Raw genomic sequence first — 70799 nt, forward strand, 5'->3', positions numbered from 1 at the left:
TTTCCTCACTTTCTTCTCCTACTACTCTCCAATTTGCATTATTTGCTGCCACTTCAGCTGTTAACATTCTGTTTTTTCTCGGGTCTGCGGTTCTGATCGGCTGAGATAATTCTGTCTCACTCTCCTGCTTTACCACAGAAGGTTCTCCTGGTTCAGTTCTTCTGATTTTTCCTGCGTCTCTGCTCCGTCTCCCCTAACTGGTCGTGGCTCAGGGTGTTGGGGAATGAAAAGTTTTGAACTCATGGGATTAAAAATCATTTTACAGGACTCATATTTTTCTCTGCTCCCATCAGGCTAACCAGCAGGAAATTTATCTAACACACATTCAACAGTTACAACAGATTTGTCAAAACCTCAAAAACAACCAAAATCTCCCGACTTCCAATGGTCATGAGGCCTTTTGTAGGAATGTTTGGATGTGTCGACCAACAGCGTCGTTCCCTTCGGCTCGGAGTTGTTACTTCCTTATCCATCCAAACTTAAACTCCCGTCTGACATTTTGTATCCAATAAACTTTTGCTGAATCACACAAACATCTTTTTCAGGTCAAACTGAAGAATGACCCATTTCCTGACTAAAACTGCACAAACAACATAATTATTCTCCTACAATGGCTGCTGGTACTGATTTTGCTATAAAAATAAGCTTTTTAGGCTCAACTACATGTAAACCTAACCCACTGTATAACATTAGGAACAATAATCCAATATCGATCTGTTGCAGAACTACCAGTGCACATCAACCTTTTGTCACTGGGAGCAGAAAATCTAAGAACTGACATTATTTTCTGAAACCAGAAACGTACAAACACTGTAAAAACTCAGCTAGTTGTGCTGAACTCGCTCTGCTTTTTACCTTTTGGCATCTTCTGCAGCAGGCTGAAGAGGGGACTGGCCTGGATGAGGCGCCGGGCCTTGAAGAAGTGCATGGAGGGAGGGAAGTCTTTCCTGGACATCTCATCCTGCTTCAGTTTGGCCAGCAGAGCGTCCAGCCGCTGCTCAGCGTCCGTCAGCACCATCCCGCCGCCCATCTGCATGGACGCCTCCAGCTCCATGAGCTCCTTCCGCAGCCTGGGGTCCGGGCCGCACCGCACCCCGACCAGGCAGCACACAAACAGGCAGGCCGCCGCCACCAGGAGGCGCTGCAGCCGGACTGCCATCCTCTGACAAAAATTTCAAATAGAAATACAATAATTTCTGTATTTCTTGAAGCATTTCAGAGTCAAACACATATTTAGCTTTAACCCACCAGACTGAGCAGAGCTAACTTACAGGTCAGGTCTGCAGGTGAAGCTCCAAACATTTTTACCCATCAGCCCCCTTGTGGTAAATGTGTCTATTTAATGTCTATTTTAGTTTCAGTTAACTTTTTTAATCAGCGGATAAGAGCAAGATAAGTAATACGTTTTTCTAAGTGAGACATTGCTTTTATCTGGAGAAAACAAGACAAATGTTACACAAATGAAACATTTTGTTATCCAAATGTTTCACTGTTACAATGACAAAAACATTTCTGTTCCAAGATTTCATTAAAAACTTACATTTATCTCAGTAATCTGTTGTCTACCCACAGTACTTCACGACCTATTTTTAACCTTTTCCTTTCACTGAACTTTCCTTCCCTGTGCATGGATACAGCCCTCTGAACGCCATCTTCAGAGTGCTTCATTGGTTTTAGCTAATATTCGGATCATTTTGTTTTCATTCCCAGGGAGCTACAAAAGTAATCAGTAATTAAAATAAGTTGTTATTATCAAATTCACATCAATCAAACTTTATTTGTATCACACATTTCAGCAGGACGGCATTCCAAAGTGCTTTACATCATAAAAACATAAAAACATAAAGTCATGCAGCATAGAATCAACAATCTAAACATTAAGTCAAGTCCCATCATTACATTCATAACTGATTATGTTTCAAAAGCAACTCTAAACAGGAGATTTAAAGGAAGTCAGTGTTTCAGCTGTTTTACAGTTTTCTGGAAGTTTGTTCCAGATTTGTGGTGCATAGATGCTGAATGCTGCTGTTTGGTTCTGGTTCTGGGGATACAGGGCAGAACCAGAACCAGAACCTGAGAGGTCGGGAAGGTTGATACAACAGCAGCAGATCTTTAATGTATTGTGGTGCTGAGCCGTTTATTATTAATCTTATTATTATTACTGTTGATATTATTATTATTATTATTATTATTATTATTATTATTATTATTATTATTATTATTATTATTATTATTCATTCTTTTTTCAGAAGTTCGGGTCACATTAGTGGGTTTTATTTATCTGTCTGTATAACAGTAACGGCAGCAGAAACGAACAGAACCGCTGCTTGTATTTGCAGAACTGAAAATAGTCGCTTTGCATCACAGAGGAATGGTTAAATTCTCCTCACATGTAGCAAACAACCAGCTTAAAAGCAGAATCAACCGATAATTAACAAGTTCCGAAGCTGGAAAGCTGATTATAAAGGTGCAGGAAGACTTCGCTGTTCATAGAGACAAAGGGAATAAATGTGACATTACCTGGTTGAGTTAACAGTTTCTTGCGGGCAGCAGGTGGCGGAACAAAGATCCGCAGGAAGTTACTGTGGGTAACTTCGGCAGTAAAGAGGATTTAACCACGGCCACGGAGACGGACAAAGCTGTTTTCACCACTTTCTGACGAGCTGTCACAAATAAACACGCTGCTAAACCCATAGCGGGCAGAACCTTCGCCCTGAGCACTGACTTCCAGGCACAAAGCCCCGCCTCCTGTGTTGTGATTGGCTGAAAGAGGACGTTCCTCGCTATTTAATTGGATCATCTGATGTAAAAAGACAACGGCAAGAGGTGGAAAAGAAAATCCTTTTTGCAAATTATTTTTGTTTTGGTGGGTTTTATTGATCTTCTTAGGTTTTAAAATAAATAAAAGTGAAAAATGTTTTATAAAAACTTTTTTTAGCACCTGAATGTATCAATTGTGTTTTGTTCGTCCTTTTAAATTAACCTTAAACTGGTTAATTTCTACGTGGCTGAGGTTTTAACAGGGTGCTGTTGCCTTTTTGATTCAGACATTTTTACCCACTAAGAGCCGCAAATGTGACCCGATCTTCAGAAAAAAGAATGTTTATAATTATTAATAAAAATAAAATGTAATTTTTTTAAAGAACCAACAGTTTATTTCTGTCTTTAGGTTTTAGAATAAACACCAATATTTTGCAAAAAAAGGATGTACACATTTTCTTCTGTGACGTTACTGGAAAAAGAAAAATATCAGTTTCCAACTTTATTATTTTTTAGCAAATACAAAACCTGCATTTCTTATCAGGGCTGTGTTATAATTGGTTACATTTGCTGGAGTAACTTTAAGCTTAGGAATGTCTTAATCTTTTTACCTTTGAGTAATATTATTTTGAAGTATCACTGTACTAAAGTGTCACCTTAGTGTAAAAACAAAGTTAATATAGAAATATTTTAGAATTTTAATGAACAAAATGTGTTAAAGTTTTATATATTTTTAATTATGACACATATTTAGAATTTTGTTTTGTTTTACAAAAAGTTTTCCACAACTCTTCTCAGTTTTCTATTACAGTCTTGTGCAATATATTATTATTATTATTATTATTATTATTATTATTATTATTATTATTATTATTATTATTATTATTATTATTATTATCATTATTATTATTATAAATCTTTTGATGAAATAAAAAAACTTTCTTTTAACTTTTGGGTTTTTCTGTGAACCTTTTCATCCATTTCTGCTGACGCACCTTTTTCAGGACAATGAAGGCTGTTTATGTTTCTATTTCTCTTGATGTTTTTTGTTTTGCTGTGTAACAACTGAACATTTCAATGTGGGTCACCTGCAGATCTACCTGGACATGGACGGGACGACAAATCATGTAGAGCGGTCAGCTGGGAAAAGTTGCTAAGTTTGAAGATAAATAGAAAATATTTAGTTTTAAACAAAAATATTTACCCTGTTAACCAAATGTATGGCTTCCTAATTAAATATCTGGTTTCAAACCAGATATTTAATTAGGAAGCCAAATAGCAAATATTTAGCTCTGAACATACTGAGCTTGCTAACAAACTCTTCAGCTGCCTAATTAAACATTTGACTTCAAACTAAATATTTTGAAGCTTTAGCTTGCTAGCTAAATCTAGAGCTAAGTATTTAGTTAGCAAACTAAATCTTCGGCCTCAAACTAAATATTTAGCTTGTAAACCAAATACTTATCTTCAAACTATTTAGCAAATATTTTGTTTGTTTGTAGCTTTAGCTTTCTAATTACATATTTAGTTTGAAACTGACATAAATGAATGAATGAAATGCTGAAAAAATTACTCCAATTACTTATTCCAAAATTACTGGTGTTAATTTTTGACAGTCTTTACAAACCACATCCTCACGTTGAGAGGCTCCAAAGGAGAAAGTTTCAGTAAATTTGTGGTCAACACTACAGAAAGCTGCAAAAACAGATAAAACAAACTCTGAGTTGAGAAACGTTATTTATTTCTAAGACAGTATAGAAAATAATCCATTCCATTCCCAAAATAATCCGTCAGTCAGATAAGAACATGTAAACTCCACTTTAAAAACAAAAAGGTACAAGACTTTTTCCCCTCCTCCCAAAGCCGCCGAACTCCTGGGATAAATGACGACGGTTTAAAAACGTCACAGGAAAAAAGTTACATTAAAACAAGTCCAAAAATGTACAAAAATCTTAAAAGAGCAAATAAATATGATTCACATTTAATCACGGCTAAATGGGTTTGTCGCTAGTGCAGAGATGACAGAAGAGAGAGAATCGGTCCAGTCAACTGGTGGCCAGTACACACACACACACACACACACACACACACACCCTGTTTAAATGAGGTAGATTCAGATCATTACTAAACCGTACTAAAGACTAAACCGCCACAAGTTACAACGAAAAGCGAGAAAACTAGAATTATTATTTATTTTCATCCAAAATGACTTTAAATCAGATGAAGAGGAAATCAGAATAAGAATCAGAATAAACTAAAACACATTGATGAGAAAACAAGCAGAAAGTCGGCCGGTTGGGAATAGTAGAAGTTTCGTCGTGCTGCTCCTTCCTCGAATGATTCACAAAAATACCCGTAATCTGAATCTGTACACCCTGAGGAGAACCTGACCACTAACAGCAGGAGGAAGAGGAGGAGGAGGAAGACACCTGAAACTCTGAACACAAGAAGCTTCGTTTTGTGCTGCGTGTTTGATGGATGCGTGTTTGATGGGTGCGTGTTTGATGGGTGCGTGTTTGATGGATGCGTGTTTGATGGATGCGTGTTTGATGGGTGCGTGTTTGATGGGTGCGTGTTTGATGGGTGCGTGTTTGATGGGTGCGTGTTTGATGGATGCGTGTTTGATGGATGCGTGTTTGATGGATGCGTGTTTGATGGATGCGTGTTTGATGGATGCGTGTTTGATGGGTGCGTGTTTGATGGGTGCGTGTTTGATGGGTGCGTGTTTGATGGGTGCGTGTTTGATGGATGCGTGTGCAGCGTACCGGCGGGACCTCAGTAGTACAGGATGGATCTCTAATCATTCCAGCGGTTCTGAGGAAGGCCACTCTGTTCTGGGGAATCTGGACTGACTGAACTCATAGTGCATAACAGAGAATCACAGAAGCAACCGCTTCCTGTCAGGACATTCGTAAAATCAAGGCAGCGCTGAACAGGTGCATACTGAAGTTTAGAGACGCTTTTAGAGTTATGGGTAGAAACGGCAGGAATCAGAGTCCCTACATGTGCAACTGCAGAGCTGCGCTTGTCATCTAAAGCAGGGGTGTCAAAGTCAAATGGACGGAGGGCCAAATAAAAAATTTAGCTACAAGCCGAGGGCCGGACTGATCGAATGTTCATTGAGATTTTTTTAAATGACGCATTTGGTCTAGTGCAGCGGAAATTTCCTGCGGACGGTGCGCGTGTTGTGAGGATCGAACGGGGGGTGGGGGGGTGCGTTGTGATTGTCGATTATCGAACGGGGTGCATCTCGCATTTTTTCAGACGGGGTGCCGGCTTGCTGCGGGCCGGTTCTAATAATAAATCAAGATCATCCCAGGGGCCGTAGAAAATCTTCTCGCGGGCCGGATGTGGCCCGCGGGCCTTGACTCTGACATATGTGATCTAAAGGGTTAACCATACATTCACAGAGAGGAAGAAGGCATCAGCAGGCGGCCGCTCAGGACACGCCTCTCCTACACCTGAGATTAAGAGACGACCGGCGGCTGCCCGCCGTCCCTGAAGGCAGCGTCCCCGGCGCTGGTCAGGTTGACCTAGTGGTTAAAGGGGTTCCCTTCGTTCCAGGAGAAAAGCTTCAGTGTAGGAAGAAACAGTCAGGAGGAAAAGGTTTGATCTCTGTGGCTCAAAACTATTTCACATTTTATTCTGTGTGCTGTGGCAGCTGGTCGGTTGGAGCCTCCCAGCAGGAAACGGCCGCAGCCACTGGGACGGACTTCCTGTCTGTCTCAGCAGTTTGTTGAATCCGAACCTGAAAGGCGAGAATGAAGGTCAGTTAAAGGTCGACTTCAGCAGGTGTTTCTAAATTAAAACGAGTAATTTCCTCTTAAATCTCCAGATTGTCGTCAGGTTTTCTACTCACTTTGATCTTCAGATTTTTACAGTCCTTGTTTCGCTCCAGCACCTCCAGGAGTGGCCATCATCTGCTGCCTGGAACCAGGTGAACTTTGATTAGGACCTTTTGCTCCAGCAAACAAACTGCATGTTAAAAAATTAAAAGTCACTTTAATAAACTCAAGTAACACCTAGATTTGCTTCTGATTGGTTGATCAGTCCTTCATGTTGACTCCAGGAAGCTGGAGCTACCAAGAGGAGTTCTGTCTAGAATCCTGGGCCCGACCGAGTCAGAACCAGAACCAGTCACCCGGTTCGAACTTCTGCTTAAACCTTTTTGTTCAAAGCACTTCACCTGGTTTAAACCTAAACTGAGGACTGTGACTGGCAAACAACTTAATGGAACATTACTGCCACCTGCTGGTGAGGAGTGTGGACTGAACGTCATCAAACAGCAAAACTTCCATCATCTCAAAACTAGAAAGTATCTCTGTATTACAGTCTCATCTTGGCTCAACCAATCATTGAATCTACACAGATTTCAGAAAATGAATCATGATGATGAAACTAAAATTAAATTAACTGCGACTCAGAATCAACATGTTTGATTCAGCTTTATTTAAATCCCATCATTGTGATGCTCAACTATTTTATATTAATTATTATTAATGTGGTAATAAACTATGAGCTGTGATTGGCTCTTGTGTAAAGATGTTTTTATCTGACCTACTGGCCTTCGTGTGTACCCGACCCGGGCCTGACCCGACCCGGGCCTGACCCGACCCGGGCCTGACCCGACCCGGGCCTCTTGATTAACCATTTAAAGCTGTCAGATTTATTAATACTAATCCTGAACAAGTTGACAAAAGTAATGAAAGTTTCAGGAGGAATAAAATCCAATTTACTTTAAATCTCTGAAACTCTCAGAATGTAGCGGATTAGTTACCCCGGGTGCAGGAAGCGCTCCGGCCCCCTCTGCTGGACCATCATGCCCTGGAAGTGCCCTGCAGCTCTGGGGTGTCGGTACAAGGCCATGCGCATTTGCCCGGGGGGGTAGGGCAGCTGGGGCCGCTGCAGCGCCTCCATCAGGTGTGGGTGGGGCCTCTGGGCAGCGTATCGGGGGTCTGGGTAGGGCTGGCCGGGGTACGGCGTCCCACCGCCCGCTGCCTGGGGCATCATGTGAGGCGGTGGGGCGCCGCCCTGCTGCATGCCGGGGTGCAGCGCTCGGGGGTCATACATGAACCCTGCCGGATGGGCGTGCCGCAGCTGGAGAGGCGGCGCTGCCCGGTGGCGGGCGGCGGCATTGTGGCTGTCCAGGTCAAGGATTTCCTTCGGGCTTTCCGGCGGCTCTGAGGTCTCGGCCGTCTGGTCGCTGATTGGACCGGCCGGCGCCTCGGCACACCCCCCCTCCTCCGAGCCAGAGGGGGACAGCAAGGCGGCGCGGCTGGAGCCCGGCGGTGACGCAGCGCTGTCCTTGAAGTGACCGTTGGACCTGGCGGCGCCCACAGGGAGGTAGGCGCTGGGGGCGTCCGGCTGCTGCGGCCGGTAGGGGGGCTGGTACCCCTCCCTGCTGAGCGGGGGGGCGAAGTAGGCCGGCTGCTGGTACTGATGGGGAGAGAACATGTTCCTGAGCGGAGGAGGCGGCTGCTGGTAGGGGAAGGCGTTGCTGCCCCCCTGCTGGTAGGCAGGGTGGGGCGGGGCGTTTAAGGACTGGCTGGGAAACGGCGTCTTGTTGTAGTGTGGATGGAGGGCGCCGGCCAGGCTGTACTGGGAGGTGGGCGGAGCCGCGGGGCTGTAGCCACCTGGCCCCCGCTGGGCCGCGTTGTTCCCTGTGTTGTCTCCCATGGACCCCCCCATGGGCGGGGTCTGGCTGCTGAACTGCTTGTACATGCCAGGCGGGGCGGACATCAGGGCCTCCGGGTCGGGCCTGCCGACGGCCTCACAGGGTCGCTGATTGCCCGGCTCCGCCGCACTGGCCTGGGGGGGCAGCAGAGTGGAGGGGTGGCTGGGCGGCAGGGAGCCGAGTGGAGTGCGCTGTGGGGACGGCGGGGGGGAGGCGGCGTGAGGCCGGGCGGAGCCCTCTGGCAGCCCGTCTGCCCACTGATGGCAAATCTGGAAACTGGGCGTCCGCTCCGACCCGGTGGGGCGGCCCGATGGACTCAGAGCAGCGGCCAGTTCCAGCCTTATGGCAGGAACGCTTCTTTGTGGCGTTGCTTCATTACGGGTGTTTACATCGTTTTTGCTGTTGGACGTTGGACCTGATGGACAGAAAACAGACGAGTCAGCAGAACGTCGAGACAAACGCAGATCGACTTTAAGGCTGAAATTATTCCTCAAAGTCTCGTTAATCATCCTGATACCAAGTGTCAAATATTCGTTGACTTCTGTTACAAGACAACGCTCTCACTTCGCTAACGGTGTTGAAGAGTTTATGCTAAGCTAACGTTATTTTAGCTACGTAGCATGGCGCTAACCTCAAACCACGTCACTGTTGGAGTGGTGGACGATGGAATAATGCAAACACACGTTTTTAAAAGGAAATCAGTAAATCATACAATTGGAAATTATTGAATGCAATTTAATTCAATCAAATAAAATCCCAATAAAATAGATTAAAGTTGGTGATTTTAAAGCAAATACATTAATGGTCAGAAGCTGTGAAAGCGTACTGGTGAAAATAGGTAAATATTGATGACTATTGATTGAGCGACCTGCTGTGAGGGATAACTAATCAAAGAGGGAGTTCATTCTTCTTAATTGTAAGCTATTTTATAATGGTAACATCAACAATGTGTCTCCACTTGCGTTTGGTCTCACAGCACAGCGCCCAGATCTCCTCCTGAAGCTCCACAACTCAGATGGCTGCACAGATTTGTGACACTTATCGTAATATTAATAATTATAATGGCGTTAACTTGCCATTATAATTATTGGCAACTACGGACACGTTCATTCGGGCTGTTTTCACATTGCGCTGTTGCTGTTCAAATTGGTCTCGATGTTTGTAGTTTTCTGAGCGCAGCACGAAGCTTCGGCGTCATTCAGAAGTAATACATTAACTTGACATTAACAAAGACACAGCGGGACGGATCATCGGGGAAATGATGGACAGGGAGAGACTGAGTAAAACTACCTTAATGACGGACAAATTCTGGGATTTATTATGAGTCTCTGCTTATTTCCAAGCCCAAATGAGCAACTTCACGTTCAAAAACGAGGAGCCCAAATGAGCAACTTCACGTTCAAAAACGAGCCCAAAAACCCGCCGCTCATTAAATTTGCAAGCGACTTAAAAAAAATGAAGCCCAAAGCCGCTTGTAATAATCGGACTTGGCGACAGAACCTGAAAATAGTTCCAGTTTTTCCACCAACAAAATCTTCCTCCATTGTTTACATTTCTGTCGCATAGAGACGTCGGTCACTCGACAAGACGAGTAGAGGAAATACGATTACGGTAAATAACAAAAGAAGATAGTAACGCACAGTGATTTTGATAAGTAACTGTAGTCTGACTACTCGATTTGAAATAGCAACGCGTTAGATTACTCGTTACTGAAAAAAGTGGTCCGATGTTAGTAACGCGTTACAAATTAACGCGTTACTGACATCACTGATGCTAACTAACCTAGCGTTCAAAACAGGATCTGCTGACAGGACAATCTGTAGCATAGCAGAGAGGAAGTTAGCGGCAGATAAACCCCGCCTCCTTCCTCTGATTGGTTGATTCTGGATAGCACTGGGAGAAGGCAGAAGAGCTTTATTTTTTTCTTAGTGACAGATTTATCAAATGTGTAATATATATATTTTTAGAAAAGTTACATACCGCAGCTTTAAATACGGATTACCATGAATCCAACATGTAACAAATTGATAATGAGGTGTGATCAAACTGTTTTACTTTATTGATATTTTAATAGGAGTAAAAAAGGGGTGAAAGCATGTTGAATTGACGTGTTGTACCGAGTTACACCACAGGGTGGCGGTGCTTCCTGTGAGACGTTTGGTGCATCCAGGGCCGGATTTACAAGGATGTGAGTCGCTGGGCTGGAAACCGTTTTGGTGCCCTATCCACTAAAGAAAAATTAATTTGCTAATGTAGATTTTATTACATTAATAGGTAAAGCCATACATAACTGATAACTGATGATACCAACTGATGATGGTAAGTTCAATCATCCTTTCACCACTAAAAAAATACTGTAACTTCAGTACTGTTTATTTTCATAAAAATCTCAAAATATTCTTACAACTCACCTGATGCGACTCTTCAATAAAGCACAATATCTCCAAAACATGCATTCGTCAATAAAATAAAATAAAATAAAACCTGCGGGGCCCTGGGCTACTGCCATTTGCCCTGATAATTTCTTACTCTCTGTCCTAATTATTGGACAACTGCACATACATTTATTGATTTTATTTGTTTATTTTATTTATTTTTTCAAAATATCTGTCAAAGCAGTTCAGCTATTAAACCATCTTTATCTTTATAGTTACACTACTTTTAATGGTTCCAATAAAACATTAAAAAAAGAGAAAAAGAAAAATACTCTTTAAATATTTTTCAACAGGTGTAAAGGATCTGATGGTACAGATGGCGTTTTGGAAGGGAGCAGGAATTAGAGTCTCTGTCTTACTTTTATTTAACTTTAGGATGGCAAAGTTCATATTTATGATTCCCATAAAGTTTTTTTTAATCATATTTGTTATTCTATCAACCACTCTTATATGGAGTGTTTTAAGAGTGTCTTAACTGTTCTACTTTACCAGCATTTTGGTTTTAGCATGCTAGCTGCCCTGTTAGCTTAATGGCTAACTGCTAACTAGTTAGTGGTGATTGTACGTGTCGGTATCTGCCACATTTATACTGCAGAAGCATTAACGATGTTTCTCAGTCAGAAAGTTTCACTTTCAGTGAGCAAAAGTCTTTACGTTAAAGGTTCTGCATTTTAAGTGGTCATGAAAACAAATTTTCCCAGAAGTCATTTGATAAACAATAATATTGTTTTGAAATGATTTTCAAGTAACAATGCAAGAGCACATCTCAGATAAATAAACTTTAAATTCTAATAAACATTTTACACTGCAACTAGAAGACATTTTAAATATCCAAAATAAATAAACAACACAACAGAAAGAACAAATAAAATTAATTATGGGTCTCTGTGAACAAAACTTCCAATCAAAAGAGGTTTGGTTGAAACCAAGGCACCAGACTGAAGACTTTTATCATCCAGATTTTGGTAGAAAAAGAGAAAAGAGTAAAATCAATAGATCATGCAAAGGGAAATTATTGAGTTTGTTTTAATTTATCAAGCGAATAACTCATCTACTGTTTATTGCAACAACTTAAATTTTAAGTAAAATAAAACAGTTTGTTTTAGGCTGTCACTTTTGTATTCAAGCTGATGTTTGAAATAAAAAATCTGAACAAACTGGTGTTGTTTGTATTGCGCACAGTAATAAAACATGCTTCATGCAGAACTGGGCCAAATTCATTGCATATCCAGCTCTCTGTCAGTTTGGGGATCCCAGGCTGAAAAAAGTCAAAGACTTCTGGACTCAAAGTTTAAGTGTAGTCTTTATTATTTTGTACCTGCATATTAAAACTGTGAGGGTAGCGGCTGAAGCTGGGATCTCCAGGCCTCGGGATGTGGACCGGGTAGCTGAAGCGAGGATCCATGGCCATCCTTTGAGCGAACATCTGCGGACCGGGAGGACCAGCTGGAGGACGGAGCTGACAATAAGACATGGAGACGTTAGTTTTGTTTAGTTTCAGGCTCAGGTGCGGGTTCAGGCAGGTGGGGACGGGTCCAGGATGTTTTCTGATCACCTGCTGTCCTGGATGGAATATGTGCTGCTGGTTTGGAGGCAGGCCGTGAGCCGGTCCCTGAGCCGGTCCCTGAGCCGGTCCCTGAGCCGGGCCGCTGGCCCAGTGGGGTGGGAGCTGCAGTCGGGGCATCCGGCCGTCCTCTGCCTCTGCAGGAGCGCTGCCTTTTCCCTGCAGATTCCTCTTACGCTGGACCTGCTCCGTCGCCCTGATCAAGCTCTCCGGTCCTAAATGTTTACTGGTCCGGTTTCGCTTCTTGTCCTTCCGTTCTCGGTCCTCCCGGCTGATGTGGAACTCCTCGTCCGTATCGCCGTCCTCCGATGGGAAGTGTTTCAGCAGCGCCCGGTTAAAGCAGCGCTCCAGAGATTCGGCCATGACGGTGTATTCTGCAGAGAGAAACCAACCGTCAGACAACAGTCCTAAAGAACACTGGACCTTCCGAACCGCTGAACCTACTAGAACCCGTCACGTTTCCTTTCATAGAAATATTCCAGAATAATTTCTAATATCTAGCAGCAATTGATTATTGAAGTAAACAACTGGAGAACGCAGAGTCAATAAAAGGCAGCTTGCTGAAAGAACAGCATTCTTACAGCAAATAAGCCAGTAACTAAACCAAAATTGTACAAAAAATCTAAACATTTTTGCATTTCAGATAAAAAACAAAAGTTTTTGTCTGTAAACTACCATTGGTCCATGTGTGTATCAGGGTTCTGCTGAGGTTCTGTGGAGAACCAGAACCTTGGATATGGATCTGTACCTCTCTCCAGACTGATAGATGTTTTCTTTAGAGCAGGACATGATGTGTTGCTGTTTGAGCTCTTCAGGCCTACTTCATGCTGTCAGACGGGTTCTGGTAGTGACCTCTGGCTGTCATCAGGTAAAACGTAACCATAAGCCTCTAGTTGATGAATTACTCTTTGATACGGGCTTGGATGTCTAAACTCATAATGTTTTTCCTCAGGTTCTCTTTGTCAGATATTTAAATTAGTAAAACGGGGGTCAATACTTTTATACCTTCGTCATCACAGAGCGTATCGTCACTGACCAGCCGGTCTGCTGCAGTCAGCTTCTATCTGTTCCAGCGACCAGGTCAGAGGGCGTGGGTTGGCCCCGTTGCCCCCCCCTGCCTCAGGCCCTGTAGCGTCTCTCCTCCCCCGCAGCCCCAGCTGGATGGACGGCTCCAGACAGAGCGCTTAGGGCCTGGAATGTTCCTGTGGCTCTGCGGAGCCCGGGTCCCCTTCAGCACAACTCAATCACTCCCCATTAATCACTGTCAAGGCTGCCCTGGACCCCCTCCAACACGGACCCCTCATCACCCCCCGGTCCTCCAACACTTCCCCCATTTTCTACAGCAGCTGCAACAGTTCTCCCCTGAGAAACACATCGACAAGTCCTTCTCGCAACATACATGAAGCCAAACATTTCTGGGGACGGGATTTACTTACTAATGCCTTAGTTTTGATTCATTAATTACAAAGAAGAATTTAAATGTTAATGCAACTAATCACCCTTTTTATATTTGGCATATAAAAGGAACCTTCGTATTGCATGTTTCTGATACGCCCATAAATCTGACGCACCGATGACAAAATTGCTTTTCTTTTCATACAGTAGTCCCTCATAGCAACCATGCATGTGGTGACAGTGGAGAGGACAAACTCACCTTTATCAGAATGAAACCTCCAGCAGAACCAGAACCAGAACCAGGTTCAGCACCAGGTTAAATCTGGTGCTAAACCGACTGAAGGTTTAAAATTAGTCATTTTCTCTCTACCAACACGTTGCCGTAGTTACACCTAAATCTGCTTCTGATTGGTTGATCAGTCCCTCGCGTTGACTCCTGGCTAAGAAGCTTTAGCTACCAAGAACAGGTCCGTCTAGATCAGGGGTGGGCACTCCTGGTCCTCGAGGGCCAGTGTCCTGCAACTCTTAGAGTCTCCCTGATCCAACACACCTGAATCCAAGAACTGAAGCACCTCCCAAGTGCAGTCAGGTTCTCCAGAGTCCTGCTAATGACCTCATTATTTGACTCAGGTGTGTTGAAGTAGAGACACATCTAAAAGTTGTAGGACACCGGCCCTCGAGGACCAGGATTGCCCACCCCTGGTCTAGATCCTGGGCCAGACCGAGTCAGAACCAGGACCAACTGCCAACGGATTTTTAAAGGGGCAGTATCGTGTTTTCCAGACACATCGTGGAATTTTAAAGAACAATCAAGTAACTATGTTAGCTTCAGTTGTTATAAAAATGCTACATGTCAAAGATGACTTAAAAGAAATTTGACTTGGTAATTTAACACCTTCAAATTGGAACTTTATCTCTTTCAAACTCTTGCTCTTTCTGAAACTCTGTCTCCAGGACGTCATCTCAGCATGGCTCCTATGTTCACCTTTTAATGTTTTAACCAGCGTTGGTCAGAGAAGTAGCTCCTATAATAGCTCAGCAATTCTCAGCTAATTACTGCTGGCTAGTCTGAAGGAGCTGAGTGGAGGAGGAGCTGCGTCTTGAAGGCAGAGTTAGGTCCAACCAGGCCATGGAGATAAAAGGATTTAAAGAATCAAGACAACACTCCAGGTCTGTTTATGATGAGATAATAACATTATAAGTTGATGTGATTTTACATAATAATGCCCCTCCGTAGGGCTCCATTTTTGTCTCTGAATTATGTTTAAACTACAGTCAGAACGATAACGTAGTTAATTGCACTTTATTTTATTTTATTTTTTTACATTCAAAAAGTCCCAAGCCAGAAGCTTTGTATTGTGTTTCTGGTAAGCCTGTATGTCTGTCCCACCAGCAACATCGCCAGTGTAATTACAGAAATCAACTTGATTAATAATTGTAATGGAGTCCCACCACTAATAACTAGTAACATGCATGTCTGTGAGGCTGATGGCTTACCGCTGTCTTCTCCATTGTATTCCACACAGTTTTCAAACATGAGCTTCACGTCTGCAATAAACTCCTCCTTGGCGACGTACTCCCCGTCGCCGAGCTTCTTTTCAATGGTGGACAGGTCCATGGGAGTCTGGCAGGATGAAAGGTCAAAGTATTCGACTAGCCTATAAAAAACATCATTAAAGATAAATAATTAACATGATATAAATGAATTTACCTGGATGATGTCATGGTAATTTGGGGCGTAGGAGTCGTCCACAGGCTCTAAGAAAGGCCAGGCGTCTTTGTGAGCTTTGAGGGCCTCCAGCACTGAACACAAGAGGGATCGGGTTAAACTCTTCAGCGCTGATGGGCAGCAGATGAGCTGCATTGTCATTTTATGGACGTACCTTTGTAAAGAGCGGTGCAGTCATCGTCAATGTCGTAGCTGTGGAGGCAAAGGTTGGACATGAGCAACACTGAGTCAGGTACATGAGCACGGCGCCTTGTTGAACGACGCAGAGAAGTGGAAGGAAAACTCAAAGAGTTCGACAAGCTGAAAAGTGCGGCATAATTCAGCCTCTCTGTGTGAATATGTTACAGAATCAGATTTAGCAGCGAGACGTTTACTTTTTAACCAGTCTTCTTTCAGTTTTGCTTCAAGCTGAGTCAGACTGGGAACACCAGCTCAGAGAACCATCAGTTTCCAGGTTGAGTTGGACTTTGACTAGGCCGTTCTAACACATGAAAATGGTTTGATCTGAACTATCTCTGCCTCACTCTGAGGTCTTAAATTTTTCTGAGTTATCCCTGTACTCATGCTGCAAACTGACCACCGTTACTCACGCTCTTCTCCTTCTGCATCATCTGCTGTCATTTCCACTGATAACTTTTTATTTTCTCAGTTTTTTCTCTCCATAGAAGCTGCCCCTGGTCTGGCTGTTGGCTATGATTCATGGAGGTTGACATAATGCTGCCATCAACTAAACGACTCCCTCTGCTGCTGTTAACTTTTTATTTTCAATTTCTCCTGGTTCAGTTAATCAGAAAAATTTTTATTTTGAAAACCTTTCATTTTTCTTCCACTATCCCATAATACTTCACCTTGTGATGTTTTTATCAGTCAAAATCTTGATTAAACACATTGAATTTTGCAGCAGCAACTTGAGGAAGAGTTCGATTTGCGTTCTCACAATTCTTTGCTCTTGCGTGTCCGTCTGACGGGGGAAGACGGCTCCAGGTTCAGGAGTTCGGGTGGAAGATCTTTTCCCTGGGAGAGCAGCCAGGCCTTCTCCTCACGCATCTTCCGCCTCTTCGCTCGCTCTGAGGGAAACCAACAAACACACAGTTAGATCCACAGAGGACTTTAAAAACCCGCCGCACAGCGGCTTCAGGAAAACGCAGTTTCCCCGGGCTTTGAAGTCGTAGTTTAAACCGTGTTTGAGGCCGTCAGCCCGGCCGATAAAAACCAGACCTCAGCTGCCAGAGAGGAGCAGAGCGAGGACGCATCAGCGCCTCCGCTTCAGCTTCCAACATGAAAGGCCGAGCGGCCCGCCAGACCCCCTGCTGGGTGGATTAAACATGTCTGACGGAGAATATCTACAGTACACAGATCCTGCTGCGCTGTGAAAACCGTTTTAACATAAAATCAGATTCACTTACATTCCACATTTCTGAAATTTGTTCATGACTAGACACATTAATTAATTAAGACATGTCTAATCACGAACGGATTAGTAGACTAGTCATAATTCTAATTAAAAATATTGTGCTCAATATTTCTTTCAAGATAAGGTCACCAAAATGACATATTTAGATATCTGAATTAAGAAACTGGGCTCTCTGGCGCGGTCACTGACCTGTCCAAACAGCTACCTGCAGTATTTTGGTTTCCTGAACTAGAAAAGAACAAATAAATCATGCAAACCGAAATTATTGAAATCCAATCCAAATTAATTGATTTATTGCTTATTGCGACAGGGCCAGTTGTATCTCTTTGAAACTCAACCTTAGATATCTGCATTGTAATTACAGATGGTCAGACACTATCAATCTTATGCTAAAACTGCCTGCCATAGATGCTCATCCAGAGAAACATCCCTGAAGCTCCTCTGCTGGAGAACAATCAGCAGTTGGTGAAGCCCTGATAGGAGCCATCAGAGGCAGGAGGGATCCTCTGATTAAAGGTTTTCCATCCTGTTTGTAACTCATAAAGCTTCTAGAGTCCCTTTGCCTCTCAGGGAACAAACCATAGAACAATAAGGCAACAGGATCACACCTGCTGCTGGCAGGTCGCTGATGAGACGACAAAACATTATCAACAGTCAACAATTACCACCAAACCCTGTTTATCCCAGAAACTGTGGAGTCCAGCTGTGAGAAACATCTGGAGCAGAGAGCAGCTCCGCCCGCCCAGCCTCACCCTCCACAGCTTTCATCTTCTCCAGCTTCTCCCTCTGCTGCTCCTCCTGCAGGAGGCGCTCCTCTTCCCGGCGCTGCTCAGCCAGCAGAACCTGCCGGTCCAGTTCTTCGTCTTTCCGCCTCTCCTCCTCTGATCTGGCCTTCAGATTGTCCTGCAGGCATAAACAGGAGAGTTTTACTCTGAGTCGTCAGGAAAACAGGCCATGCTCCATGTGTGGATGTCTCACCTCTTTCTCAGGTTTAATGTGGTTTTCAGAGAACCACTGTGAGGTCCGGACCGGCGCCGGGTCCAGTAACTTCTGCTTCTGCTCTCGCTCCTGAAGAAAAGAACAGCACAAATTTAGTTCTGTTTCTAAAACTCAGGCAGGGAAGATTCATTTTGCTCTGACTTTAACTGCTCAGTATCACAGCTCCTCCTCCTGTTTGCTGATTGGCCAGAATGATATTAAACCTGGAGAAATCGATCTCAATAGGAGAAATGCCAGACGGAGCACTAAAGGGAGATGAGAATCAAGTGGATTTGCGTAGGAAGACGCCAGAAAGACCAGCCAGTCAAACTAAAGTGAAAGTTGCCGGGGTTTTAATGTTAAAGGGGAGTTTTTCCTGCCCACTATCACCTCCGCTTGCTCAGGTTGTCAACTGAACCCAAGGGTGGATGTGTGTGTGTGTGTGTACTTGTTTAGCCAACTGACCAACTGAATTAGTAATTGATTAATTAACTGGAGTACAGACTCTAAAAACAAGTCAGAGCAGTAACTAAGTCAAAACTGTACAGATATAAATGTTTCTGTTCCACCCAGAAGCCTTCAGTGGAAGATTTAGCTTCACTTGGTTCAAATTCTGCAAAAATCTGGTAGTAGGCACATTTTGTTTTCCAATCATGGATTGAAAACATAATCCCAGATGAGTTGAGCAGAAAGGGTCGAGCTTTTCACCTGTTGATGTTAGAAGAATTGTTTTGGCTGCAGTCTACCAAGTGTACACCAATGGATTGATATTTTAGCATTTTAAGCAATAAATGTTTGTTTTCTTATATAAAAGTTACATCAAAAATACATTCTTGACATATTTCTAATATTGTATAGAAAGACTTACTTTGATTAATAAAAAAATCAAGAAGATCAGGCTTAGACTGTACAAGTTAATGGAAGTCAATGCAACTCCACACAAGTATGGTGTGGAGTTGCATTGAGTGTGTGTGTGTGTGTGTGTGTGTGTGTGTGTGTGTGTGTGCTTGTGTGTGTGTGTGTGTGTGTGTGCGTGTGTGTGTGTGTGTGCGTGCGTGTGTGTGTGTGTGCGTGTGTGTGTGTGTGCTTGTGTGTGTGTGTGCATTTATAGCTGGAAAGTAAAGAGAAGAAGAAAGAGGTGTGTGGAAAAGGAGATAAATGACAATGATGGAAAGAAGAAGAAAGGAAAGCCGTGTTCCCCATGTGCAGAGCAGCAGCTCTTTAATTCTGACTCATTTCAGTCAGAAACTGTGATGAAATCTCCAGGATCGTCAGCTCCACCCAGACTAGTTAAACGGCTGCTGACATGTGGAGGGAGAGGCTTCAGCAACTGTAAAGGGCCAGTATCATGCATTTACAGGCACGTAGTACCATTTCACAACACAATCAAGTAACAATATCACCTTCAGGTGTTGTTTAATGCTGTATATATTAATCTGACTTCCTGATTTAACACATGATATTGGGCCTCTGTCTCTTTAAAAACTCTTGCTCTTTCTGGCTCCTCTATTAACCGTTTAACAACGTTTATACCAGCGCTGCTCTGATCAGCAGCTCCTATAAAGGACTCAGCAGTTCCAGGTGTTTGCTAATTGCAGCTGGCTAGCCTGAAGGAGCTGAGTCTAGGAGGCGGGGTTAGGCCCACCCAGGCATTTTGCAGAGCTGAATAGTTGCCGTACAGATTAAAGGATTTCTCAAACATAAAAGAATCAAAGCAACACTCCAGGTGTTTTGTTGATGCCGTAAAGCTCAAAAAGCAGAATTTAGGGGCGTGCTCCGGTGGCGTAGAGGGTAGCGCACCCCACGCTTGGAGGCCTTGAGTCCTCGACGCGGCCGTCGCGGGTTCGATTCCCGGACCCGACGACATTTGCTGCATGTCTTCCCCCTTTTCTGTCAGCCTACTGTGATATAAGGGACACTAGAGCCACAAAAAGGACCCCCTGGTGGGGAAAATAACCCAAACAAACAAACAAAAAACAAAAAAACAAAAAGCAGAACTTACATAATACTGCTCCATTAAAGTTTCAGTTATGTATGTGGTACTCTAATTCAGAGATTAACACTGAAAAACTACCAATCCAGAAATGCATTTTTTCTGAAGTGAATTTAAACTAATTTGACTTTGAAAGAGATCAACATCTGAACAGATCTGCTTCTTGTTGACTTGGAGTAAATTGTTCAGAAACGGTTCTGCAGAGATTCTCCTCAGTTTCAGCCTCTGAAGCTAAATAACAATCAGATGAGTTTCTGTCAGGGGAACCTGCAGTAAGGGAACCGTGAGTGGTGCCGGCGTGTTTCCAGCTCTGACCTTGTGCTCGATCATGCTGCTGATCTCAGGCAGGAAGTTCTGGCTGATGAGGCGGTAAAGATGGCGGTCCTGTGGGGACGTTCTGTCCTTGATGCTCTCCGCCAGGCGGATCCACTGCTCCTCCGTGTCACACACCAGAGACCAGGCGCCTCGCTGACGGCCTGCCGGAGGCACAGCGGGGGGTTTGATTCAAAGGTAGACATGATGATGGCAAACGGACTGGTGACCTGATCTCACCTGCGCTAGGAGGAAAGTCATCCAGGCCGTTGTCTGACTTCACATCTGCCCCCTCACTTTCATCTTCACTGAGCAAAACAAATGGAAGGAGATAAATAAACCAATAATCTGCTGGAACGGGGATCTACAACACACCTGGATCAAAAGGCTGAGTCAGCAAATGCTGCCAAGGCCTGGTGATTACAGCTGCACATGTCATGACAGTATTTGTTTCCTTCCAGTGCTAACTAGAAACAACCAATCAGAGCCAGAAGGTGGGTCTAACCTTCCCCATCCCGGTCCTGTCCTTGCTCTCTGCAGCGCTACAAATATAATAAAAATATTATAAATGCTAAATCTAGCTAGCATACCTACCAATGACAGCAGATAAACGGTTTTCCTGTAATAGTGATTTGTTTCTCTGTCATTAATACATTTAGAAATGTGTACATGATGTTGATTGACAGCACTAAGACACGCCTCCTGGCTCTGGTTGGTTGTTTTTGGTGCATTTCTTTAAATGGCAATAGTAGCTCAGGAAGGAGGTGGAGGAGATCAATCATTTCACAGATCAGTCTCAAACTGTCATGACATGGAGACAGCTTTAGGAAATATGTTAAAAACAACATATTTTTCATAAAAGTTACAGACTGCAGCTTTAACCATTCATTTGATTAGTTTTCAAGTAATTTTTATGATTATGTCTAAACCTTGCAAGAAAATCATTTAAAACATGAAAGTTCAACCATGTAGAATGTTTTTAAGACAACTTCAGAGATAAAAATATGTTGTTTGTTTTATAAATATAACAGATCATTTCAGTTCATGGATTTATTGTTCAGTAGGTCCACATTTCTGGATTAAACCCCTTTGTTGCTCTGATGTAATGTTGAAACTTGATGAAACTGAATTCTGGGTCAGCGATGGACTGGCGACCTGTCCAGGGTGACCCCGCCTCTCGGCCGAAACGTTGGCAGGAGAGGCAGCAGCACCTCCCCACCCCGCTGGGGACGAGGTGTAAATGGATGGATGGATGCTGGGTTCCCACTCCCTGCAATCCAGTTAGTCTGTGTGGAATGAAGCTACATGATTTTGATCTGAATTACTGGAATAAATGTTGATGACAGGGTTGATTTCTGGCAAGTAATTTGAATTATTTCAGACACAGTGAAGCTTTTCCTTCAGTGAGAAACACAAGAGAGTCTAAGAATGACTAAAAACACGACCAACAGAATTTCGAGCTGCTGCGACAGTTTTTAAAAAAGCAGCGCTACATGTGTGCAGAACACGATACTGTTCATATTTACCTTAGATTATTGTCTTCTAGCTTTCGTTTCTTTGGTGGTCTTCCCCTCCTCTTCCTCTCTGGTAATGTTAGATCAAATTCACTGGAAGAACATTTTAAGGAGTTTAATTAGCTCCTGAATGCCTAACGAGGCTGTAAACACGCGTTAACATCCTGTTCCAATTACACGCTTCAACATCTCCTGTTAAACCAACAGAAACCTGATCGCTAACGTCTAATCTCACCTGAGACTCTCAGCTTTCCGGTCCATTGGCTCCTCTTTGTACATACGAGTGCCATAGAAGTACCAGTAGAGGGCGCCGTCTCCATCTTGCCCCAGGGGTTCTACCCTCAGGCTGTCTGCATCCAGCCCCTGCAGGAGGAGACCAAATTCAAATCATATGTTTTGAGCGGTTAGTGATTAATGCCATTCAATGCTTTGAACAAACCCGTTTATTAATCCCACAGAGACAGGATGGAGTTTTATGGAGAGCAAAGAGTGCCAAATGACAATGAATAAATAACTTCTGAAATAATTACTTAAATATGTGATTAACTTTTTAAAACTGAAAATAAAGAAATCATTTATTAAATCTTGAAATAATTACATCTGGGTTTTCAAAAAGGAAATCTAAACATTTAATTGAGACATGTAATTAATGCAATATTAAATAAACAATTTATGTATTTATTTCAAGTTTAAAAAAATTAATGGCATTAAATAATTATTTTATGGGTTTTTGGTTGCATTTTGCACTCTTCACTCTGCATATTGTCTGTCTGAGAAAAAGAATAATAAGAAACCTTTTGATATTCTTATCTTTTATTTATTTGATCTTTTTTGTAATTTATTATTTTCAATAAAAAATGTACATTTCTTAAATTACATTTTCTTATTTTTTAATATTTTTAGTATTGTCTTAGATACCTTTCATCACCACGGGCTCCTGAGTTTATGAATAGGGTAGGAAACTACAAGCCTTGGCTCCAGCCTGTTAATAACCAAATTATTGGTTTGATTGGTTTTCTACTTTGTAATGTTGTTAATTTACCAAAACAAAGTGAGTCTGAAATCTGAATATCGATACCGAGTTCAAACATTAAAAAAGATTCATTGGAATTTGCATGATTTCAAACTGACCAACTGCAAACCTCACAGGTGTAGATAAAAAAAACTAAATAAATTTAAGTAAATGAGGAAAGCTGTTTCTTTTTATACCACAACATGACTGAACGTCTAACGGACCTTCAGCAGGTCGAAGACGTCTGCAGCATCCAGGCGGTAGTCGCAGAGCCTGTGCAGCAGCTCCACCTGAGTGCGAGGGTGGAGGCCGTCGAACGGCCCGTCCCGCAGCGGGTTGGGCTTCCCCTCCTCCAGCTCCCACCTGTAGCTGATGATGTCATCCAGGTAGCTGCTGAACGTCTGGGGGCTGAACACAACGCAGGCTATGTTACAGTCTGCCCAACAACTCTACAGAAATATCTAAGCTAGATAATATTCCTCAGGTTTATGATGATTTATATGTGATGCATGTTTGAGTTCCTCGTCTTTATTAATATTTAGATTTAAAATAGAAAAAACTGAAAACAAGGAAGACACAAAACTACTGGTGGACTTGATTAAAAAATGTACTTGCAGGATATGTAGTTAATTAATCACATTCTGGTTGAAAACTACATAATCAAAAATTAAGCAATACTTTCAATTGCTGCTAATTAACTGAATAAACAGACGTATGATCTCAACATCAAAGATATTTATAGCTTTTAATCTGTTTTTCAACCATCAGGTTGGAACAAAGTGTTTTTTTATCCATTTATCTTCATGCAGTTTCTCTGATCATTCAGGAGCTTCTTTAGAAATCTGGACTGTGGATGCTGATATTAGTGTTAGCTGCTACATGTTTAGCATGCTATTTTAGCCTAGCATAGTTTGCTGATAGGCTAACTCCTTTTAGCACAACAGTCTTTTCCGGCGTTCGATCAGATCGTTTAGAGGCAGAAATTAAAGCGCAGTGGGTTGAGAAAAGCAGCTTCATTGCTGCTGTTAGTGGATGTAGCTGGTGTGTCACATTTACAGGCAAAACAGCAAACGACTGGAAGGAAGCCAAAAAGTATTAAAGCTGAGAACTTTTGCATCAGTAGAAACTTTTATGGGTATTTTTAAAAAGATGCCATTTGAAAGCTGCACATGCTTCAGCTAAAACTGTAATGTTAATTTTGTCCTGTGCTGTATTGTTTTTACTGTTTTATGATTTCAACAGTGTATCTAATGTTTGATGTTTATTGTTTTGTATGCTGCTTGGTCTTTCTATGTGATCTTCCCTCCCTGCCAGGTTGTTACTGTTAATAAGCATTTGTTTTTAGTAACTCACCCGGTTAAATAAAGGGTAAATAAATACATTTAAAACCAGTTATTAACATATTTAAGACCAATTTGCGTTTTTTTCTAATGAGTTTAAAACATTTTAAGGTGTTAATTTCAGGTACATGAATGTAAGAGTTTTTGAGGATGCGCAGACACCCAGTTAAACGTTTTATGGGAGCTGGGTTTCTGCTGCTGGGTCAGGTATCAGATAAACCGGACTTCTCCTCTGCTGTCCTTGGGCTGGGTTTTATCTGAGCATCTGTGGAACTGCAAACAGACAAAAGTGGCTTATCTTGACAGAGCAGCGTGCGTTTTTCACACCGCTGCAGGCTTCCCCCGTCCCTCCTTTCTGCCCCTGCGCGCCCTGCCCCGCGCCCCTCCAGCTGCAGCTGAGCGTTTAGCGTGTGCAGATGAAAAGGGCAGCTCTGTGAAAGGCCGCCCCCAGGATGCCAGCGCCTGTCTGCTCCAATAAAGTCGCCTGTCTTCCTGTAACCGGCTGCCTGGGTGGAAAAACTGGATCTTGCCTCGGCGCTTGTCGCGGCTCCGCGGCGTTACGCTACTTTCTAACGATGGAGAGGAGTAGGAGGATAACAGACGGGGAATCCCCCATGAGCAACTAAAAATATCTGGATTTGAATACCAGCCTCTGCTTATAGTCACTTTCTCCCATCATGAGAACACAGGAGAGAGAATAGTTTCAGCGGTTTCTCTGCGTTCATGCAGAAATCATCCTAACACCTCACTGCTGTTGCTCTGGTGACTCAGACTTCCTGTGGAGCTTCCTCAGACCTCTGACTAATTTAACGCGACATTTACATATGATGATTCAAATTTATCTAAATGTTTATATGTTGTTTTCTGTGAGCCAGATTGCTTACACACAAACACCATGATTTCTTCTGTTCTTACGTTTAATATTAGCCAAAAATAGCACCAGGAAATACAAGAACTAGCTTTTAAATCATGATTTCATCTATAAAGAGAGAAAAAAATATCCAAAGGTGAAAAATCAAACCTAATAATGAGGTTTTATTATCAGTGTGGAGAAATTCTGTCTGACTCTTCTTTGCAGAATTGTTTTACTCGGCCATCTTGGAGCATTTTCCAACACAGGCGGCATGTTTAAGGTCAGGCCACAACATTTTAAACATGTTTACATCGAGACTTTGACTAGGCCACTCCAGAACTTTAAGGCCCTATTAACACAGAGCTGGTTTTCAGTGAAACTGATAATTTTATTGTGATCCAGCCGCTTGATTACACATCTCCAGCTATCAGAGTCTCTGATCCAACCAACTAATAAAACATTACATTGAATACTTTAACATTTTATGATTTAATAGAGCTCAGAATGGCATTGACGACATACTACAACTAAAAAAACTCCTTTCAAAAACTTATTCAGAAGTACTTCAAATAAAAAAACCTATGAATTAAAAGAGAAGGGTTTGTTTAGAAAACTAAAAGTCAGAACAAATATGAAAAACAACTGTACTTGGAGGGATTCATGTGTGGAATAATTTTATTAATGAGTTAAAAATTAAAAAGTTTTTTACTCTAAATTAAATCAGGTGATGAAGATGCACGAAATGAAGCTGTTACCCAATTCTGCTCATTTTTTCTGAGAAAAACATGCTGCATGGCCCCATGTCAGCGTGTTTATCAAAAAGCATGACATAACAGCTGATCCTTAACTTCTCTACTCACGTTATATCAGTGCGCTGGTAGCATCCTTGCAACAAGCAGGCGACGAGGTCGCCGAGGAAGTCCAGGTCCTGCTCTGACAGAGCCTTCTCCAGCTCCTGGAAAGAAAAACCAGAGGCACGTTTAATTAAAGGCTTTAGCTGCAGCAATAACACTCCCAGTCAGAGAGTGGCGCTAAACAACAGCCAGATCAGAAGCAGAAGAAGAAAAACAACAAGGCTCATTTTAAAGAAGTGTGGGTGGATTTACCCCTCAGGAAAACCAAAGAGTCAAACAACGCAGCCGGCTTGCTAGCGCCCCCTATGAGGCTGCAGGGAAGCCTCTACACCTCTGAGGTGAAGGTTTCCAGCTGATCTAAACATCCTGGGAGCAGAGGCAGGTCATGTAGACCGGAGCCGTCACAGCAGTGTGTGATTTTATTCTGTCCGGTCTGTAGTTTGACCCGATTCGGGTCTGCCACCACCTGCTGTCCCGGATGGTCAGATCGATGACGGAGGAAGGATTTAGGTCCAGTTGCTCAGGCGTGATTTAAACACTTCACCCTTTTTATCAAGTTTCCATATCAGAGGAACCAATAATGAAGAGATTTAATGTTTTCAGAACTTTATGGAGTCAAAGCAATCGGTACTTCCTCATGTAAACACAGAATAACAATTATTTTAGTAATTGATTATTCTATTGATTATTCTGATGGTGAATTGCTTAATCAGACAAAAAAAAATACCACTGTTGCTTTTTCATTTAACATCTTAAGATTATTTTAATCAACATACATAAGTAAATTCAAACAATAATTAAATATATTTTTAAATAAGGGAATTAAGATATTATTGCCTAAAATGCAATAACAGCATTCCTTTTGTGAATATTTGATCATCTGTAGCAAATAATGGATCTGCAGATGAAAATCCTTCAACATGTGAAACATTCAGGCCTTTCTGCTGGACTGAATATCAATATCTCTATCTATCATATGTATATCTATGTATATATATATATATATATATATATATATATATATATATATATATATGTATCTATATATATATATATATATATATATATATATATATATATATATATATATATATAGAGAGAGAGAGAGAGAGAGAGACAGTATAAATGTGTTGCACATTTTTGGTTTAGTTATTGTTCTGAGGGTGTTTTTTTTTTTTTAATAAATTGCATGTCTTAGACTCTGTATACTCCAATTTATTTAATTACTAAATTAATAGTCAATTATTTCAATTAATCACAACAAATCCGATGAATTGTTTCTACCGTAACGTACTTGTGACAGCATGTTGGTGCAGAGCCACCTCTAACTGACTCATCAAACTTTTAACCAGTTTAACCAGAAGCCTTCATGTAGCCTCCGTCTTGAATCCTCTGCTCCCTCCATCCTGCTGACTAGACTTTACTGTATTCTGCAGCTTAGTGTGAGAGTGAAAACAATCATCTGGAAGAGAAAGGGAAGCTCAGGTAGGACTGTGCAGGTGGACGAGGCGTTGCAGTTGTGTGAGTCAACATTCAAACGGCCCTCTGCAACATGCAAACAGGAATATGAAAACTGGATCCGGTATGGAAATCACAAAAACACCACAGCAGAATAAGGGTTTTATTTAAAGTCTGGGCAGAGGGAGGCACAGCTGCAGTCTGTCAGCTGTTCAGTGAAACTTCCTGGTTTGCTGGCCGCCGTCGGGCTTCAGGAGCAGCGCGACCTTAGCCGTGACCCCTCTTCTGCTCAGCATTGTGTTTCAGCCTTTCAGGTTTTATGAGGCAGTAGTAACAAGCCAGGCAAACTATAAAAGACCTGAAAGCGCCAAGGAACGATGGCCGGCAGCAGCCATGTCCCCCTCTGCTGACCAACCCAGACACATGGCCTCCCAGAATCCACTGCTCTCCTCAACCAAACCCAACTGGACAAAGGGGGTTTCATCCGAGTCGCTGGTTAGATTCTTCAACTACAGAACTTCAGTCCAAGCAGCTGAAGTGCAGTAAAAATTATTCACCCCCCACAGACTGGATCTTCTTTTTCCGTTTAGCCGTTTTAGCATCAATGTGGAAGAACTTTGACTCTGTCTGGTTTGGAGAACAGACTGATATTGAAGATATTTCTAGCATATTTAAGTTCATGCAATATCTTAGCTGGATTTAACAACAGACTTTGAATAGGCCACTCCAAAACCTTCAGTTTGCTCTGGTAGCTTTAAACCAGATCTGGCTGGATTGAGCCTTTTCAAAACTTCCCATTTCCCCAAAAGCTTTGGGATTATGGAGTAGAAGGAAAGTTCTCAGCTGTTCCCTGTTTTCTCCATCGGTGGATAACGGTTAACGGATAACGGTTCTCACTTCTGGAGTCCAGAAGCTCTAGAAAAGACTAGATCTGAAGTTATAAAAACAATATTACCCGATAAACTCAAATATGTTCTTTTAAACTGTTGCTATTGATATGAAGGTGACTGCTTTATGGTTAAGTTTGGTGTGAGATGCTGGGAGGTTGGGAGGACCTCGAGATAAAGAACAGAAAAATGCTAATTTTCTATTATAATGTAGCCCTAAAACAACCAGTGTTTTAAATACATTGAAATGAAAGCTGTTCTATGACATGGAAACATGTTTAATTATTATGCCGTCACATGCGTCTTTGTCTGCCTCGAGCTTAACTCAGAGGTCACCAAAGGTCAGCATGCACACCTCCGGGCCACGGAGGCTGACGGAAGCCAGGAGCCAACAAGTCAGCACGATGAAAAACATGAGGAGGAGGAGGAGGAGGAGGAAGAGGGGTTGAAAAACAGGATAAATATTTCTGCTGGAGATTAAAACTGAAAAAAAGCACAAAAACTATAAACTGATCCTGAATCAAACTTCTGTCAAACACAGCAGGAGATTGAATGTGAAGAAAAGTTTTGCTTTTAGAAAATGTAACCAAATCAGCCACTTCTATCTGATCTGATGAAGATTTAACATCACAGAGAAAGTTACAGGTCTCTGGTGCCAAGTGCAAAACCTCCTCTGATGACAGGAAGTGAGGGAACTACTTCCTGTTTGATTCAAACTCACTTGTTAAAAACCTAATGATGGAGTAGATCTGTTACAAACAAAGATTAAAGATTAAATACAATCACTGATTTATCTGCTTCTGCAAAATCCTATTGGAAGTCAATCCAATCTTTATTTATAAAACATTTTCCAACAACACCTTGCATGGCAAGAGCTTTACAACAAATACTAAAACATGCAACAACATTGAAAGAAAGTACAGAAAATATAATGAAGAGAGAGAAGTCAGTCATCAGGTAAAGACCTGCTTCAGTGAAGCTCCAGGGCCGGCACATACGGAAGGCCAACCAGGTCAAAAACACAACTTTTACAAAAAAAAGTCTGGGTTCTGACAAATCATTACAATTAGTCATAATAACTAGTACAGGGTGATATGGATTAAAACATATCACAATACAAGCAGTCAATAAATAAATATTCATTAGTTTTTATTGATGAAATCCAAAATATTGCCAAACTGGTGATCTGGCCTTTAGGTTTGTTTTGAGGTGTTGTTCTCATTTTCTCCTTTCACTCTACCCTGACCCCACGATATGAACAAAATCTGGCTAATTCTAGTAGTTTCCTCCATTTCTGGAAAGTTGACCGATTTTCTCCACTATATCTAAACCGAGACTCTGAAACTACTTTCGTAATTCCTCATTTCCATCCTACCTAAACACCAAAGGTTCATTTAGTTTCAGAAAGAGTCAGTAAAGTTTCACACAACCAGAAATAAATCTGCTTTAAAGAGCATCTGAATCTGTTCGGCCAGAAATGGAAAACAAACCATAACAAAGAGACAGAACAGCTCCAACTGCTCACTCTGCATTCCCTCACGTGTTTCCCAGCTGCCAGTAAACTTTGATCTGAATATCTGCCATGTATATCTCTGCCAGCAGGCGCATGTGCAGAGGATGCAGAGATCCTGCACAGCGCTCTTTTCTTCCTGCAGGCCCCCAGCCGGCCAGCCTCTGGGTCACAGTGGACTCATCCATCAGGGGCTGGCTGCACTTTGAACACGCTCCGAAAACGCCGGGGCCACGGCCGAGTAAGGCGCTGTGCTAGCAGATCGAAGGCCCCTGGATTAACACCACCCTGCTCTAGCAGTCAGGTGGAAAGGTGGAGCAGAGTTCACCTGCTGGGTCTGCTCCATCCTCACGCTGGTGTTGCACCTTATTCTGTGACCACCGTATATTGTGACTGTAGGAGGCGCTGTTGCAGTTTTACGCCACACCTTGCCATATCTACAGTCACAGAATATGATAGCGCTTATCGTATCGTATACTCTGTAACTTATAGTAAAATACCAAATACTTCAAATAAATATGTGACCAATGATGTTAGGACTTTCCTTTTTATTAATTGGAGGAAGGAGAGAGTTTGCAAAAACAGTTTGGTTTAAATATTTAGTATTTTAAATTACAGTTTGGTCACATTTTATGATAAACACTATTATATTCTGTGACTGTATAATGTATAGTAATACGTCATACTGTATTATTAGTGGTTAGATATTTCACTTTTATTCTTTGTTTAGCTTCTTCTCTATTTTCCATTTGTGTTTGTTTCCCTCCTGCACAGCTTATGTTTTTGTGTTAGCATTATGTTAAAATGCAACAGCGCCTCCTACAGTGTGGTCACAGAACATTCTGTAACACCGACACTCGCTCTTCGACTGAGCTGATACTTTATCAAAAACATTATAAAACCAATAATCAATCATTTAACCCAAAAACTTCACACGATGCTGAAAAACACAAAGTGTTGTGATGATTATTCAAACTCAGAACAAAACAGAACTTTGGCTGTTTGGCATTAATGATCAATGGGGCTCTCAGATAAGGCGGCTGGAAAAGTGATAAGCTATTGATTATAAATCATAGCTGCAGCGTCATTTTCTGGTGGAGACAAAGCGGCTTCAGACCTGCTATCAGCTATTCACCCTGCAGGCGTTTCTCTACCCAGGATCCCTGCTGCTTCCCTCCCCCGGCTCTGCAGCCCAGAACCTGACTGGGCCCCCGACGACACCCTGAGCACCCCACCACCCGCCTCCTTCCCTCTCCCTGTCCTGATCTGCCCTCCATGCGTCGTCCCGGTCAGAGGCGGTTAGTAGCCGACTGCCGTGGCTCTTCTCACTTTAAAACTGACTTATTCTGCCTTTTAGTTCAGGTGTCCCTCAACAATTCACTTTCTTTTTCTACTACTCTCCTTTAACAGTGTTTGCTGTTATTTCAATAGCTAACTTTATATTTTCTTTCAGTTTTTTTCCTCTCTGTAGAGGCTACACCTGGACTAATGTTCTGTTTGGCTGTGATCAACGTCACAATAAGCAATAAATCAAAGAATCCAATGAAAAATTAAAATGAGCTCCATGATTTCCATTCAGACAAATATCCTTAAAGAGATGCTCCCACTACTTTATTTGTATCTTTTTACTTCTAAGGATTTTATTCCTCACCTGTTATTTATTTAACATCACGGTAATATACATGGTAATGGTACATTACATTCGTGAAAAGAAAAGAAAATAGAATTGAATATTGTTGCTCCCATTTTTAAAAAAAGAAAAATGATGCAAAGTGCAAAGCAGCTAGTTTGATTCTTTTTTTTTTACTGAAGTCCTGCCTGCCACTTTGCCTGTTCTTCCTATCTAAGCACAATGATTAATAATTAATAATAACACAACTTTGCCTACAGATGAGTTTTAATTATTGTTGTTTTCGGTTATGTTATTTATTTTGGATATTTAAATTTTTTTCCAGTTCCAGTGTTAAATTTCTTGTAGAAATTAAAGTTGTTTGTTTTTTTAGATGATGCACTTGCATTATTATTATTATTATTATTATTATTATTATTATTATTATTATTATTATATTGCTGGAAAATGGCCTCAAATTGTCTTTTATCACAATAATTTATCATCCAGTAAATCTTATCATGACAGGCCCTGGAGGAGGATATTGGATTAAATAATACAAAAACTAAAACTAACTCTCCTGCAAATAACTGTCTACAATTTGAACATAGAAAGTTCTCCTGGTTCAGTTGTAATGTTTCTGTGCTCTGTCTTCTCAAACCTCCAGTCGATCATGCCAGACAGCTGCTGGTACTGAACCAGGTTCTGGTTCTGGTTCTACTGGGCGTTTCTTCCTGTTAAGGGGAAGTTTTTTCTCTCCACTGTCGCTACATACATGCTCAACAGGAGGCATTTCTGGGAAGTCAACGAACAGAACGGATGTGTGATTGAGTTAAATTACTTCTTTTCCTCTGTTGTGAATATAGAAATAGACTGAACAGAATGAGTCGCTGATGCAGCAGGACACACTAACCCAGCATCTCCACAGAAGAAGCTGAACTGCCTCTTTTGTCCGTAAAACAGTGTGAAAAGTAGCAGGGCGATGACTCCACAGCCTGAACCGCTCCAATTCTCCTCCTCACAAAGCCCGTCACACCTAATGCTCCCCCACTAACGCCACCAGAACTTCTCACGGCCCAAAGTCCTGCAAATGGAAATCTGGACAGTCATGTGAATCCAACTCCCCCCTTTTTTTACTGTATTGTACTTTAATCACAGTTTTGATCCTAATGTATTAAGATCCAAACCAGAACAAGGCTGGATGTTTTCCAGATGCAGTTTGAAAAAACTCCATCCAACACTTTAATATATCTGAACTATTAAATGTTTGCTTTCAATATAATTCTATGGTTTATGTTTGGCTGAAGGAAAATTAACCTACAGAGACCCTGAAATGAACCTTTAAAAAAAGGATAAGTGAAAATAGAGACAAATATTAGCTTCAATGTAAAGTTTGAATGTTGTTCTACTGGTCTGTCAGATGAAATCCCAGTTAGTGCAGTTAGTGCATCGTCTCTGTTCTTTATCAGACTGAATCAACAAGCATCAAACCTCAACCACATCTCTGCTGCAGGTTAAAGCCAGGCATTATGGGAAATCAGCTGCTCTAGTCACATTAACCACTGAGCACTTCACACTACAGCCACACTCAAACACGAACATATTCATGCAGGCACTAACGTACTCAGACACCAATAAGCCAACCAATGGCCGACGTGCCGTTAATATATCAATATGTGGTGAAAGGAAGCTGAGATCAAACTCACAACCTTCAAATTTAGCTAAAGATTAAATGTAATTTTAATGAAATTTTATAATTTCAAGACCAGACAGATCCACATGGATCTAAATGAGTCACTTGTTTGTGTTTTCCAATTCAATGGAAGGCGGAGAACTGGAACCAGAACTGGAACCAGAACTGGAACCAGAACTGGAACCGGTTGGGTTTGGTACAGAACAAACACTGCAGCTCTCATTTTCCTTCATGATAAATCCATCTTGTTAGTTTGCAAATGATGACAAACATGATTATATTTAACTGGGGAACATTTTGCACACATTGCATCTGAAACATCATCAGCTGACAAAAACGTACATTAAAGCTCGCTTTATTTGAATAAATATAAATATGATCTATGGTACATGTCAACAGTCTGTTGCTAGCCATTTATTTACTCTACGAACAATGCTTGGTGGTGGCAAACCTCCCAAATAAAGGAAATTATTTGAGTATTTCCAGACAAAAAAAATGTCCAGAAAACACAGGATGAGGGATCACCATGAAAACATGACAAAACCATTTATCTTACATGAACATGGTGTCAGGACTTTTCATTTCGATGACAGATACTTTCATTGACATGAATATTTGCTTTTGACAAATGAACGATCCGTTTGGAGCAGGAAACGCACTTCCCTGGGTTAGCTAGGTTTTGCAGTTTGTACTGTTTTAAAAATGCAATAGCTGTTTTGCAGATGTTATTGATGTGAGGAATGCACCAAAGCGACTGAGAAAAACTGTGAAACCACAAATACTGAAAGTCTACAGAATGTCTGCACTTTACGTTACATATTATTGTAGATAAACGAACCAGAGTTTGATTAAAGTGGACTAAACAGGGCTGGTGTGAAGGCGGCCAAACTTGGTGCAGCGCCCCCACCAGGCCTGGAGGGGAACAGGTTGCTCAAAGGGTTTGGCTGGTTTGACTCAGAGCAGAGAGAAAGAAAACCGCAGCAGCTGGAGATTTAACAGATGGTGAAGTTCTGGTTCCAACAGAACCGAGTCTACCGGACTGCCAAGTGATAAAACAACCAGAGTTTCTTCAGTCTACATTCCTAAAGTGAGACTTTTTTAGGTCCAGATTTACTATATTTCCTCTTTTAGAAGCTAAAGGTTGTTCATCCCTCAGTGTCTCTGTTCTGTAAAACATGATAAATATTACATTTTGGCTCATATAATAACAGAACCTGCATGTTTATGCAAACAGCCTCTGATCTTCAAAGCAGGCTGATAAACAAAAACCAAATATACGGCACAGTAAACATGACTTCTGTAATCTTGTGCAGTGCAACACAATTTTGTAGCATTATGGACCAATTATACTCCTACAAAGCTTTAATTCCTCTGCTGCAGTGGGATTGTGGTGAATAATAGGCTCACTTCCCATGTTTGATACACGAGGACCACGCTCTCCAACCGCCAGGAGACGATCTGCTTTAACGAATCAAGTTTAAACTGATTTGATGCCTTAAATTTTCTTGGATTTCTTTTCCTCAAAACTCTTAAAGAAAAAAAGAAGAGGCTAATGGAAATGATCATGAAAATATGATGAGAAACAGACACGTCCAAAAGAAATTTCAAAGGTGTTACGCAGCAGACTATGTTGTATTCTGGACTTAAAACTTGCTGTTGACTAAATATTTTATTGGCGTAAATTAATTAGACCCTCATGGAAGTAAAAATACCATTTTTGTTCTGCTCACCTGGTTGTTAATGATACAAGGCTTTGGACGGTGAGTTGGGCATTATTTTGCATTCCAGTCTGTTCTGCTTTGACAAATCGTTTAGTGTGTCTAGTTATCATTTGTAAAGAAACACTTTTTATTTCCATTTTTAGGCAGTAAAATAAAGGGAAACACAAACATTTGTACAAAGAGCATGGCCGCATCTGGATGCAAAATTCTGTTTAAAAAAAGGGAAGCACATATTTTCCAGTAAAAAAGTCTAAACAAATATATCTGGTACTTTTTTGTTTTGTTGTGGGAATTTAATGCAAATTATCCCATTAAAAAAAAAGTTAATTTGTTATTATACATTTATTTACAATCAGCTGATTTTTGTCAAAGTTATCAAAAGATCCATTGAACCGGTAGTGAGTCCGGAGCCTCAGGGTGCAAATCCCTGATTTAGATAATATACGAGTTTCACTTTCTGAGATAAAAGACAACAAATATTGCACTTTTACACAAAATTTAGTTTTAAAATTAGATAAAACTAATCTAATTTTATGAGACGTACTCATAAAATTAGATTAGTGACATAAATAAAAAGACTCATTACAGAACGGCATGAGACCTGAACATGTCTTCCTTCATCTCCTCTTCATCAGAGATGAAGGAACCAGGAGGATGTTGCATGTCTACCAGGGAGTCGCTGCTCCTCCACCAGTTGGAGGGCGTGATGGAGGCCGGCGGGGGATGGAGGGGCTGTTTGTTGTGTAAAGGCTCCAGTCTTCCTCCATCAGCCCCCCCCCCACTGCCTCACACATGGTTCCTCCAGGAGCCATCATCTGACAACACCCCCCAACCCCCACCAGCAGACGCCTCCTGCCACATGACAAAGCCAGCCGTGAAACCACAGGAAAACGCCCTCACATCCTCAGGATGTGCAGATCATCTGATCAGATGCTAACGCTGACATCTCAGACTATTGCCTCAATCATCTGACTAACAGCTCCAAACTACGAGGTTTTCACTTTTCAACACCAAACGTCTGATATTATTTATTTTATATAGTTTTTTCCTTCAGGCTGTTTCCCCGAGCAGCAATCAGATTGATTTGAAGAGCTGCAATCATTTATTTACAAAGATTAAACAGAGAGATCTGGAAGCATGATCACACTAAATACAACACACACTCTGCACTCATTCCACCATCCAGCAGTTTCTTATTAAGTCAGGATCAGGTGGGACAGGTGGGGGGGCGTCAGGACGCTGGACACATCCAAACAGTCCTCAGGCTACGGCCGGATCAACCACGATGAATCGATTCTTCAAATAGTCATCAACTAATTTAGTAATTGAGTAATCATTAACCAGAGGATTCAGACTCTTAAAAACTACTGAACACCACTGAAAGAAAAACCTCAGAGCAGTAATTGATGTTTTAGTTTCACTTCATTCAGATTCTGTAAAGAAAATCTCCTGTTAAATGCTGTTTAATGTCAAATTATGAATCAGTTGATCCAAAACATAATATGTTTCCAACATTTTTATTTTATTCAACAATAAGCTGAAAAAAGGTAATTATATTCAAATTAACAAATTTGTCAGATTTGTAAATAATTGTAGATACAAAACATAAAAAATGTCTTGGACTGCATTTTTCAGAGGGTTTCTATATTTTTGGGGTTGATTGTTTCCTTATTTGAAAATAAAATTTGCTATCGAGGAAAAGGAGGTCGATGTCTGTGGTTCTAGTTACTCCAAAATGCAAAAACTTTGTTACCCTGGAAGACGAAAAATGTCAATTTGCATCCACTATGGCTGCAGGGCAGATTTGCTCCATTTTAAAATTTAGCTCATAAGGCCACCAAAAATTCTTCAGAGGGCTGTAAATGGCCCCCGGGCCGCACTTTGGACATCCCTGCTACACCGTGTTGATGTTCAGTTCAGTTCCACTTCGAGGAAACCGCATCATCAGCTTCCTGCTTCAGCTCACATCCCATTGGATATATTTAATTTAAAAGAAAACGCTCAGCTAACTTCGGGAAGACATTCTAAACAGGATGTTGCTGTTATTTCAAAGTAAAAGGGTTTTTTAAAAACTTTATTTAAGTTGTAATGTGAATATTTCTGTTGGCCCTTTGAAGTCCGGCTGGTGTGACGAGGTCCCGACTTTCCCAAACAGCACAGCAGCTCCCCAGACGTTAGCCCACATGAAACCCCCCGGACCCCAAGTTCAATTCATCCCAATGGGGCCACATTGTTGGTGCCAACACAGAGATCTCAAACACAAAATCCACTTTATTCTGATCCTTCTCATTCTACCGTAGATGCAGGATTTTCCAGCCAAATGGATTCTGATTAGTATTGGGGGGGGGGGTAATATTCCCACACAATATATTTCTTTAAATACGGCAGTTACAATATCACAAATGATATTAGACATTTTCTGTTTCTTCTTTTTTGAATTGGATTTTGCCAAACAAATATGTAACTTCAAAAGTGTATTTTTTCTTTTCTTTCCTTTATAAACTGTCACCAAATAAAAAAGATATTCATCTATAAATTTACACAAAAATCACACAATATGTTTAGTGCGTCAAAAAATGAAATAGATAAATCAATATAAATGTAAACTAAATCCGGCCAACAAAAACAATCTGCAATCAGCAACTAAATGTAAATAAATACTTAAATACACAAATGAGGCAAACTGCTGTGTTTCAACAGAACATTAGTTTTACTAGATGTTAAAAAGTGTTTTCCCCTCATTGGGTCCAAAACTAAGAATATTGATTCGATATAAAAGGAAATCTTCCTTTCATAAATGCTCAACACCAAAACATGTGTCATAAAAACCTGCATGAGGTAAAATCTTGCGTACGTTCCTCATGCTCAGGAGCTTCGTTCATTTTCATTTCTTCCATCTGTCACAGAAACCTCCGTTGAAGTAACGACTGTCAGTGTTTTTATTTTTAGCTTTCTTATTCTCGTTCTCCATAAGTCCAGCATAATATGAAAAATTTATGTTATGGAAAGTCGATTGACCCTATTCATCCAAGAGAAAACATTTTTTTAAAATGGCAGCTTATCAATTAATCATTAGTCGATCAATCCGCTTTAGATTAACTCATGAAATCGATAACTTGCATACCTATAAATCACTCAGTGATAAGAGTTTCTAAAAATAAATTAGCTTTTCAATAACACTCTAATTTATTGTATAGGAACAAACAGCAGCACGTCCGCTAAGCTAACTGAGCGGGAAGCTAGCCGTTAGCGGCCGGCTCCTCCCAGATGTGACCTGGTGAGCATTTCATCACTTCTGGTCTTTGCTTCACATCCAGCTGCAAAGGGCCTCCCTCCTCCCAAACCCCCCACCCCCTCAGACTGGAGACAGTGAGTGGGAACCATGGGGAGTCACCACAATGGGTCTGGCAGAAAAATAAGTGCATCCACCATTCTGACCCCCCCACACACACACTGGCTACGTGGAACCATCTGATGCATGTACTGCTGTCAATCAGATCAGGGGGAGGGGCGGCATGATCCTCCATCGCCCCTTAACTTAGCATACAAGTGACAACGTATTACAATAGACTTGCAAAAAACTGTTTGATCTTTAAGGGTCCTCGTGGCTCCGGGGTCATTTAAAGCCTCCATGTTTGAACTTCCTCCCTTCCTGCTGCCAGTTCAGACCCATAAACCATTTCATGCTCCTGAGGAAAAGTCTGTAGTTCAGTTGGACTGTCTAATGTTTGCTGGATTAAACTATATTTCAGTTTTCTGTAGGTGTGATCGCATTTGGGCCACTGGTAAAATAACAGACTAAGAATCTCCATTTTTCTTCTCCCAACCAGAGTGAAATGTTTCATAAATAAACTGCATTCATCAAATCTGTAATAATACTCTATTTGCAGGTTCAGGATTGACGTGTAAAATTTTTTCTGAATTATATTGGTCTGGGAATCTGAAAATGCTGTTTCTGTACGGAGACCAGGTCAAAACCTTAACTTTTATGCATCTGTGTAGTGCTGAGTAATTGATATAAAGGTGTTAAACGGTCGGTTGGCGCCCATCTTCAGAGGTCACTGGGTAACACGCAGGGTCCGCCTTCAGCTGGTCTCCAGTCCATCGCAGGACATTGGGATCCATCACTGAACCCAAAAGTCGTGTATCTGGACTGTGTTGGGGAGAAAACCCAGGCAGGCTAACTCCATCCTGAAAGATCCCAGGTCAGGATTCGGGTTCGCCACATTTCCACCAACATGAACTGCATCTACAGACCCGGCAGAGAGAAGGAGGCGCCGGGCCGTCAGGGAGAAAACTTCAGGCTGCATCTCTTTTTCTCTGGTGATCCACTTGCTGTTTAGACAACAGAAACAAAGATGTGCTCACAGGCAGACTGTTCTTCCTTTTCTGCTACATCTAATAGGACTAAATCTTCTTTCACAATCATCCTAGTTAAAATGCACACACACACCAGGAGCCCCCCGCCCACAGCAGCAGCAGCTTTACCCAGTCAGAGTGAGGAGCCTCCACCCTCCAGGGGGAAGCCAAAGAAAGAGCCACCATCTGGGGTTTAGTCATGGTGATGCCAGGGGTTGGGGCACCAAGCGGGGAGCGGCAGCCATCGCAGACGTAAACAGACACCCCCATCCAGGTTCTACTTCCATCTTCTGTTTTAAAATTCAGGTCGGAACTTATATTCACTTTGTTATAGTTACTATAAAAAATTCTCTTTCTAAACAATCCAAATTACTCTAAAGTATGGAAGATACTTTAGAGTAAAGTTTTCTGGCCGCCATCGCAGAGGAAGAGGTCATCATTTTTGAAGGTCCCTGATAGAAAACAACTCCAGTTTGTGGGTCTGCTGCTGATAACGGCCTGGGTGGTCTGTCACGTCTCCATGCCCACTTCACCCACTCAACATCCTGAACACTGAAAACATTAAAAGGTTGAACTGAGCCCAAAGGGTCACAAATGCCAGTTTCTAAAACATTGTAATATTTTTTTAAATCTCCAACTCGCATATCCAACTTATTCACTGCAGTCTGAACAGCTCGCTTCTGATCCTTTCATCCAAAATAAATCAGCTCTGTTCCACTTCCATATGTGGAACTAAATCACCAAGTGTCTGTAGTCTGAACGCTCATGTCGCATTTTATCCAACATGCGTCAAAATTCAGCATCGGAAGAATCCAGACAATAAATCTAGACTATGGCTGAACATTATAATAATGAAGTGATGAAAGCAGTCTGAGTCAGTGAAGGCATCACATCCCAACCGACCACTTCTGGTCCGACTCCACGTCCAAAAAGAACCGGGTCAGAGGCTGTAGCTCCACTAAAGGCTGCTGCTGTTAGCTTTTTGTTTATCAGGCTCTTTCGTTTTCTGACCGTCTCGTGACTGTGCTGTCGCTCTCAGCAACTTCACAATCCATCCAGAGACCACGGCGGCCATCTTTACCTCTGTAAACAGAGCGCCGCGGCGGCCATCTTTACCTCCGTACCCAGAGCGCCGCGGCGGCCATCTTTACCGCTGTACACAGAGCGCTGCGGCGGCCATCTTTACCGCTGTACACAGAGCGCTGCAGATCAAACTATATGCATTTACACTGCGTTTAGTGAAGTTGACAGTTTAAATTAATTCATGATGTGGTTCTGCAAAATACTAATTATTTTACTTAAAATAATTTATTAAATTATTACAAAATTATATATTAAATTATAGTTTAAAAAATAATAAAGACATTTAATTGAGGCAAATATTTAATTCTATATTTAATCAATTAATGGCACATTTAGTACCTCATGAACTGTTGATTGTAGTTTTAACATTCTTCATTCTTCATAGTAGCTGATTCTTTAAAAACCAAAAACTGTTCCTCAAATCCAGTGATCTTTGTTTTGTTTAAAGATTTTTTTTCTCTTTTATGAAAGAATTTAAACATTTGAATTTTCATCTTTGGAAAAGAATTAAAAACATAAACAATTACAGTCATAACTTTTTAATGATTGCAGCAAAATGCAAGAACCTTAAAACTAGAATCAAACCCAAGACCCAGACCCAATCACAGCGCCGCCTGATCTCAGAGCAACGATGACAAGCAGCTAATTAAGATGCGTAGTAAACAGATGACCATGTGCCAAGCAAGCTGTCAGCAGGGCCGTACTGACAAGCCCAGGACGGAGGCCCCTGGCACCAGGGCCCATGTCTGGCAGAGAGCGGCGCCCCACAGAGGACGGCGGGACCTCCGGCATCATCTCACTGATCCACAGCCAAAAGAAACACCAACATGAGACAGAAAGTAAGGCGCAGCGGCGCGCCGAGTCGACCCTCTGCTCTTCCTTTGCATCACTCACCAACACTAATGTGCTTCAGCTTCCTCCCTCTCCTAAACGCCGTCTCAAGGACACTTCCATCCCCTTCCTCCTCTGGCCTTCCCCTCCCACTCACTCGTTTTCCTCTGCTCTAATCCTCCGGCTCGCTGTCTGGAGTGGGAGGAAAGTGGAAACCAGCGACGGTGAAGTGTGTCACAAACAGAACAATATGTGACGGGCTCCTTTGTTGGGAAGCCTGGGCAGAAACTGCCACTGCAGCGCTGCTGGACTGGATCGCTGAATTTGTCAAAAATCCACTTTGGCTTCAGTTTCAAAGGTCAATAAACAACACAGAGGTCCCAGATGACGGATTTGTTCATGCATGAGGGGAAAACAAGGGCCTTCACTGGGCAGAATGCTCAGTGCTCAGGTTCACTTTCACTTCCTCACAGATTTATACAATAAAGGCTCCAAAACAGCAGGCTAACGTCATTTAGCTTTAGGTGACATTTCTAAACTATTTTTATTACTTCATATCGACAGTGTGAAAGCTGTAGCCAAATCCAAAGAGTGGCAGAGAGAGCGCAACAGAAACCTCACATTATTCGCTCCAACTCGCCGACCCGGTTTAGAGTCAGTGGGATTAAAATAATTAAATACAACGTCAAGAATAATCAGCATCAAATATACTTATCAATGTTCTAGTGGTTATTAATCAAAGGCAGCTCTAACCAGCTGGGTTTTTAGATTTAAATGAACTCAGTGTTTTGACTGTTTTGCAGTTTTCTGGAAGTTTGTTCCAGATTTGAGGTGCATAGAAGCTGAATGCTGCTTCCCTATGTGTGGTTCTGCTCTGCATCCAGAACCAGAACCAGAAGACCTGAGAGTTCTGGAATGTTGACATCTTTAATATATTTTGGTGCTAAGCCATTCAGTGAATTATGATGTAGATATTAAATAGGAGAGGTCCAGGCCTGAGCCTTGGGGTTCCCCACGTGACGGATGTCTGCTCCAACGAGAGGTCACCTATTGATGCAGAGAAGTCTGTCCTTTTGGTCAGACTGGAACCAGTCAAATACACTTTGTGATTATGACATCAAAAGTTTCTGTGAAATCTCACCCTGGTCTCATGAACCAAATATTGTACTTTTTTTTGCTGAATGTATGGCTCTGGCAAATTTACAAACTGCAAGATAATCAGAACTTTATGACAAACCGACCAGGGATGAAACTAAAAGCACAAAAACATAATCTGTTTAATTAGTAATTAGGGTTGTGAGCATGATTAAAACAGGCCATCTCTAGTTTATAACCTGTGGAGGCATGAATGTCCACACCCACTGACTCACTGGACACCAGAGGGAAAACCAGGAAGCTGCTCAATAAAGCAACACCGACAGGAATAAAGCTCTTTTGGTTTACAGTGATTCCCATCAGATTCCAAGTTGCACAAGTTCCAAAGACCAACAAGGTAAAAGTTGATTTTTCCAGCTGCGACGTTCCCTATCAGAACCAGAACTTTCCCTCACTTATCTTTTCTCTCTAGCTAACATATGTGGGAAACATGATGTGAATATTTCTGCGTTTATATGATTTATATGAAAGATGAGACTGACCAGAGTAAGACAAACAGCAGAATAAAGTGAAGAATAAACGCTTGCTGCCCACTTCCTGCCTACTAACCTGAACACTTAAAGCTCTAAAGCTGACTGGCTTTACCCAACCGATCCTTCCAGAAACGAGCTGAAAATATGTGCAATGGGAATACGGAGGAGCAGAAACTGAAATCAAGTTCATACTTCCTAATAAACTTTCATAACTGCTATCTTATTCTCCAAAACGCTTGCAGTAGCCGTGACGAAAGCAGAAGTAGATGAGAGTGGCCAGGCCGGCTCGTCTGGTTGCTGCTATGTGGCATTAAGCAAAACAAACATGTCCGCATGCAGTTTCCTCTCATTTCTGTGACACAACGTCCTCAAAAAGTAAACATGCTGGATCCAAATGTTCAGAATCCCAAAGCTGCTGTGAAACTGTTTGTTTGGAAAAGAACAGCAGGATAAATAAACAAGTCAGTTTTTAATCATTAGTTCAGCAGATCATGAGTCGTTTCTATCAGTCCTTACTAAGATCATCCTGTTACCATGTTCTTACAGCATCTAAAACATGATATCTGTCCAAACGGTGGCTTTCCAGACCAACATATAATAATACATATGGGGTAAAAGCAGAACTGTAATCATTACTAAGAAAATGCATTTCATATTTACCCAAATGTTGAACTTTTAAAAAGCATTGTGAAGCATTTAGAGCACCTGCAGCTCAACATCAAGCAGGACTATAGTGGATGAGATTTAATCAATGTTCAACATTTGTTACGTTTCTAACAGAAATCCCTCATGTTGCACGAGAAACCACCAGCATTCTTTCCCAGTTCCCCATTTAAGTTTCTGCAGGGGGGCACAAACTATTCTCCAAAGCATTAATCCGTCGAAATGTTTCCATTTGGATCAACAAAATGTCTCCAAGCTTCACCTTCTTCACATCACAGCTCAGCTTTAAGTCAGACGTCCAAACCAGGATAAAGAACGAAGCATGACAGGATTTTACGGATTCAAAAACTACCGGAACATTAATCCACAGCCGAAACATTTCATCAAATGATTCCAAGAAAAGTGAAATGTTTTATTTCTCATCTTTTTTGCACTTGTAAAAAAAAGGTTTTTTTCATTCTTCAAACTTGAGACAAAAAGTGATGTTTGAATTATTTTTGCATTTAATCAATAACATTTTTTCTTATTAAAAAAAGGAACTGAAATATTTTTACCAGTATTTATTCAATAACAAAACTAAGTTTAAAATAGCCCTAATTAATTAAACTGAAACCACTGAAAAATTATACATGCTGGACTTTAAGATTATTAGTAACACAAAGAATTAGCTGTTCAGAAATCATGTGGATTTTTCTGACTTGGAATTCAGAAAGTCTAATAACCGAGTCCTTAATTAGCTTAGCATTTAACTCAGACGCAGAGATACTATTAGAGCGCCATCAAACTGACGCAGTTTGAAAGCCATGGATTCAGATAATCAGCTGAAAGAAACTGAGTTCTAAACTGAAGTTTTCCAGAAGTTTAGAGCTTCTGGGAAAGTACTAAACATTTCCAGAAGTTCCAGAAGGTTTTGAGACATTTTGGTCAAATCTCCAGAATGATTTGAGCACAGCTGACCCGTTAGGGCGTCATTATATCTGCAACTCTTAAAGCAACACAACATTGTAGTTCACCAATGAGCTAAAGGACTAATTCACTGCCTTTAATGGGGATGACTGGATCAACTGTTCTTAAAAATATGTAACACCTTCATGGATTGGTTTATTTCTGTATAACGTCGATCTAGGTTATTGAAAAGTCACAGAACAGAGGTTATGATCTGTTTTAATGAACTTTTCCAATGGAAGTGTCTTAATGGAAGTGTAAATGTTTTTAGCGTGTGAATCAGTCCAGATTTAAAGGTTCTAGCAGCTGACAGTAATCCACACATTCTGAATTTTGAATTAGAGTGCATTCATTTCTGAGCAGTGAGTTGGACAAAATCTTGAGTTTTTACCAAAGATAAAGGAAGTAATCTCAACATTGATCCATGTAAGGTAAAGAAATGAGGAATCTGGTTTTCCAGCCCTGGAGAAACACATTTTTTATACGTCTTAGGAGCTCAGTTTTATACAAACCTCTCAGGTTGGGTAACACACTGCTTCACTTCCTTAATAAGTAAAGTAAAGGAACAGAAAAACTCTGACTCACTTTTTGCTGATTTTTCCAGAGACAAATGATAGAGAGGCAGCCACCATTTTCCCACCCAAAACTGTTTTAATGCAGAGCAGAAACATCCAAACTGCAGGCAGAAAAACTGCAGGACCTTCTTCTTTCTTTCTGGTCTCACCTACCAGTTCCAACTATTTCCATTATTCCCAAAGAACTACACCAAATAAAGCAGAAAATGTTGAAAACAGTTAGGAATCCAACTGGACATTAAACAATTACACATTTATTCCCATTCAGTTTCTCTAGACTCTCCATTTTAAAAACTGTTGTAAGTTGATGTGTTTATAGACTAGAGGTTGTGGGACTTGAAGGGAAAACATTGGCATCAGACAGCTGTTTATTGTACAGTTAGTAATATAAATGCAACTGCAGGTAATTAAGCGAAGTACCAAAGAGTTATAACCTTGAACACCCCTGCATCTAATTAAGACGTCAAAGTGTGAGACTTCTGCATCAATCTCAATGTGTCCTTGCATCCAGCTGAGGGTGTAGCCACACGTGTGATTTGCTTAGTGATGCGGTTCCAGATGAATGGATTATTCATACTGGGCTGCAGCAGCAGAGCAGCACTGGCAAAATGAATGACTCAAATCATGCCTGACCTGCAAAACGAATCATAAAACTACAAATCAAGGCGCTCAGGTGAATAAGAGATGCAGCCCTTATGGACTAGTGCAGCTAATTATCTTCATCCCTCTTTCATTCTGAATACAGTCAAATACGTATGAATACCACAAATGTTAGATGCTCCCTGTCCCCATCATACTAAATATATGCACTTTTACTGATAAACTTAGGAAATAATCTTAACTCCTGAGCTTGGTTTGCAATAAAAAATACATTTAGGCTAATTTATGTATTCTACTCGTGATATGTTAATATAAACATGTTTAATTCTGAAAACTATTTCTAATTTTGAGTCTGAAGCTTTTCAGCAACGCTGGGCAGCTAAGCAATGGAAATGAGTCATACCAGTATTGATAAGGAGGGCTGGGACTTTAATGCATTCATTTTGATTAATTGACTACATAGATTTAAAAATCTTAACAATTCAATTTTTTCCACAAATCCTGAGCCAGATCCTTTGTGTTGTGTTTCTGGTACGCCTGTTAAACTGACGCACTGCAACATTCACAAAAAACAGCAATGAATGACAAGTAAGTTCATTTTAGAAGTAGTATATACTGTGCATATATTTTGACTATACAACTATGAATCAAATAATTACTTGAAACTACAATATAATGTATACATAATTATGAATAAGTACTTGTTCACATAAGTACATACCCTAATACAACATTTTTATTGTGATTCATGAGATAAAAGATTCTAGGAGAGTACAATAAAAGGATCTTAATTGATTGAAAATGTGTGTTGAAATTCAATTAGTAAAACTGATTTCACATTGTGAAAAAAGGAACTAGCAGCTCATGGGATACAGTGCAGAGTTGTACTTATAGCACTGTGATGGTTGTTGTAAATCATTTCAACTAAATTTCAAAGTCTTTTTTTGAGTAATAAACAGTGCCACTACAATAATCAACATACCTAGACTGAAAAGCCTGGTGGATCTAATTAGCATCATACCTAAAATGACACTAATGGTAGATGTAATGTCTACATTTATAATGTCTAATTAATTTAATTTCCGGTAAAAGTACAAAGAAACTGAGCAATTAGATATAAATCCAGGCTTTAAGTGGATTTACATTGAGATTTACATTGACCTAAAACAAAGCCCCATGTGAAGGAGCAAAAGCTACAATATGGACCCTCAACTTTCGTGTAAACTGGGCGCAACGCGATCCCCCATCTGGCTCACACTTCGTTTAACAACAAAGCCACTGCCTACGTGTTTTCCTGCTGAAGGGGGTGGGGACGGCTGAGTGATGGAGGCTGCTGATGGCTGATGTTGACCCCACCAATTTCTTTAAAAAGCAATCCATCCCTGCTGGACAGAGCAAACCATGTCCATTAACCAGAGCTTCCCTGTTCATACTGTACTGTTGGGGCGGAGGGTGGAGAGTGGAGGGGGGCATTACAGTGAGCAGGAGTGGGAGGGAGGAAGAGGAGAAGGAAGAGGGGGGTGGACACCGATGAAGTTGTATTATGAGATAATAACGTGGTAAATCAACTTTTTTTTTCCTCGACAAAGAAGCGGGAGCACGTGCAGGACGTTGCCTTGGCAACTGGAAGTGATCGACCTGCGGCGTTTTTTAACGTTAAAAGCCGCCGTTTCTGGCAACAACACGGGGCTGGAGGGAGCAAACAATGCCTGAAAACAGCATCTGCGTCCCTATGGCTACCCGAGCCAGATGGCTGGAAGACAATAAACTCTGAACCTCACACCGTGAACTTAACTTTAGCTCCGGATACGGTGGATAAACGTGGAGCAACTCAACGATTAATGCGAATATTAATACAATATTTCCACATAATGGCGGTTTTAGTTAATAACGTTTTAGAAAACGAGGGATTAGAGTAAATGTTCATGTTCTGGATAGTTTCTCCTCACTTCTCCGTGCAGATTTTAACCAAAACGTTGCTCTTTAACGTAACCTGGAGCAAAAAACAACAAACATGACCTGTAGTAGTAACTTCTTTTGGTAGGTGACTGTAAATATGTTACAACAGACATGTAAACAATAATATGAATAAATGAGGTAAACTTCTTTAAAACATTTTCCTACTTTAAGGAGCTGGGAGCAGCACCTGAAGCTGTCTCCTGTTAGCTAACAGGATTGCCGTTAACGGCTGAGAAGTTCAGAGAAGCCTCCATAAGCTGGTTAACCGAACCCGGCCGGGCTCAAATGCGACCGACCGATCACGTAAGCAGAAAGTGCTGACACAAACAGCTCTTCATTTCCGGATTAAAGGACATCCGTGTGGCCGCAAGCCGTCGCGAACGAACCCTTACCTCTATTTCAAAGTCTGGAAGCCGGAACGCCGTCCTGAACAGCGAGCAGAAGTGGGCTATGGCGGGGACTTCCCACCAGGACTGGACCTCTTCCACAGAAACGGGACATCCCTGGGACATTTTGGGATTACTCAAAGTGTGTAACGATCCTTCCTCACATAGGAAAGTAGCTTCTTCAGTGACTTGGAACTCCTCCGGAACATTACAAACAAGAAGAAAGTTGTCGCTCCCTTCCTGTTGGAGCGGTTGCCATTGCGACCAGCGGAGCGCTATGATCTGCTTCAATCAGTGTCTCAACGGAGCCGAACAGATGGAATGGACCGTACCATTCCGGCCACAACAGGGGGGGATCAACGAGTCAATACCAGTTAATAAACTACTTCTAAAAATATGAAGATCCCAATCTGGCGGAAGTGTTTTTACTTAACCACTAACAAACAGAAAAAACATATTTGCAGTTAGATTTGCTTTTTAAAATAACATTAACCGCGAAAATATGACCGGACCCCACCAATTAGATGGTGTGCTCCTCGTTTAAAGGGAACGATAGTAAAACACAGAATGACGAAGAAACTGAAAAAGTTACGCAATGCCTGACTGGTGATTCATTTTAGGGTTTTTTTTCTTCGAATTGGTTTCGTCTAAACTGTTATTTAACTTGTTACCGAACAATTCAACAAACGTTACTCTTTTATGGTCTAACTCTGATTTTTATGTTAATTGTTGTTTACAAATGTTTAGGGAATTTCATTCTGTACAGAATAAGATTAAATAACTTCGGGTACAGAGATATTTGTGAAAAACAGCAGTGTTGAGTGAAAGTTAAGCTACACAGGGGCTCCCCCTACTGTTGTTATTAAGTATTGCACGACAGACAGACAGACAGATAGATAGATAGATAGATAGATAGATAGATAGATAGATAGATAGATAGATAGATAGATAGATAGATAGATAGATAGATAGATAGATAGATAGATAGATAGATAGATAGATAGATAGATAGATAGATAGATAGATAGATAGATAGATAGATAGATAGATAGATAGATAGATAGATAGATAGATAGATGTAGGAAGGGATCTTCATCACTGTGACTCCAAGCAGCTAAATAAATAAGAGAGTAAAACTATCCATCCATCCATTTTCATTTTCTGGTGCCTATCTCCAGCTGCGTCCCGGGCGAGAGGCGGGGTACACCCTGGACAGGTCGCCAGTCGTCAGGGCAACACAAAGACTTACAAGACAAACAACCATGCACACACACACACTAACACCTAGGGAGAATTTAGAGAAACCAATTAACCTGACAGTTTTTTTGGACTGTGGGAGGAAGCCGGAGAACCCGGAGAGAACCCACCATGCACAGGGAGAACATGCAAACTCCATGCAGAAAGATCCCCGGCCGGGAATCGAACCCAGGAAGAGTAAAACTAACTGTTATATTTTATTAGGAATCTATTACATTTATTTCATTTTTATATGCAATAAGTAGAAAAGGCAGGAAGTTAGTTTTACATTAAAAGGTGTGAACTGTTCCCATATGGCAGCTCTTATGGCAGCTCTTACCACTCTAACACTTTGGATGAAGAGTTGTAGACTACTCTAGTCTATTTTGTTGTTTGTTTTTAATATCATGGTTCTTAGTGACAAAACTGTGGAAATCTGCAATAGGTTTTCTAACAATAGTATTTTTATGTTCTACTTTGGGAAAATCTTGAAGAGTGCAGACACACTGAAGCTTTTCAATATTATTTCGAATTAAATTTTTTAAACTACTTTTGTATTTATTTGAACATTTTCACAACGCTGCAGCTTTGCCTGTTTGCATTCAGGTTGGCCAGCAGGTGGCAGTAGCTAGCCATGTCAGTGTTGTTCGGCCAACTGTTGCTTCAGATTCCGCGATGACAACAGTTTTACTCTGACCTAAAAGGCAAAAGAATTTCGTTTTTATATTTGGCTGAAAATGTTATATAATAGAGTTCAATTTGTACTTTGGTATACTATTTATTTGCCACAAAGTTCTAATGTTTAGTATATTTTGATCCAAGTACCTAATAAGGTGAAGTCATTGACTCATGTTTACATTTAATATAGCAGGGTAAAAAATACTTTTACTACATACATTTGCTTTGCAGTAAATGTATATTATAAACTATTATAAACTTTCATGAATCGGTAAAAGTCACAAAGGTAAGAGTGTACTGTAAATATAGTTCAATTAACTAAAATTAAATAATTTCATTTAGGTTTACCATTGCAAATAGATTGTAAATCGTAAACCTACATTCGTAAACCAAATACGACTTTAAAAATCATACTTTTATAAGCTTGAAATGTTTTGATTTAGTCCAAAGAAGTATTAAACTAGCATGCTTTATAGTGTTCTACAGGTAATTGATCTGTAGTACACTTGCAATAAATGCCAGATATACTTAATAAAAAGAACTTTGACTGTAAACATATGTTCTTTATTAATTAAACTCCCTGCCACTGTCCAGGCTCCAATTATCCTATCAGAGAACTCCAAACCCATGACATCATCCATTGGACTTTCCCTGTTATTTAAAGTAACAGTAACAATCAGTAACAAAAACCCTGACTAATTCTTTCTCAAATTATTGTAAAATGTATCAAATAGAAACAGTATTGGTATTTTTTTAAAAATGTTTATTGATTCCCAGAGAAGCAAATTTTACAAAACAATAACAATATCATAATGCTAATTCCAATACTTAAGAAGAAAAGAATAGCAAACCTGTGCATTAAAATAAATAAAACTGTTACAGCTGTTTTATTGTAACAGCTGTAACAATAAAAGGATTACAATGTTATGCAACACAAAACAGGAACTAATAATAATAATAATAATAATAATAATAATAATAATAATAATAATAATAATAATAATAATAATAATAATAATAATAATAATAATAATAATAATAATAAAGTAAGAGATAGAAATAAATAAATAAAATATGCAAACTAAGAACTTAAAAATAAAATTGGTTGGCTGTTGTTGTTTTTTTATTAAAAATTATATTATATTTTTTATTATATTGCATCCATTCAGTCGTGTTGGTCTGTCCTGATAATCAATAACTTTTCTGATTCTGACCGAAAACAGGAGAAGTTTGATCTAATTTAACTTCAGACAAAGAGAGAAAAATGAAGATATTTAAGCTTCTGGTTTCATCTGTGTACTTTTAGATTTGGGTAAACTTTGTACTTTGAACTTTTGTTCCCTAATAAAAATAAAATAGGAGCGCACTTTTGGTCCCAATTGGAAGTCTGTGAACATTGTGGCATTCAGTGGGTCTGTGTGGACATTATGTAACGGCAGGAGAGTTGCACAGTGAGCTCATTAGTGATGGAAAACCTCCTTCGTTGGAGCTCAGCTTGTGTAGTTATATTTCTAGATGAAATACACACAGAGATCCAATTATTGACATCAGTCTCTGCATGTCTGTACACCACAATTGGAGTTGGGATGTGTTAGTGTAGAGCTAGTAGCTGTGACACTCACACACATACACACACAGAGAGAGAGAGAGACAGAGAGAGAGAGAGAGGGAGAGGGAGGGAGAGGGAAGGAGAGGGAGGGAGATGGAGGGAGGGACTTCAGCTGCAGGACAATGCTGGTGTTTGTGCAGCGGCCTCTGAGTGGCGGCTGGCTTTCTCACATCGCTCTCGCCTGACTACCAGTTGCTGAGCTGAAAAGAAAGCGGACATCTTCATCCTGATGAACTGACAGAGGAAAGGTAAGAGTTTTTCCCTGAACGTTGTCTCACTGCTGTGCGTTTAGGATTCTCTAGTGAAGTTTTTTGTGGGAGCTGGATGTTGGCTTGGTTGAGGCACCCTTGTCTGTGTTTTGGCAGAGTCACTACTGTGTGTGTGAAAGGAAAGTTTCACTGAAAGAGGCTCAGTTAAAGGCTCCACTGGAAAAGACTGAGTTCAGCAGAGAACAATGAAGTAAAGTTCCTGAAAGAGGAGGCGGTGGAGGCGTTAGGAGGTGATGCTTGTGTTACTAAAGGATAGAGCGAAGGTTTACGGCGGTAAAAATAGACAGAATGGAGGTGGAAGGATTAAGAGAGAGAGATTAATGAGAGTGGAGGGAAAATAGAAATCAGAGAAAAAGATGAAGCTAAGAAAGCAGGAGCAGATGCTTATTGTCCGCCACACATTTCTCAAAAAAGTCTTAAAAACTAACAAAACGTGTCAGATTGTTTGTTTAAACCTTTATTTACATGTCCTGTTCAGTTATTTGTTTTAGAAAGTACAGTTAAATGACAGTGATACACCTTCCAACGCAGCTCTGCCCTCCTTGTTGGACGAAATCCTTCCCAGCTGACAGATTACAGAAACTAAAGATACTAAAGTTTGACAGGATTTGCAACTGAAGTCGTATGAATGAGTTTCAGAAAGCATAAAAACCTGACGGTACATACTGCAGGTAATTAACGGCAGGGCTTTGCAGAACAATAAGTGTGTTTTATGTAATCCATGTGACTGATTGTGTTTTGTACGCCCAGACAGAGAGAGGGAGGTCTGAAGTGGTGGCCAGCTTTTCTGCAGCTCAAACCAAATTCAGCATCCAGCTGTGGAGCAGCATAAAGGAGGGCGTCCACCCAGACTGGTTTTCTCAGCTGAATAAATCATCTGGGACGGGATTATAGAAGGTGAGAGCTGAAGAAACACCTGGAGGACGACAGGAGAAGCGTTGGAGCTGGGCAACGAGCCCCGAAACCAACATGGGAGACAAGAAGGTCAGGTAAGAAGCTGTCTGCTTTACTCACCGTAGGACAAAGTCCCACAGTGATTTCTGTGGCAATATATCAAAATATAGTTTATTTTTTCTCAACAATCTTAGTACCAAAATAAAGTAAACACTCCAACAGAAGTGTAAACATCACAGCAGCTGCTATAGTTTCAAAGAAATATTAAATCATTTGGATTTTTTGCATTGTACAGTATGTAACCCTTTTAGAAATTCCATAAAAAGGGTACAAACAAACCATATCTGTGCAAACACTGATGCAGCTGCGCTAAACTGAAGCAAATTTACAGACGTAGTAGAAAGAAAAGTTTTGGCCTTTTTATCCAACAAAACTGGGGGATTCATGTGATTTTCTTATCAAACTTAATTCAAATTCAAAAATATTTTATTGACCCCAAAGCATATTAAATTACCATATTAATTCGAATTATTCAAACAATTATTGCAGATAGTGACGGCTGTTGGCAGGAAATTTCTTGTGTTGTGATTTATTACAGCAAAGAAATGAACTTCTTTTTACATGTTTAAATTTGTTTTTATTTTTTTATTAAATATCCACAGTTATTTTTTATCCAATTATAAAATAACACTAAAAACTATTATATCTGACTCCAATTCAAGTGTATTTTTAAGAATCCAAAGTAAAAAATAAAAGGAGAAAAATTACAACAAATTTTGGCAAATTTTCCTGAAAAAAAAATTAGAACCAACAAAATATGAACTTTTTTGGCACTACTGGAGCTCCACACGATGTCTTTTGATGAAAGTTACTGATGTCTGTCCGGCAACCCATAAATGCTTCCTGCTCAACTCAAATGCTCAAAAGGTTTTTATCAGCTCCTGTCGTTTCCATGGATACCAAATGTATTTATGTTCAACTGAGGGAGATGAAACAAAGAGTGAAGAGAAAAAGTTAAAATCTGCCCCTGGAACTGGCAGCGTGACCAATCTTAATGTTTATACTTTTTATGGTGCAGTCCAAGTTTTTATTTCATTTCTGCATCTGTGTGTGTGTGTGTGTGGGTGTGTGTGTGTGTGGGTGTGTGTGGTTGATCCCTTTCAGTCTCCCTGCTAAGCTGATTAATGGGGGCGTGGCAGGCCTGGTTGGTGTCACATGTGTGTTTCCTATTGACCTGGCGAAGACCCGCCTACAGAACCAGCAGGGCGTCCAGGTCTACAAGGGAATGTGAGTGGGATTTCCTCCGCAGCCGTAATCTGCTTCTGTAACTGATCTGGCCAAACAGACGGAGATGGGTTGCCTGCTTTTATCCAACGGGATGATTTAGTCATTCATTTAACACAACTCCTGGTGTTAAAACAGATCTCTCTTCCTCCAAACATTAACAATATCTGAGCTACATCTCCTCAAAATGATGCCAGACACTTATGTAAGTTTACCATCAAGCTTAAATTAATGATCAATGTGGATGCCTTTCTGGTAAAGAGGCAAACATGCAAAATACTTTGTAAGTTTTGAATTTCCAGTGATTTATCAATTTTTTTAAGTATTTTACGCTAAGTTTAGTTTTTGTCTAGTTTATTGTGAAGCAGGAAAAAAAAAATCAGAATATAACTTCGGCATTTTTAGTTTAAAAAAGAAACTTTTTTTTTTTTCCCCCACCAGGGGGTCCTTTTTGTGGCTCTAGTGTCTCTTTTTTCACAGTAGGCTGACAGGAAGGGGGGAAGACATGCGGCAAATGTTGTCGGGTCCGGGAATCGAACCTGCGACGGCCGCGTCGAGGACTGGGGGCCTCCAAGCTTGGGGTGCGCTAACCTGTACGCCACTGGAGCACGCCCCCCAAAAAAAAGAAACATTTTTGTACTTCTAGTAGTGGTGTTTGTAAAGCTATCCAGTCAAAAATGAACACTGATGATTTAGGTCACTTAACTCATCATAATAGCAATAAAAATAGGGATGAATTTGTCAAAGTCATATTTTCACCATATGATTAATTCACTTATTTATAAATGGTAAGATATAAAACTGAATATTCAATCATTAAGCTAAATATGTAGCTTAGTTTGAAGTTAAGGATTTAGCAGCTAAAGCTAAATGGAGACTCGGGTTTAGGACGACCAGCCTGAACAAACAGCCACAGACTTTATGGGACGGTGTGAACCAAAGCAGATTTATGGGTTAAAATGGCCTAGTTAAAGTCCAAGCGTATATCCAAATGAGAATCTGTGGAAACACTTGAAAATTCTTTTACTGGATGGAGAGCAGTAAGACGCTCTCCATCCAGTCTTACTGAGCTTGAGATGTTCCTTCTTCTGTAATAACTCTGTGTTCATAAACACATTTCTGGTTTTATTTCCAACAAATTTATTTTTCAAACATCTGAACTGATTTGATTCTGAATCTGAAGAATGTGCAAACCAGCGGTTGAAGCCGGTGGAGGTCAGTTTCTTCCCAACACATGATCACATTCAGGAATTTGCTTTGGCAGCAAACCAACAGACAAATTAGGACAAAACTAGGATTTTTACATTTAAACCTATTTACAAAAACGTGTAATTTTTCCCAAACTTCCTGGTTTTGTTTTGTTGTCATGGTAACTGGAGTCACATCTACTTATTGACTTATACTCTAAAGTATGAACTCAAATCTGCTTATATTAAAACCTGGCCAAATACAGGAGGTGTTTTTAAATGAAGACTGACCCAAATCCAAAAGAACGAATGAAACAAATTCATTCAGTTTTCTTCAGTTTGGACCAAAGTAAGAGGCTGGATGTCCTTCATTTAAAACAATCCAAAAACTATTTGAAGCTACAATCCTGTTTCTGAAAAAACAAAAAAACAAAATTATATTTGCTTAATCAAACAGTTCATGCTTGTTTTATTGTTGAGTAGGTAAAAAATCACAATATTTTTTGATGATTGCACTTTTGAAAAATGATATTTTGAGTTGAGAATTGTGGCTCAGCTGACAAAACATTTGGAAATCTCTGAGGTTTGTGTTGAAGTTTCAAAGGGAAGCTACTCTAAACTCGCTCAAATCTGTGTTTTTATGATGATATTAAGCTCAGATTATTTCATATTGGCTCATATTATCAGAGGTAAAGATGAGTAGAGAGACAGAAAAGCAGAGGCAGCGACCACCACACATCTGCTGACCGGGCGTGGCCGTCCTGTTTGTGCTCAGCAGCCTGTGGGTTTCCTGTGACTCATACATGGAAAATATCTTCCCCACAACAGTTAGTCACCATTTTCTCAACTTCTTCCCTATAAAACAGAAAGGATTGCTTGAAAGTTTCCCATAAACCCAAATATATCAGTATTTATGAAGGAATAAGACTGCTAATTCACTTTGCAGAATATGTTGTAAACATAAAGTGTTGAGAAATTTAATGGCTGTTTTTTGTTGTTCTAAAGGTTTGACTGTTTGGCAAAGACGGTGCGAGCCGAGGGTTATTTCGGATGCTACCGAGGTATCTAATCCACAAAACTACGATGTTGTTGTCTTGCAGAGCTTCAATCTTTCTACGGTGGTAACCGGTGAACCATCTGTGCTCTGTGGTGACCCCCTAAGCTGCTTTTTAGGCCTGTTTCTATTTGTGGAGACAAACATTAGCCTGTTTGTTGTTTCCAGGAGCAGCCGTAAACCTCACGCTAGTTACGCCAGAAAAAGCCATCAAACTGGCCGCCAACGACGTCTTCAGACAAAAACTTTCAAAGGACGGGTAATTTATCTTCTCCTCGTCATTTGATGCATCAACACTGAAACGTTAATTGGATCAGTTAGCAGGACCTGCTCATTTCTAAATGTTTTAATTATGTATTAATTATTTCTGTGGAAACTCAATTCCACCATGAAAGACAAATAAAAGGAAGTCATAATTACTAGAATAAAACTCATAAGAAGGACTTTTTTTCTTGTAATTAGAACTTTAAAACTGAATTGTGACTTTTATTCTCATATATAAATTTTATTCTTGGAGTTTTGACTTTAAAACTCATAATTATGACTTCCTGATGGTCTTTTTTTCCCCTTCAAGGCAGAAATGGACTTTCATACTTAAAGCTTCAGTTTTTGTACCAGTCTAAGTGACTAACTGGTAATGTGGTAACCCACTGCTTTGCCCCAGACATTTGCCCCTGTGGGGGGAGGTCCTGGCGGGGTGCGGGGCAGGGACCTGCCAGGTGGTCGTCACCACTCCCATGGAGATGCTCAAGATCCAGCTGCAGGACGCAGGACGGCTGGGTCAGGCTTTCAGGATTTTCCCAGAATCGGAGGAATCGGAGCCCAGGAGTCTCTGCTTCCTGACTCGGATGTTTCTTTCTGTTTCCAGCCGCACAGCGACCCGTGGCGGCTCCGACCCAGGCGGCGGCTCCCGGTCCGGCGCCGTCGCTGGCGGCCCCGGCGGTGCGGCCCTCGGCGACCGGCATCACGGCGGACCTGCTGAAGACCCGGGGCCTGGCCGGCCTCTACCGGGGCGCCGGCGCGACCTTGATGAGGTCAGAGAAAACACCTGCAACGACACGCTGAGGAAAAGTTTTCACACCCTCACAGATTTCTGCTGCTGTTGCTTCAAAAAACAGTAAAAATCTGTAAATCTGTTCTTTTAAAGTAAAGCTTACATTTACAGGTTTGTGCAAATCTATTCATATCCCTGCAGATTTAGGTTTAGAATAATCTTCTAAATCAGAGGTCTTCAACATGGGGGTCGCAGCACATCAGGGGTCGCAGAGGGACTGGAGAGGGGTCGTGACTGTGAGATTTCTAATTTAGAAATGGTTATGCATTTATTTTGTAAATTCAAAAGATTATCTTTAAATACATGAAAGCAACACAGAACACACATCTAAAATGTCAGTCAGAAATTAAGCAACAGGCTCTTCATTATGTTAAATGTTCTGTTTTTATGCAAAATAAAATAATTTATGGCAGTGTCATTATTAGACTTTTGAATTAAAACATGTTTAAAAAAACACAAAATAAAGAAGCTGTGAATTACTCTCAAATAATGTAATAAATAATATTTCTCATTGTATTTTTTCCAAACTGTTATTCTCTGAGCATCATACTCTGTTGTTACTGATCCAGTTTCTGACTCTCTAACTCTGACTGGAATATTCGATCAGCCAATCATCACAGATCAATGGAGTCCTGCAGCTGTCTGCTTGCATCTCTCATCACTCCATCTTTTATTTCCAACTTTTCTCATGTTTCTCTGCAGGGATGTACCTTTCTCTATGATCTACTTCCCTCTGTTTGCCAACCTGAACGCTCTGGGCCGGGAGGGCGCAGGCGGCCAGGCGGACGTTCAGGCCCAGGCGCCGTTCTGGCAGTCCTTCGTGGCCGGCTGCTCCGCCGGCTCGGTGGCAGCAGTGGCCGTCACGCCGCTGGACGGTGAGCAACGTTACGCTTCAGCTGATCAGTATGCCACATGGACACATATAGAGCATTACAACTTTAAGCTTTAATGTGTTTTAATAGGATTTTATCACAAACCAGGTGTGAAAAAGCACATGATAGAAAGTGAAAGGAAAATTATGTTATAAATGAAAATCTGCAAAGTACAGAGTCTCCGTCCCTCGAGTCAAACTTGTAAATTTAAATTAATTAAGTACATTAATTACTTGCCTATGTAATTAATTACATATATTATATTAATGGCATTTCTTTACATAAGAAGGTTCAGACTGGAACTCTTATATTTGAGAGTTTCTGGTACGTCCGTAAATCTGACGCACCAGCTAAATCCGCCAACAGCGATGAACAACGAAGCTGCTTCTGCTGGACCACTGGGGTTCATTTCTGGTTCTGAACTGATCTGATAGGAAACATTATTGTTGTGATCAATGAGTCAGCCGATCAGCAAAGCTGCTCAAACCTAAAATAGCATCTCGGTGCTAAACATGCAGCAGTTAAAGCTAATGTCCATGAATGATCAGGGCTTCCTGAAACCCTGGGAAACACTTTGCTCCAATCTGATGGTTGAAGAACCTGAAGACCAGATTAAAAACTGGAAATATCTTTGTTGTTGAGCTCATTTAGCTATTTATTCAATAATTTAGCAGTAAAAACGTGTTTTTGGTTAAAAATGCTGCTTATTTTTTCTATGTTTAGATTTGAAAATGTTAATTCTGATTAATTACAAACCCTTCAATTCAAAATTAAAAATACTTTATTGATCCCAAATGGATATTAATTAACTTGATTCAAAATTGTAATCAAGTTTCATTTTGTGTATCTGTTTACAGGCTTTGCATTTTTAGACATTTTGTCCATTTTTCTTTGGAAAACAGGTCACGCTCAGTCAGACTGGATGCAGAGCATCAATGAAGATCAATTTATACATCTGTACATTTTTATACTGTACACAGTATAAAACAGAGATTTTTCCTTTAAATGTTCCCAGTGATAAAGACTCGTCTGCAGACCCTGCAAAAAGGCGAAGGGGAAGATTCCTACAGAGGAATCGTTGATTGCACAAGGTAAGACTGCAGAGCAAAGAGCCTCACGACTCCTTCCTGCATCTCTCTTAACACTGAAGTGACAGTTTCAACAAATACGTAATAAAAATCTATATTCTCATAAGTTACACACTGCAGCTTTAAGTCGTCCTCTCTCTGAATCTTCCAGACGCATCATGAGGCGGGAAGGACCGTCGGCGTTCCTGAAGGGCGCAGCATGCCGGGCTCTAGTCATCGCTCCCCTCTTCGGCATCGCGCAGGGCGTCTACTTCCTCGGGGTCGGGGAGGCGGTTCTGGGTTTGCTGGGGTAACAGCGACTGGCGGCGGTGAAGGAGAATCCCAGCTTCATTCTCCAGAAAAATGGAGTTTCTCTGGTTTCACCACCTGGCAGCGAGGTTCTGATGGGTAAACAAGGTCCGGAGTAACTAACCCGAGTCCAGGTGTTCCCTTCACCTGAGCTGGCTGTAAAGAAAGAACTGCTGGATATTTTACAGCTGCTAAACTAAATTGCCTGACAGTGTGAGCGTTTGAATTTCAGGAAGTGACCCGTTTATCTGAAACCACCTGATGCTTAAAGCAGCAGCTCCGTTACGCGTCCCTCCCACTCCTTCCTGTAGGTCACAGTTGTAATCTGGTCTTCTGCTGCACTGGGAGCCAATCTCCATAAGGTCATTTGTTAATCTGATGGTAATTCCTTTAATCCCTGTGATAGCGTACATTTCAGCGTACAACACAGCTCACTTCCTGCTAAAAGGTTAGACTGCAGGACAACACGCCGCCTTCCAGGGTTTTCACTTTCAATTTAAATAATAATAAAGATAAATTTCCCTCCTTATTTATGGTTGCTTCAAATAATGTGCGCCCAACAACAAAGGACAATGCAATCAACGCCTTATTGATCCTGTTAGTTTTAAACTTTACATCTTATAACATGTCAAAGGATTTTGTTTTTAAAGTGGGAACAGAAGACAAAGCAAGTCAGTATCTAACCTCAGGACTTTGAAGCTAAAAGCTCATCTGTGGAGTCGCAGGTAATTTATGCCGTGATGAAACGTTTCCAACATCCGGGCAGTTCTCCAAACCTTCAGCTAGACAACTGGTGCCAAACATTAGTAAAACAATTCAAACTTTTTTTTTTCTCACCAACATTAAATATGAATCTTTTTTTTGTTTCAGGTCAGTTAGTATTACAAACATTATTTTTGCTAAATGTCAGAATAAGGAGATAAAATCAATTACTTTACAAATAAAGCTGTTTAATTTGGAATGGAAACAGCTGCTGTCGTCATCCACTTCAAAATAAGAGCATGAATATAAACATGAAAGTTTACAAAATTACCAAATAAATTTAAAATTTATCCAGAAAAATTAGTTCAGAATTAGCAGAAGTCTGACCGACAGCATAGCATCAATAACCAAACTTCACATAACTGCAAGTTTACAAACAACCAAGTATTTTATCAAGAAAAGTTGATTTAACTCTCCTGACATGTTCCGGGTCAAATTGACCCAGGAACATTTTTGCTGTACCTCAGAAACAAACATAACAGGAGGGTTAAGTGACACCAAGTACGTAAAATCTTTTCAAAGTTAGCGAAAGCACTAAACAAAAAAACTGGCTCTGTATAGATAAAGATCCGAAAGGTCAATTCTCAACATTTCAGTTTAAATGGAGGAAAACCAGAGGAAGCATTTTAAGGCAGCACCTCAAACGCTCTACTTCCTAGTTAGACATCAAAAGAAATCAGGAAAAATGTCAGAAAAAAAACCTGTTTCCACATATCTGGTTCATTGTTGGTCCAACTTCCTGGTGCCTGAAGGTTCTCCTGCTCAAACAAGTATAATCAGCAAAAAATTGGATGATAAATATTAAAAATATGTCTCCTTTTTCTGTCATTTAACAAATAAAATGTCATTTTGTTAATCCTAACAGACAGAAAACAGTTTACACAGATTAAGTGTCTTTTTACATAAATACCTGGTTTTTACTGTAATGCAAACATGACTTAACCTGAATTTAGTGAAGATACTGACTGCTTGTAACATCTCAACAAAACCCCACTTTAAAACTACCCCATTAGCTGGAAATGGTAATATTTTGCTAGATTTCAAATTTAGACAGGACAGTTTTAAATACTAGAAGCAGGGTAGTAAGGCGCCTCGTCTTACCAACTGCCAATACTTAAAGCCACCAGGTGGCGCCAAGAGGCCGTTTTGTTTTTACATTTTAATACCAGACAGTATAATATAATAGTATAATATCTGTTTTGTAGAGAGAAAGTAGCTGAAGAAAACTGTTTACACACTGTAAATAAAGAGATCTCCAACATGTTAAACTGCCTCCAATTTATTTCTTTTGACTGTTAAACATCAAATTAACATAAAATTGTTTTCCAACATTTTCGGCAGCAGATTTCAGTTTATGCATCACGTGTGTGCACCTCTCTCTGTGTGAGGAAAGGAGGGAATAAGAGCTACTGCTGGGTTACGTTCAAGTCCAGACGTTTCCAGAAAACACTGATCAGAGTTTATGAAAACTTTATTGCTCTCCTGCGAGAAAGGTCAGGGGTCACCTTGACGTTTGCAGCGATGTTCTCCTCAAATTAATCCAAGAATCTGCGGTTGGGGTTGGAGCCGAATAAGATCTCTCTGATTTCAGGCATCATCTGGAAGGAGAGGGTGTCGCCGTTTCCCACGGCGGAGAGTCAGAAACCAGAGGAAACACTTCAGTTTCTCTGTGTGCTTCAGAAACTGCATCTAACCAACAATCTGTGCAAAACATTAACACCAAACAGACACTAAACACAGAGAATCAGGTTCAGACTGAGAAAACAAACTATTACAGGAACAAAGTCATAATGTTAATAAAGATCAGAAAAAAAATTGTAAAATTACAAGTAAAAATGTTGTTTTGAGAAAAAAACCGCTGGTAGATTAATTAAGGTCTGATTAACTCAGCAAGTCTGTGGTTCTTTCTTCAAAACAGAGAAATCGTTTCAAAATCCTGCAGCTAATAATTTAATGTTAAAGTACCAAAATATAACTTCACAAGATGCTCAACATTTCTCTTTCTTTTTATTATTTTTGTGTAGGAGTTTGCATGAAATTACTACAATATTCTCCCAAAATTCTGATTTTCTTCTGATCCTTGACTTTATTCTCGCATTATTACAATTTTATTCTCGTTTCATTAGGATTACTCCAGTAATATCACGACTTTGCTGTCATTTAATTGCTACTTTATTCTACTATGAGTTTTTCCTGGTATTATTGTGACAGTATTCTTATAATTTAAAAATTTATTTCTTAGCCTGGTTAATATTCCATCATATGGACTCATTGACGTTTCTAAAGTGAACGTTTCCAAAACTGTTGGACTTCATCCAGGCTTCAGAATATTTTCAACATATTTTAGAAACATTTTGCAGCTTTTGGGTCAAACAGGGTTTGAGTTTGAATCCAAAATGAACAAACACTTCAAAACGCAACAGGCTGAAAATGTTCTGAAGTTTTCAGGTTTTTCCTACTGATGGAGTTATGCTGCCCCCTGCAGACACATAACAGGAACTGCATGCAATGATTTTACATAGTAATCCAAATTTCTGCACTTTGTGTCGTGTATTAAACCTGCTGTGCTACGAGATCCAGTCTGCTCTCCAGGGTGTTGGAAACCTTAATCTTTCCATTACTGTTGTAGACTTCAACGCCGCCGCAGCTGTGGAAACGCAGGACAGATTTATTTTAACCAAACTCATCTGCAGCAGCCTCTGGTCCGCTGGTCTGATGTGCTGCAGGTTTCAAATCTGTTTCCGAACAGGTGAGTTACAGGAGGAGATAATTAAATTAAAACTGTGATGATTTCACCATCTTACATGTCTGATGGAAGGAAGTGATCCTGGTCAACCCGGACAGTTATGTTGCTCTTCACCGTCTCCTTGTAGATAGTGATGTTCTTATTGACTGCAGCCTGCCGAGTCAGAGCACACAGCTTTATTTCACCAACCCAAACCGTTATCATGGAACGGTTTGGGTTTTTGGTGAAGCAGAAAAGCTAAACTACCTGAACCATGTCTACATCCTGCTGCCGACAGCGGATGGTGACTTTAGGCTCCAGCAGCTGGTAAAACCCCTAAAAAGAAGAAATAATAATAATTAAAAAAAAACAACTGCCAAAACAACTAGACAACGTTCTGGCAGTGGGGGGATCACTTACGCTAATCTGCTAATAGCCAAGCTAACGTTTTGCTTAGCGCTTTAGCTAACTTCAAAAAGGTTTAGCACACTTAGCTTCCTGTAAATTAGCTTCCTGGATAAATTCTAAGTCCTCATTTATTTGGCTGTTTAGCAAACGTTCAGTTGAATAAAGTTCAACATCTGTGTTGATGTTTAGATGTTTTAAGACAGAATTACACTAAAAACACCAGCAGTATTATTTTAGAAAAAGTCTTGTTTTTTTTTTATTTTAAAATCTACAAACTGAAATAAAATGTGGTTCCTTAAAAATAACAAAATTTCTGCTATAAAACATTAAGTTCCTTTTTAACGGTCTTGAAGCATTTGCAGTCTGGACTGAAGGTTGTAGACGTCTTTAGCTTTCGCAGAACTGATGTTTACGATTAGTGTTTAAAGTTAGTGCTGCTAACTTTTTTATCTTGGGTCGCCCTCCACTGTTCTTGGTGAAGCATTACTTATTATTCTCAGCTTACCTGAAGCACCAGACCCTCCAGCAGCTTGGCGTACCTGTCCGGGTCTTTGACGATGTCGGTGATTCTTTTTCGAGCCTCATTCAGCAGATCCTGAACATAAACACAAGCTGGAGGTTTTCAGACCCGTTTATCGGCAAATATTGTAGCTCAGGTGCTTCTGCACCGGGTTTTGGTGTGAAACAGTTTCTGCATCGGTGTGGTAGAGTTTTTCTCAAACTGCATGTAGGCGACAGTAGATGTGCTGTGAGGTAAGCTTACAGTTAGGTCACACAACGATGGTGTTGAGAAGTAATAATGGATGAAACCGGGTCACTCAAAAGAAAAACTCAAGATATCGGTGGAATTATTTTACTCTAAACAGCCCTAAAATGTTATTAATGCACAAAACAGGATTTCTCTTTAGATTTCCATTTGTTTGACAAAACTGAATTCACATTTTTAGAATCTGCAAATAACTGAAAACGCTCCCGACTTAATATTTGCAAAGGTGATTGGCTGTGTTACAGAACAGCATCACCTTCTGGTTAGGATGAACAAAGAACACAACAATAAGTGAGTTAAGATAATAATTTAATTTCAGGCTGCATATATTAAGATGTTGTGTTATTGCGGGGCAGTTTAAGGCTAGGCTGAAAAGGTTTTAGGATCTGACCGTCACCATGTCGTCTCGGGCCTTCAGCACCTTCAGCCTGGCTTGGTTCTTCAGTTGGGACATCTGGCTGAGGACAGACGATTCCTGATAAGAACATCGCTCTGACCTCCAGGAGCCGGATTAAAGAACATAAACCTTAAAAACTTACATTTTCTTATGTTGTTCAATCTGCTTCTCCTTCTTCTCGTAATAATCCATGATTTTCACCCGGTGGGTTTGCACCAGGCGCCCTTTCTCGATGTTAAACTCTTCTTCTCCCTGAAAGCAAACATCCCGGTCCGTTACGGGTCGCTGTGATGGAAGTGGTCGGCCTGAGCTGAATGTCCGTTACCTTCGCTAAGATCTCCTCGACTCGCTCGTTGGCCTCCTGCTCGATGAAGGCCATCATGTGTTTGATCTGTCACCACAAAACAGCTGAAACTCACACAAAGGTTTAACCTCAAGTCTGAATCTTTCATTTTATTCCAGTGATAGTTAATTGAAGACTATCAACGAAATGAGTAACATTTTCAATACAAAACCGCAATTTTTCTGCTAAATTATCTAAAAAATATACATAAGAGCTGAACAACTGAAATATTTATCATTTTTAATCTGTTGTTCAGGTTTTTCAACCATCAAATTGGAGCAAAGTGTTTTTAATCCATTCAAGTCCTGATCATTTATGGAGTTTCTTTGGAAATCTGGACATTAGCATTAGCTTCTACATGTTTAGCAATGAGAAGCTAAACATGTAGCTTCTCATCAGCGAAACTATCAGCATAGTTTCGCTGATAGGCTAACTGTAATGAGAGTTGATATGGAGTTGCTCCATATCAAGCAGTTGTTATAGTTGTTATATCAACTAGTTCTAGCTGGTTCTAATTTAGAAACAATATGAGTTGAATATTTCAACTATTACACATTACAATTTTTGAGTACTCTACCAATCCCTGTATAATACGAAAATAAATATCGGCGATATTTACTGTATAGTACTTACTGTCAAACTAGTAAAATTAGCTTAGCTAATGTAGCTTTTAACTGCAAGCTAAGGCAGACATGCAGCCTACCAAGATGGCGGTTCTTAGGGAACTAGTAGCTCTTCTATGATCTTAGGTCATACTGAAATTGATTATTGGCTAATTATGATTTTTTTAAAAGTATTTTAAGTATTTTTTTCCCTTTTCAGTCGGACTTTCTGCATTTACTCATATCTTCTTCTCTCTCCAGTAAACCTTTAACTTTTCAACAGGTTGGTTTATGTGACTCTAAACCTACCAGTGGCTGTACTCTCATACAGAAATATAAATGCAAAGAAAACGCGGATTATTTTGATGATTAATATTGGACAATTATTATTTAACATAACTGTACTGTTTATGGATGAAAATGTAACTTGTAGCATTCAAGTGTCCACATCCATGTAAACAAGCCCTGATGAATAAAACAAAAACTTTCAGAAAATCTGGAAACTGTGCAGACAGCTGTCATATTCTTACGGTGATCCGTTATGTTACAGAATATTTGTGGAGTAAAACACATTTAAAATGGTCAGTTTCATCCTCACCTGTTTCTGGACGTCGGCGTCGGTGAGCGCCATGTCTCTTCTGTTTTTTGGTAATTTTGAGCCTAAAGAAATATTCACAACCAACTTTTACACAGCAGCGAAGGAGGCACCGTTGTGAGCCCAACTAGCTTTTCTCCTCGAGTTTACGACACTGGACTTCCGGTCAAACTTTTTAAATTTGGCAACACAAGTAGAACGCGTTTATGTCCCTGTTTTAATTAATTGTTTATCATATATTTTTTCTTCTTTAAGTTTTGCATGCTTTAATTTTAGAGCAACACAAACATCTTTTTTTTCCCCAGCAAACTCTCCTAAAAACTAGTTGGAGGGCGTGGCCTTCGTCAGATAGAGAGACAGAACGTTAACCAGACGGCCATATTGGGAGTGGCATCTTTGCTGAGTTCTGCGTTCCAATTACCTCGGAAGTCGGAATTTGGTACCTTTCCAGTCAAAAAGTCAAAATTTCAACGTGGTAGCACAATTTTAATCTTTATTTTCCTTATATAGACACCACTTTTAATTTGTTTAGTTTAGAGTCGCAGGAATTTTCTTGTTAGATTTATGTTAGACGCATTCTTAAATGTGTCTGGTAAAACACCTTTCCACCACATCTTACTACTGTTGGTGCGAGGAGCAGCCGTTTTAAAAAGTGAAAAGCCTTACAGGTCATAATTGTGGGTGGTCGGAGGTGTTCCCAGTTTCACACTGGGAAATCTGACTTCGGAAGGCGTTCCACTTCATTTCTCAGAGACCTACTGGGTTATGTACAACTGAAATGCAGCAGTTACATGTAGCTAATTTGGGGACAAAAAGTTTGCAAAATAAATAAATAAATAAAAAATTGCAAACAATCTCTGAAACTGAAAATAAAATTCAATACATTTTGAAATATTTAAAACTGAAATAAAATAAACGAAAGAAGTTCAACACAAATTTTCACTTTAAATATTTCAGTAAAAAAAAGAAACTATTCTTGCAACTTCTAGTATTTTTTTCCTAATTTCTATAACAACAATATTGACAATAATAATAATAATATTTGGATTTTATTGTCATACAAATATATTTTAATATCTAAACATTTGGATTTAAATGGCTTTGTTGTCATCCCTCATTATTATTATTATTATTATTATTATTATTATTATTATTATTATTATTATTATTATTATTATTATTATTATTATTTGGTTTGGTATATTGTAAGAAAGTATGAGTGAATTTTAAGCACATTAGCTTTTGTCATTAATGTACTCTCCTATATAAATAGAGTATTTTATAAAAGCAATTTATCAAAATTCCTTGAATGTAAATTGAAGTACAGCATATTTGGGAAGCCAAATTTCCAACCGGACTTGTCCGGGTTGCCACTCACACAATGGTGGACGCCCTGACGTGTCTTGTAAATGGGCTTCTACACAGCGTCTTAAGGTTTGGTTTTAACGCCATGGTGCATTCACTCAGGTCGGAAATATGTGGTATTATAATTTCCAGAAATAACACTGACTAACCAAAGAGCTTTGTGACACCTGATGATGAAAATATCACTTTTTTTTTTTTACACTCAGTAATTTAATCAATTTAATCTGGCCATATAAATCAAGCTGGCATCACAATTAAACAAATATAAAATTGCATGACGTAAATTTATTCAAAAATTAAACAATTCAACTAATAAGAGCAACACGTCAATGTCTGTTTGACCTGTACAAAGCTTGGAGTTTTAAGAGTTTCAAAATTAAGAGGATTGAATAGATATGATCATCACTGTTTTCATTTGTATTCATTTGAATTCCATATAAAATCTCAATGAAATACATTGAAACTTGTTGTTGTAATTTGACAAAATGTGAAAAGTTAAAAAGTTCCAACTGTAAACCAACTTAAAATGGTTGATAATGGGAGGAAAAGTTGATTCACGTATTTTAAAAGCTTTAAACGTCAATAGTTTAGTGTAAGAGATATACCTGAATGCATCGGAAGGCCGTAAAACACTCTGTAGAAGGGCGATGACATCAGACGGACACAACAGGTGGGAAACTGTGGGACATCTACACAACTGACATTCACCGGGACCAAACGGTCCGAAGGATCCGCTCTATTTCCACATATAAACACAAGCCATACACGCTTTTTTGTGGCAAACGGAAGTTTTATCTTGAAGGATTTCACAGGAAGCCCGGTGTTTTATTTTCGCGCGCTTGTGATCCATTCGGAGCACATTGTGTCCTGGACTTTGTTGCTGCTGCTGCCAACCAGCGGTGGTCCGCCGCTCACTCCAGATACCGCTGCTGGGTTGTGGCGTACAGCAGCGTCCAGCCTGGCGGTTGTCAGCATTTGGTTTCCTTCAGGACAAGGACGGTGAGAAAATGGCTCCCGCGGGACCGTTAGAAAGTTGCATTGAAGTTTTGTAATTTCTTGGCAGTTTAAAGGTGTAACGTTAAGCTAGCTAATGTAGCTTCCAAAGAGACCCCGGGGGTCCAGCAACGTTTGTGTACTAAAAACGTTTTTTTCCTTTAAATATTAGACCTGAGCTGTTTGCATGTTGTTCCCCAGATAATATTGATCTGGCAGTTGGCAGTTGAAAATATTTTACACCACCCTGATCCTGCTATTTAATGACAACGTAACCTGGTTTGATGTTGCTATAAAAGCTGTGTGTAATCTGAATAAATCATGTTTTTTTTTTTTTTAGTCTAAATGAATTTGGGCAGCATAAAGCAGCATGACGTTTATTTTGACAGTTACACCGGAAGTGTTTTCATAGTTTAGTTGACTTGGCATATTTTACCAGTCCGCGTGGTGCCACCTCATTTGAAACTATCTAAAAAAACGGGGAAAAAATTTAGTTAAATAAGCAATTCATTAAATGACTTTGGAAATAAACATATAAACGTATGCATAAAATAAATTAGTTACATAATTTATAGCTTGTTAAATGTCCCAGTGCTTTTCAAAAATAAATAATTGTGAAATAAATCATGCTTTAATATTTAAACTCATTAAATGTTATTTTAAAAAAGAACTTAGTTCATAACTCAGTGTTGTATTTCTGATTATTTAGCTGAAATGATAAACTATCAACAGGGGCAAAATGATAGAATAAATATGTTGAAATTTTGACGTTTAATAACGTAAATGAATTTGGAAATACAATAAATACCATGTGTGTATTTTTTTTATGTTTCAGATATTAGCAAATTTAACAATAAGTGAAAATCATTCATATAATTTTGGATCTTTCAGATTATCATGTATTTTTATTAGTAGTATTATTAGTTTTATTTAACTTTTTTAAAATTCACTTATTATTAAGCATAATTAAAAGCGTTTCAACGTGTGTTTGTTTTGTTTCAGAGTCCTTTGGTAAATTACATCAATCTCCAGGGATTCTTGTGATATTCAGGCACTCATTTAAATAAAGTAGTAATAAATACGTGAATTTGAGCAACAATTAGATTTATATGTAAATCATTTGCTTAATACAAAATGTCCATAATAATAATACTTTTTTAAAAACTTGCAAACTAATATGTCTGAAAATGTAACTTAATGATTTAAGAATTTAATTTAAACCTTTAGCCTGATTGGACATCCTGTGGCTCCTCTCATTGAATTTAATGACTAATTCTTGAATAATGTTAAATGATTTTACCATATAAAGAATACAATTTTGAATGAATTATAAATATCCTATTTAGGTTTTTATGTAGGTTTCTAATAAAACATTTAAATAATTTAATAACCACATGGAGCTCAAGTAAACACACATTTAAAAACAAACATCTTCTGTGGATTCTTTTCAAATTTTCTACCTTTTTGTTATTGTTATTTAAAAGAAAACATGATTATTCAGAAGGTTGTATGACTTGGTCTCCATGACAACTTAAAAACGGTTTAATCTTCCCCAGGCCAGTCGTCCAGCTTGGACAGTAAAACTTGATGTTCCTGTGAATCTGAAGCGTTGTGATCATGACGTCGTCCGGTGCCTCGGCCGTTGTGCCTCCATGTTTCCACTACGAAGCCAAATACATTCTGCTGAACTTCATGAGAAAGCTGCCTGTCCACAGGTCACGGACTTTAACCACAGAACTAGGTGAGAGAAACACTTGCTTGTGATGTTTATCTTTGTAAACGAGTAATTTACTGACTATTCTGATGAATCAAATGAAAAATCTGTTCTGTAGTTATGACTTAAGCTAGCAGAAGAAATATTTAAAACAAAATGTTGTCAAAAAACCAAATCAGCTCCTTATTGTTTTGTTTTTAAATAAAAAATAATTCTGTTGTGTAAAATGATTCAAATGTTACTTTAATTCTCAAGTTTGAAGTAGGAAAAAACTTTTTAAAGTTTACAAACAGATGAAAAAAACTTTTACATTAACCTTTAAAAGTTAAAAACAAACTTAAATGTAGGTAGTATAAACAACACTGCCTTTTATATTACATTTCACTTTCAGTCTCAAATTTGAAATGTGAAAACGTGTTTTTATTAAAGATATTTCTAATCTATTTTTCACTGTTTTTCATCACTACTCTTATTGATCAGGAAGTACATGCAATGTTAGCCAAAGTGTATTTCTTTGTGCTATGATACAAATGAACTCAACGTATGAGTGGATGTTTCCCAGACTTTAGGTCTCTAGACATGTTGCATGTTATTGTTTACATCCGGAAATATCAACGCTGGAGGGTAAAAATACCATTTCTGCCGCTGTAGAGCAGATCTGTGAAATGAAACCGGAGATGTTCTTCAGTCAGTGTTCGGCGCCACAGCAAAGCGAAAATGACAGAAAAACTGCCTGAGGATAACTCAAAACTACTCGTACTCTTCTGTTCTCTCTCGGTCTGTGTTGGCTACGCTACACACAGACGGGTTGCCATAGCAACTGACAACAACACCGTTAATGTTTAGAGATTTGGCACCAAAAAACACTCAAAGATTTCCCAC

General features: G+C 40.1%; 5 protein-coding genes across 11 annotated transcripts in view; 2 read left to right on the forward strand and 3 right to left on the reverse strand.

Annotated features, from left to right (window-relative positions):
• Positions 1 to 2752, reverse strand: part of ada2a (adenosine deaminase 2a) — an 8873-nt gene extending 6121 nt beyond the window's left edge. The window contains exons 1-2 of one of the 2 annotated variants that reach the window (XM_044123897.1): positions 2521 to 2752; positions 856 to 1162 (exon numbers count right to left, since the gene is read on the reverse strand). In XM_044123897.1, coding sequence (XP_043979832.1) covers positions 856 to 1159 — 304 coding nt within the window. In that variant the 5' untranslated portion in view covers positions 1160 to 1162; positions 2521 to 2752. Of the gene's footprint in view, positions 1 to 855; positions 1167 to 2520 lie in introns of both variants that reach the window. The other variant, XM_044123898.1, reaches the window with a different exon arrangement.
• A 3615-nt stretch (positions 2753 to 6367) lies between these two features.
• Positions 6368 to 48056, reverse strand: LOC122835549 (cat eye syndrome critical region protein 2 homolog). The gene is made up of 19 exons (XM_044124699.1): positions 47741 to 48056; positions 25834 to 25928; positions 23005 to 23188; positions 22004 to 22131; positions 21781 to 21861; positions 20495 to 20562; positions 20258 to 20418; positions 17950 to 18039; positions 17724 to 17874; positions 16495 to 16624; positions 15712 to 15749; positions 15540 to 15631; positions 15326 to 15452; positions 12425 to 12807; positions 12188 to 12328; positions 10490 to 10662; positions 7538 to 8944; positions 6620 to 6687; positions 6368 to 6508 (listed from the first exon to the last, which is right to left on the reverse strand). The coding sequence occupies exons 1-18, from the start codon at positions 47858 to 47860 to the stop codon at positions 6636 to 6638; spliced, it is 3621 nt and encodes a 1206-aa protein (XP_043980634.1). The 5' UTR covers positions 47861 to 48056; the 3' UTR covers positions 6368 to 6508; positions 6620 to 6635.
• A 3308-nt stretch (positions 48057 to 51364) lies between these two features.
• Positions 51365 to 61277, forward strand: slc25a18 (solute carrier family 25 member 18). 2 transcript variants are annotated; one of them, XM_044123905.1, is made up of 10 exons: positions 51365 to 51505; positions 52277 to 52515; positions 53585 to 53707; positions 55897 to 55952; positions 56114 to 56204; positions 56610 to 56725; positions 56814 to 56979; positions 57702 to 57874; positions 58887 to 58962; positions 59111 to 61277. In XM_044123905.1, the coding sequence occupies exons 2-10, from the start codon at positions 52496 to 52498 to the stop codon at positions 59250 to 59252; spliced, it is 963 nt and encodes a 320-aa protein (XP_043979840.1). In that variant the 5' UTR covers positions 51365 to 51505; positions 52277 to 52495; the 3' UTR covers positions 59253 to 61277. The 2 variants fall into 2 exon arrangements, with proteins under 2 accessions (XP_043979840.1, XP_043979839.1); XM_044123904.1 differs by having other exon boundaries at positions 51384 to 51505; positions 52281 to 52515.
• Positions 59221 to 67894, reverse strand: atp6v1e1a (ATPase H+ transporting V1 subunit E1a). Of its 3 annotated transcripts, XM_044123907.1 has the most exons (11): positions 67816 to 67894; positions 65849 to 65910; positions 64631 to 64696; positions 64448 to 64557; positions 64300 to 64366; positions 63648 to 63737; positions 63002 to 63070; positions 62814 to 62908; positions 62569 to 62656; positions 61515 to 61607; positions 59221 to 59339 (listed from the first exon to the last, which is right to left on the reverse strand). In XM_044123907.1, the coding sequence occupies exons 1-10, from the start codon at positions 67862 to 67864 to the stop codon at positions 61545 to 61547; spliced, it is 759 nt and encodes a 252-aa protein (XP_043979842.1). In that variant the 5' UTR covers positions 67865 to 67894; the 3' UTR covers positions 59221 to 59339; positions 61515 to 61544. The 3 variants fall into 3 exon arrangements, with proteins under 3 accessions (XP_043979842.1, XP_043979841.1, XP_043979843.1); XM_044123906.1 differs by lacking the exon at positions 59221 to 59339 and having other exon boundaries at positions 61273 to 61607; XM_044123908.1 differs by lacking the exons at positions 59221 to 59339; positions 67816 to 67894 and having other exon boundaries at positions 61273 to 61607; positions 64631 to 64713; positions 65849 to 66142.
• Positions 67873 to 70799, forward strand: part of bcl2l13 (BCL2 like 13) — a 14500-nt gene continuing 11573 nt past the window's right edge. Inside the window, exons 1-2 of one of the 3 annotated variants that reach the window (XM_044123902.1) lie at positions 67873 to 68209; positions 69760 to 69944. In XM_044123902.1, coding sequence (XP_043979837.1) covers positions 69856 to 69944 — 89 coding nt within the window. In that variant the 5' untranslated portion in view covers positions 67873 to 68209; positions 69760 to 69855. The remainder of the gene's footprint in view (positions 68210 to 69759; positions 69945 to 70799) is intronic. The other 2 variants (XM_044123903.1, XM_044123901.1) reach the window with 2 other exon arrangements.

The sequence above is a fragment of the Gambusia affinis genome, linkage group LG08 (assembly GCF_019740435.1).
Source record: "Gambusia affinis linkage group LG08, SWU_Gaff_1.0, whole genome shotgun sequence".
Lineage (NCBI taxonomy): Eukaryota > Metazoa > Chordata > Actinopteri > Cyprinodontiformes > Poeciliidae > Gambusia > Gambusia affinis.

Bases quoted from the DNA above. Each gene is read 5' to 3' on its own strand.
- LOC122835549 (XM_044124699.1), bottom strand. From the start codon at position 47,860: ATGTCCCAGGGATGTCCCGTTTCTGTGGAAGAGGTCCAGTCCTGGTGG. The intron at 21,862-22,003 runs GTGAGATTAGAC...ATGTTCTTCCAG, and splicing joins CGGAAAGCTGAGAGTCTCAG to TGAATTTGATCTAACATTAC. The intron at 10,663-12,187 runs GTACAAAATAAT...ATTTTTCTTTAG, and splicing joins CTCACAGTTTTAATATGCAG to TGGATAGGGCACCAAAACGG.
- atp6v1e1a (XM_044123907.1), bottom strand. From the start codon at position 67,864: ATGTCATCGCCCTTCTACAGAGTGTTTTACGGCCTTCCGATGCATTCA. The intron at 65,911-67,815 runs GTATATCTCTTA...ATATTTCTTTAG, and splicing joins CGGCCTTCCGATGCATTCAG to GCTCAAAATTACCAAAAAAC. The intron at 63,738-64,299 runs GTCAGATCCTAA...GTTTATGTTCAG, and splicing joins CCCGAGACGACATGGTGACG to GATCTGCTGAATGAGGCTCG.
- slc25a18 (XM_044123905.1), top strand. From the start codon at position 52,496: ATGGGAGACAAGAAGGTCAG. The intron at 52,516-53,584 runs GTAAGAAGCTGT...GATCCCTTTCAG, and splicing joins ATGGGAGACAAGAAGGTCAG to TCTCCCTGCTAAGCTGATTA. The intron at 56,726-56,813 runs GTCAGGCTTTCA...TTCTGTTTCCAG, and splicing joins GCAGGACGCAGGACGGCTGG to CCGCACAGCGACCCGTGGCG.